General features: G+C 38.0%; 3 protein-coding genes across 3 annotated transcripts; 2 read left to right on the top strand and 1 right to left on the bottom strand.

Annotated features, from left to right (window-relative positions):
• The first annotated feature begins 6,217 nt into the window (after positions 1 to 6,217).
• On the top strand, positions 6,218 to 10,165 carry LOC104239944 (LRR receptor-like serine/threonine-protein kinase RGI2). Its single transcript, XM_009794696.2, has 2 exons — positions 6,218 to 9,404; positions 9,495 to 10,165. The coding sequence occupies exons 1-2, from the start codon at positions 6,479 to 6,481 to the stop codon at positions 9,983 to 9,985; spliced, it is 3,417 nt and encodes a 1,138-aa protein (XP_009792998.1). The 5' UTR covers positions 6,218 to 6,478; the 3' UTR covers positions 9,986 to 10,165.
• A 23,252-nt stretch (positions 10,166 to 33,417) lies between these two features.
• LOC104239943 (B3 domain-containing transcription factor ABI3-like) lies at positions 33,418 to 36,616 on the bottom strand. The gene is made up of 6 exons (XM_070157279.1): positions 34,940 to 36,616; positions 34,504 to 34,596; positions 34,301 to 34,401; positions 34,150 to 34,196; positions 33,831 to 33,907; positions 33,418 to 33,728 (listed from the first exon to the last, which is right to left on the bottom strand). The coding sequence occupies exons 1-6, from the start codon at positions 36,614 to 36,616 to the stop codon at positions 33,609 to 33,611; spliced, it is 2,115 nt and encodes a 704-aa protein (XP_070013380.1). The 3' UTR covers positions 33,418 to 33,608.
• A 2,798-nt stretch (positions 36,617 to 39,414) lies between these two features.
• Positions 39,415 to 40,107, top strand: LOC138877653 (uncharacterized). The gene is made up of 2 exons (XM_070157280.1): positions 39,415 to 39,751; positions 39,938 to 40,107. The coding sequence occupies exons 1-2, from the start codon at positions 39,415 to 39,417 to the stop codon at positions 40,105 to 40,107; spliced, it is 507 nt and encodes a 168-aa protein (XP_070013381.1).
• The last annotated feature ends 31,982 nt before the right edge of the window (positions 40,108 to 72,089 follow it).

Here is a 72,089-nt window from a genome sequence, read left to right on the forward strand (position 1 = left end):
CTCCTTAACCCTCACCTGATGATACCCTGAACGTAAATCAATCTTGGAGAAATACTTGGCACCCTGGAGTTGGTCAAACAGGTCATCAATTCTTGGAAGTGGATACTTGTTCTTTATAGTAAACTTATTCAACTGTCGATAGTCGATACACATCCGTAACGACCCGTCTTTCTTCCGCACGAATAGGACTGGCGCACCCCAAGGTGAATATTAGAGACGAACACTTACGACTCAACTCTACGCACGATCTAGATTCAGGAAGAAGGTAACAACCCTAGATGCCATGTAGCCTCCTGATTATAAATGTGGCGCGCTACACATCCATAATCAAGACTCTACTAGACATGGCTCATAGACAATCCCTAGGACAGACTTGCTCTGATACCAAGTTTGTCACGACCCAAACTGGAGGGCCATGACTAGCACCCGACCATACTTGCCGAGCACCAACGTACATTTCATCTAACCTTCATTATTATCTTTTAGGGCTGACGAGATCAATATAAATGGTAGACCTGGATCATGGACAACCAGCAATAAAATATGACGGCATGAACATACATAGCAGGGGATGACCAGACAATCAAGAAACTACATATAAGGTATGAGCTACCACGCTACCATGAAAGACTATATAACAAAAACCAGCCGACAAGGCATACCAAACTATACATGAGTCGACACTTGTCTATGAGCCTCTAAAGGAACATAAGTGCTGCAACATAACCAGAACAGGGCCCCGACATACCCATAATGTCTATAGAAAAAATGCATACCAAGACCAAGGCAAGTCCGGAGAAGAGATCTCGCCAATCACCGCTGAACTGGACAGTCTACTGTGGTGGGGGAGTTGCACCTGCCTGTCTATCAGGACCTGCAGCACGACATGCAGCGTCCACAAATAAAAGGACGTCAGTACGAATAAAGTACTGAGTATGTAAGGCAGGGAACCATAAATACGATCAATAATGTAAGCAAGGATAGAGAATATACAACCTGTAACATCTTAGTACCTCTGAGGGCTACTGACATGAAATGCATGATACATATGTATAAATACATAAACCTTTAAAACATTCACCTCTGTGGGCATCATCATCATCATATCGTACCCGGCCATAATAGGCTCAGTAAAAAATATACCCGGCCATCATAAGGCTCGGTAGAATCATACCCGGCCACGTGGAGCTCGGTAAAACCCAACTGATCAGTGGTTGCACAATAGGTGCCGTACCCGGCCAACTATAGCGCGGGTTGGTAGAGTAAAATAGATACATATATATAATGCATGCGTTGGAAACTAGACTCATAGATATTTAATTTGGTTGGTAGATCACCCCGTAATTCCTTGTAAATTATGAGAAAAGATTAGAAACATTTGACCTAATGTTTAAGTAAAATTATGAACCTAAGTTGCGACAACTTTTGTCGACTTTTGTTTCATAACTCGTTTGACTTCAAGACTTATGATACGGATATTATATGATTAAAATACCTTAATACATGACCTCTTGAGTGTATTAAGCACCGCTAGATTTACCTGAAAATACGAGTTACAACATCCTTGATTCATTTAACTTCTAATACTTGTTAATCACTCTTATACACTCTTGTATCACTTAAGACCAATAGGATTGACTTCTTATCATCTCAAAGATAATTCCTTCTTGGATTTATGTTAACTAATATATGGCATGAACTAACACATGTGGATATGGGTTGTAACAACATATAGGTAAAATATTATATTTTAGTGATATATAACATATATTAAACACCCTTTATCGGAATTTTTTTTTATTTCTTTTAAATTTGAACACCCTAGATGAAATTTCTGGCTTCGCCACTGCTTTGAAGCATGGGTGACAGTATATAATATTATACCAATTCTAAAAAATACGTACACAAAATACTTAATTTGGCGAAGAAATCATGGATTTACATGCCCATATATTTTACTATAAAGCCGCCCATGTGTGCAAAAACCTTATAGACTGAATGTGGTTTAGCTTAAAAACGAAACGGTTGCATGTCGAGTAATATATTGGGGATTGCAGGGAAACGGAAGAACACTTGGGTAGACACATAGCACTAGAGGTGATTCAAAGATGTAAATTAGTGGACTATCGATGCACTCATTTGTCACCTTATACATAACTTCTCAACTATACACATATAGTATATGTTACATAACATATAGACAGAGTTGTACTTGCATGGTGAATCCGCCTTTGCTCTTGTGTAAGCCATATACTCTGTGGAAACGCCACATTACAAACTTAAAACCCAGAATCATTATTATATTATGAGCAAGGAATGGATATCCCTTTTTTTTTTTTTTTTTTTTGTGACGCAAGAGTTTCCAATCTCCTTAATTACACCAATAAAATGACTGATGGGAGCAACTCACAAAATTGCATTGGTTGTCCCCCTAAGTTGCTAGCTTTAAATGTTATCTGTATTTTTAAAATGACTTATTTTGTTGATACTCAAACTTCTTTAATATTAATTAGAAGTTTGAAATTTTTAAAATTGTTTGAGTATTGATAATATTTTTAGTTCAAATACTAATTTAGCGATTTACTTTAAAAAAAAATTAATACTCTGTTGTTGATCTTTAGAAAGCAATGAAGAAGACAAAGTGGGACTTCTTAAAATGGTGTTATTAATTTGACCAGATTGGTTATTGGAGATCGTTTGTGTTAGTATTTGGAGACTTTACTTCAAATTTGAGATCATTTCGAACAAATTTGGGGGCAATTTTGATTGAATTTAGAATTATAAATTCGAAAAACACTTTATTGAACAACACAGATGATTAAATTACAAATTAGAAGAACACTTTGTTAAACAACACAGGTAATTGTACCAATCAGGTAATCTTAATGAACAATATTTAAAGACAGGTTCCAAATAGGATCATTCCTGTCAATTATCTAAAGGGACTGAAAAAGTATCAGTTGATTTGAACAATTTTGATTGTCCCTTCAAATCTTAAATTCTTTAATAGACTGCGGGTGAAGGGCAATTTGCACAAATAGGATCTTTCTATGTCATCATTTAAATTTTGACATCGTTAATTTTATTTTATTTTTTTGCATAAATTGATTTGCAGAAGAATTAATAGAAATTGATTGATCGTCACAAAATCTGACGGGTCGCCAGAATATGGCTATCAATTCTTGACGATTTTCAAATTTGGCCACAAAATCCGGACGGATCATCATGACTTGATATGTAGAAGTTCAACTGCATGTTTTATGCTTCAAAACTAATTCAAATTTAATGCCTAACCTTTTAATACAAATTCTGATAATTTTCAATGGTCAGATTCAATCAAAACCTTCAAAAATCATTAGATATACTTTATCTTCTTCAACAAAAAATTACAAGCTCTACAAAATTCAACAATGATGTTCTTCAACTTTTTCAATCAAACCAATCCTAATAATTAGGGATCAACACCGTAAGCTGAAGGAAATATTGCACGCTTAATTCCGATCACAAATAAGTAATGTATCTTTAATTTTCTACCGTACATTTCTCTTACTATTTTTAATTCAATTGTGTATTTTATTCATAATTTAATGAAAGAAGATAAGGGAGAGTGGAAAAAAAAAGGAAGAAGGGAAAAGAAGCATATATACTAGTAGGTATTTATATTTGCATAATTTTTCTTAACATATTCAAAAGTTGAACATTAATTCTTAAAAAGTCCACCCCGTAAAAATTCTCTGGTGAAAAGTCCCTACATCTAGATCTAACGTCAAAATTAAAGGAATTTTTCATATATATATTAAATTACAAACTATTTCGCTGATTGGATTTTTCGGTTTAACTAAAATTTGGTAATTATCAAACCTAATTGGATTTTTGTTTCAATTTGCATATATTTTCCCGACTCCTAATAGCGTGATTAGCCCTTCAATTCAGGATTTTAGTCGCACCATTTTTTCTCTCTCTCCTCTCCTCTCTTCCTCTTCCTCTGCCTCACGTAGAATTCTTTTTGCTTGCCGCCAGTCGCCACCATCGATTCTCCTTCTCTGATTTTCTTTCTCAATAATCCAAGTGATTCTCGCCAAAGATCTGATATGTGGAGTCAATATACGAAAAAGAATTTGCCGGAAATTAAAACTTCTGTTCTAGGATTTTCTCATAAATGGCAACATGTTAAGAGCACCACTAAATATCCAGTATTGTTAAAAGTAGGGTGTACAAATCGAATCGGAAAGTCGTACCAAATCAAAAAATTAAACCAAATCGATTAAAAATCCGATTAGGTTTAGTATTGATTAAAATAACTCGAACCAACCCGACATATAAATATATAATTTTTTATATATACTTTTAAAACTATTTATAAAATTTTCTTTAAAAAAAATCAAGAAATATTTACAATATCTTATGAAATATAATATTTAATTAAATATGAAGTGCATAGTACCTTATCAAGAACTACTCTTTTCCTTCTGACAATATTTTGCCAAGAAATGAAATGGCTATTCTAATTCTTCAAAGGGGCTGCTCATTAATCAATATTTCACAAGTCAAACCGTAATTTCACAACTTTGAATCATAGGTCTACTGACCACTAGTTGTCTTGTTGGTTTCTCTATTCCTTCTCATGTGCGAAATAATATGCGATTCTACAACTTTGAAATTCTTTTGGGCCAGGTGTAATGTTACGAGGATTTTCATGTTATTAGTGAAGTAATCATTAAAAGATATGGTATAGTTCAAAGAATATAAGGAGTATTTTCAGGAAGGTATTGGCTAGGAACAAACTTTCAATACATTAATTTTTATTTTTTATTTTTTTGCTATTAAAACTGATCAGTGCGTATTATCATTATAAAATAAGAAAAAGAAGAGCTATCTTTTGAAAAAATATTTAATAGAGTTTGGATACGGCGAACGTGATGTTAACAAACAAAAAAGAGCTAAAGATTCCATAGTTGGATGTTCCCAAGGTAAGTCCTAGAAGTTAGGGCTTAGGTTCAGCAATATTTGCTCTCTAATATATTTATTTTAACCTTTAGCTTTTTAAGGGCATAGTCAAGGGTAAATATTGTAACCACCTAGTATGAAATCATATGTACCATACATTGCTGTTAAATAATCCTAACTTAATTACTACAATATGTTAAAAGTCATACTCCACATGATAGCAGTTGTGTGTCGTCAGAGGTAAGGTTGAAAAAATGAACCTCTCTACACTACTGCCACATGATTTGGCCTTAAAATCTGGGTCCTCCTTCACTCCCCTTAATTTACCTCAATGTCCTCTTCTTATTCTATAGTATATTTTTAACTATCCAGTACTTCACTGTTTAATTTGAAATCTCTAATTAAAGATAAAATAATTGTAATAAATATCAACTCGATAAATCACCTAACTTTATATTGCTGAAAGCTGCCAAATTGATTATAAGAATTGAAATTAATAAGCCTTTCACTACTAATTACCTTTACCCTAAGAACTTGATTTTCCATACATGCTAATAGGTAACTGCACCACTGCAGGAGCAAATGTATCTTCATCGTTTGTGTTTAACACGCGTATTAATACAATGTTCTATCTTTCTCTCTCTATATATATACTAGATTATATACATAAACATACATTAAACAAATTTGTTTCATTAACAATCTAGAAAATAATTTTTAGCATTTGGTGTACAAAATGATGAAAGTTTATACATAAGCTATATGTATTGCACTTATTTGTTTGGTTTAAACACACTAATAATTTTTTCCTGAAAGTATTGTATCCCCTGGTGGCACTACCACTCAACCAAACATTTTACCATTTGATGTTCTTTTCTTTCTGCATAGAAAATGCCTCGTTTTTTAACATCTCACTGTTGGAAAATGCTAATGGCAGTAAGGAGAAACGACATTCAGCAAATTTAACCACATAACTGAGTTCCAAGAGAAGTGCTCATTTGTTTTTTTTTTCTTCTTTCTCTAACTTTCTTTAAAAGAAAATCGTAGAAGCATCAATAAGGCAAAGAGAGAGAGAGAAAGGGAGGGGCATTGAGCTCAGATACCAAAGCAAGACCAACTATGTCATCTATTGAGCTTTGAGGAAAACAATGCAACAACACATGGTGGCATCTGCTTGTAGCGTGGAAAAATCTTTCAATGTTCCCTTTACATATTCATTTCATTAACATTATAGTACTTACTAATAATAATGCAGAGTAAACACAGAACCCCGAGGTGAAAAGATGGTGGAGTTGTTTGTGGCCATTTCAAATCTTTAATACTCCACTAATTATTGTTGCCTCTTTCTTTTGTCTCTTCTTTTCTTGCTTCCCTGCTAAGCTAGATTCTGCTACGTGCTACTACTACTATATTCATAAACCCCACTTGATTTGCATTTATAACATTAGCACACACACAACATCCCATTTTGAGTCTTTCTCTAAGAGTGAGCCAATGCATTTCACCTAAGAAGATTGTGGTTTGGAAGTTGATGCCATTGCAAATGCCAATGTCGAGGCAATTCTTGAACCCCCCAAATCACCATTATCTTCTTGTCTTCCTCACTTTTCTTCTATTCCATCATTTTACTCTTTGCTCCAATGCTGCAAACAATGAAGTTCATGTGCTGTTTTCTTGGCTTCATTCCACTACTTCACCAATTCCTACTGACTTCTCAAACTGGAATCCATCAGACCTCAACCCTTGTAAATGGTCTCATATAGTTTGTTCTTCTCATCTTTTTGTAACAGAAATTGATATTCAATCCATTCAGTTGGCTCTTCCTTTCCCTTCCAATCTTTCCTCTCTACAATCCCTTCAAAAACTAACCATTTCTGGTGCTAATCTCACTGGAACAATCCCACTTGACATTGGAGATTGCACTTCACTTGTAACACTTGATGTCAGTTCAAATAGTCTTATTGGTAGCATTCCAGAAACTATAGGTAAGCTGAAAAACCTTCAAGATTTGATTTTGAACTCCAATCAACTGACAGGAGAAATCCCAGTAGAGGTTGGCAATTGCATTAACCTAAAAAATCTTGTTATTTTTGACAATATGCTTAGTGGGAATCTTCCTGTTGAACTGGGAAAACTTGGAGTTTTGGAAGTTATAAGAGCAGGAGGGAACAAAGATATTGATGGGAAAATACCAGTTGAGCTTGGGAATTGCAACAACTTAATAGTTTTGGGACTTGCTGACACTAAAATTTCAGGTTCTCTTCCTTCATCATTGGGTGATTTGAAAAAGCTTCAAGTTTTGTCAATTTATACTACAATGCTTTCTGGCCAAATACCACCTGAAATAGGCAACTGCTCAGAGCTGGTTGACTTGTATTTGTACCAAAATAGTCTATCAGGTTCATTGCCAGCAGATTTGGGAAAGCTTCAGAAAATGGAAAAGTTGCTGCTTTGGCAAAATAATCTTGATGGTCCAATTCCTGATGAAATTGGGAACTGCAAAAGTTTAGTCATTCTTGATCTTTCTTTGAATTTTTTAAGTGGAAGCATACCTTGGACTTTTGGGAATCTTACTAATCTTCAAGAGTTGATGATTAGTAACAATAACATTTCTGGTTCAATCCCATCTGTTCTTTCTAATGCCACAAATCTGGTACAGTTGCAAATGGACACTAATCAAATATCAGGGTCAATTCCACCGGAAATCGGACAGTTGAAGGAGTTAAATGTCTTCTTTGCTTGGCAGAACAAGCTTAAGGGAAGCATTCCTCCTGCATTGGCTGGTTGCAGAAGCCTACAGGCTTTGGATTTATCGCACAACTCTCTCACTGGTAGTTTACCCCCTGACCTTTTTCAGTTAAATAATTTAACCAAGCTTCTCTTGATTTCCAATGATATTTCTGGTTTTATCCCTCCTGAGATAGGTAATTGTAGTTCTCTTATCCGTGTACGACTTGTTAGCAATAAAATTAGTGGACAAATTCCAAGAGAGATAGGATATCTAGACAACCTTAGTTTTCTTGATCTTTCTGAGAACCATCTTAAAGGATCAGTTCCTGAGGAGATAGGCAATTGCAATGCGTTGCAAATGCTGAATCTATCTAATAACACTCTAAGTGGCACTTTACCGAGCTCTCTTTCTTCTCTTAGTAGGCTTGAGGTTTTGGATGTTTCCTTGAATCAGTTTAACGGTCAGATTCCAGCTAGCTATGGTCAATTTACTTCCCTTAACCGACTTGTTCTTAGTAAGAATGCCTTCTCTGGATCGATTCCCCCAACTCTAGGCAATTGCTCAAGCCTTCAACTGCTTGATCTAAGCAGCAATGAGCTCTCAGGAAACATGCCAGTGGAATTGTTTGACATTCAGGCACTTGACATTGCCTTGAATTTGAGCTGGAATGTCTTGACTGGGGTTATCCCACCACAGATATCCGCCTTGAACAAACTTTCAGTACTAGACTTTTCCCACAATCAGCTTGGAGGAGACTTATTGGCTCTTTCGGGGCTTGAGAATCTGGTTTCCTTGAACGTTTCCTACAACAATTTCACTGGCTACCTCCCTGATAACAAGTTGTTCAGGCAATTATCGGCAGCAGAGTTGGCTGGCAACAAAGGCTTGTGCTCCTTGGGACATGATTCTTGTTTCTTGAGTAGTGCTGGAGGCGGGGAAATGATGAGATACAGTAATGTAAGACGATCATGGAGGCTCAAATTGGCGATTGCACTTCTTACGGTGATGACTGTAGCCTTGGCAATCCTTGGACTGCTGGCAGTTTATAGACTCAGAAAAATGAGCAGAGAAGATACTGATTCTGAATTGGGAGGAGGGGATTCATCACCTTGGAAGTTTACCCCATTCCAGAAACTGAATTTTTCCGTGGAACAAATTTTGAGATGCTTAGTGGAATCCAATGTGATTGGAAAAGGATGCTCGGGAATTGTTTATCGTGCAGAACTTGAAAATGGTGAAGCAATTGCAGTCAAGAAGCTATGGCCAACCACATTGGCAACTGGATATAACTGTCAAAATTCAAAGTGTGGAGTTAGTGGAGAAGTTCGCGATTCTTTCTCAACTGAGGTAAAAACCCTTGGCTCAATCCGTCACAAAAACATTGTGAGGTTCTTAGGCTGCTGCTGGAATCAAAACACTAGGTTGCTCATGTATGACTACATGCCTAATGGAAGCCTAGGTAGTGTTTTACACGAACGAAGTGGTGGATGCTTGGAGTGGGAGTTGAGATACAAGATTGTACTTGGTGCAGCTCAAGGGCTTGCCTATTTACACCATGATTGTACACCTCCAATTGTTCATAGGGACATCAAGGCCAACAACATTCTCATTGGCCTCGACTTTGAGCCCTACATTGCTGATTTTGGTCTAGCCAAACTTGTCGATGATGGAGATTTTGCACGATCCTCCAATACAGTAGCTGGCTCCTATGGATACATAGCACCAGGTTAGTCACAAGCCATACTGCCATTTTTCAACATAACACTGCAACTAGATATTATATAATTAATGCATATGTATTAAACATGTTGTGCAGAGTATGGATACATGATGAAGATAACCGAGAAAACTGATGTTTATAGCTTTGGAGTTGTTGTCTTGGAGGTTTTAACAGGAAAGCAACCAATTGATCCAACCATACCAGATGGACAACACATTGTGGATTGGGTAAGGCAAAAAAGAGGCAATGCTGAAGTCTTGGATATGAGTTTACATGCTCGGCCCAAATCAGAAATTGAGGAGATGATGCAGACTATAGGAGTGGCTATGCTATGTGTTAATCCATCGCCAGATGATAGACCGACAATGAAGGATGTCGCGGCAATGCTAAAAGAGATAAGACACGAGAGAGAAGAGTACCAGAAAGTTGATATGCTCCTCAAAGATGGAGACAATAAGAGTTCTAGTGATGGAGGACCATCTTCAAAGATGCATAGTTTGTATTTACAAAGTAATAAGACAAGCTTTTCTGCATCTTCATTGTTACATTCTTCTTCTTCCTCCAACACCAAGATTGGTTTCAAATAGATACCTGGCTCAATAGTTTTCGAGTCAAAAGATGTAGAAGCAAACTTCTATTTAGTTTTATAGTCAGATTTTTGTTTTTTGGGCTCACTCTCTAGTCTCTAGTTATGTTTCTGCTTGAATTTGTTTAGTGTGTTTTGTGGTGTTTGCTAAATGACCAGAAATTTGTAAAAAAAATGTCTAGAGCCATATTCTTTCTGATACTTAATAAGACATCTTCAATTTTTCTAATATATCACAATTCATTCTTTAAGGGTAGTTGTAAATGTCAATGATTTCTCCATATCAGCAGAATCCACAAGATCAATTGCTTGCTCAGGATATTTACCAAAGGAATTAATTGCCTTGCTTTCTGAACAACTCATATCTTTTTGAGAGTATCCATATCTTCCAGTGCATGATCTGTAGATATACAGACATGTTAAATGGGTCGACCCGGACCCGAACCCATTGACTCTTTGACCCGTGGGTACTTAACCGGGCCGGTCCACTTCACTTTCTTACAAGGGCCGGTCTGGATTTAACCTATTAATCAAAACATGTTGACCCGACTCGGACCCGTAACCCATAATCTCTTAACCCAGGCCCTAATGGGCCGAATCCAAGTTAATTAAAAAAAGTTAAAAACTAATAAATGAAACCCTCTCCGTTCCAGTTTATGTGAACCTATTTCCTTTTTGGTCCGTTCCAAAAAGAATGAACCCTTTCTAAATTTGGTAACAATTTAGTTTAAAGTTACAACTCTACCCTTAATGAGAAGCTTTTATAACCATACAAATACTCTTAGCCCCATTTGGACTTGTTTAGGACCACAAATTCCAAAAGTCTTCATTTTTTTCTTAAACTCTGTGCCCAGTCAAACGGGTTCACATAAATTAAAACGGGGGGAGTAAAAATTTCAAACTTTATACACACACACACACACACACACACATATATATATATATATATATATATATATATAAACTTGAAATTATTACGTGTCCTTGAAACCAGTTAGAATAAAAATGAAAGAAAAAACATACTTTATTAACATTAACACTTGAGAAACATATGGAATTCGACTATTTCTATAACGAATAGTCTAAACATATGGAATTCCACTATTTCGACAAGACGCCTTATAGTGTTTGGTACTAAATTCTTTCTTCAATGTTGGATTCAATTTTTTATCATTTGTCTATATATATGTGTGTGTATGTGTGTGTGATCTGGTCCGGGCCCGTTGACCTGTTAGTCAGCTACCGGTTTGGGTCCGATTCAGTGGGTCAAAATATTATAGCCCGGCCCAGGCCCCTTAAATTAATGGGTTGGTCCGATTAGGTTTCGTGGGTCATGGGATGGTTAAAGAGTCAATTTTAATGGTTATATGGGCCGGTTCGTGGGTCGACCCGGCCCATTTGACAGGTCTAGATATACCATATCTTCTTATTTAAATAAAGACATACGAGTATATTTATCAGAACTGTACTATGATGTTTACTTCAATATGCTCAAAAGTAGCTTAACGTTAAACAAAAGGACCAGGGGAAGAGATGTCTGCCAACTGTGATAGAGTCAGGGTAAACACTTACCCAGCACCTAATATTGATGCGGAGAAGTGGGAAAAGAGAGCTCTTTAGATTTTATGCCGTCTCAAGTTTTGGTCTTGGAATGTTATATCCAATGTTGTTTCAAAATCTAACAGAGACCAGTAAACCGAGACTTCTTCAAATTACAGGTGAAACAACACAGAAGTGGCAGGTGAACAATAATATGGGCTTGGCCCGTTGGACCAGCCCAATCCAACATGTGACTTAGCAGAGCCGGGCAAGAATTTTGGAGACCATTTAAAAACGAGGCTTTTAAGCCGGCCGAGTAAGCCCGTGGCCTGTGAGGCTTAAACTAAGGCTGGACTGGGTCGGCCCGTAGGCCTAATATAAATATGTATTTAAAATTTATAAAATATAAAAATTATATGACACAAAAATATCAAGAAGAGTATCCCAAGGTTTAAATTTATTAAACTCATCGTATTAAAAGATCAAAGTCTTAAAATGTTAATTAGTTTTAAAATTTTAATTATTCTTAATATTTAACTAATTAATATTGCATACGAATGGTAGATGCAGATGAAAGTGAAGATGTTAAGACAATCTTCTCACAAAGTGGATTCAAATGTGTTTGATGAAGATGATGTGTTGAATATCCCATAAGTGTCATGGACGTTCTCTGGAATAGTCTGTTTTGAGTTTTGACATTTAGTGAATGAAGTATATTGTCGTTTACTTTTTAGCGTTTATTGTGATATAATGGAACAGTATAAAAAGTTATTAAATTTTGTGAAATTTTTTCAATAAGATTTTTTTAACTTTTAAATATTTATCTTTTTCAGGTTAGAACTTAAAGAAAAAATATAAATTATATTTTAAAAAATGATGGGACGGCTTGTGGGGGCCCGCAACCCACGGGATGGGGTGGACTGACCATTATAAGGCCCATCAAAATGGTGGGCTAGCCCAACCAGCCCATCAATTGCTAAAGCTCATGTGAGCTGGGCTGGGCTGGGCTAGCCCGACCCCGCCCATACTGACATCTCTTGTGAACAAAGACGGGACATGCCAAGGAATTGAGGATGCCGTTAAAAAAGTATATTTATGATTTCTCTACCGGATTGGTAGAGTTGAGGCTATTATTACTCTACATATTTGTTAAGTTGTTCATCGATGTCTACCTGATAGTCATACTTCTACTCTTCAGAGATTTCGTTGTTCATCGAATTGTAACCAATTGACATACTTTTTCTAGGTCGTTTTAACAAAATATTCTTTGAATTTGCAACTTCAATTTCAATCAAAATACCCTAAATTTGCTCCAAATGATCTCAAATTTGAAGCAAAATTTCCAAATATCAATACTAATTAATAATCCCCAAATACTAATTTAGTCAAATAATACCAAATCAAAAAGACCCACTTTGTCTTCTTCAAAACTTTCTAAGGTCCAACAATACACTTTTCTAATGTCCAACAATGAAGTTTTGAGATTTTAACGGTTAATCACCAAATATGTCTTTGAACTAAAATTTTAAGCACAAATTATCAATATTCAAATAATTTTAACGGTAATCGATCATTAACTTCAAGTTTTCACCACCAAACAAGAATTTCAAGCTTAAAATTTTGGAAAACTATGATGTTCAAGTAAAAAAAGAGGAACATTTCACTAAGATCATAAAAAACGGGAACATTGTGCAAATTTTTAAAAGCTAGTAGCTTTTTTCATTTTGGGCCTGTTAGACTAAATTAATACCGGGCCTAGCCAAAATATATACACTTATCGTGTATATAACATATATATTAGGAATTTGTACCTCCTATAGCAAAGGTTGATACCTTAATTAATTTAAATAAATACCCTTTTAAAAAATTATATTCCATAGCTACTTTTTGATTTTTATAGCCAAATATCTATTTATGGTCACCTCCTACCCTTAAGCCATAAAATACGCTTTGTATTATATTTCTCTCTCATTCTTTCAGATTTTTCTCCACCCCCTCTCTCTCTCAACGCCAGTCTTTCTCCATGAATACAACTACGATTCTCTACTGATTCATCTCCATTGTCTCGTGAAATTTTTATTGTCAGTGGGTTGGGGCTCTAAATCAATGTTGAAATCAAGCCCTAGAAAGAAAGATGGAGGTTCAAAATCTTCCATTGAAAGGTGAATTGAGGGAAAATTTTGAGGGGTTGTATATTTGAAATATGAATCGGAGGGATTTGCAAATGAAATTATAGTGAAATTTTGGGGCAATTTCTTTTGTTTTTGCGCCAAATTTTGAGAGTATCGAGTCAGAATCCGACCCTCTAGACGAAACGACATTAGGATTGTTCTTAAACAAAGACAACGGAGTTTGGGGCTGAGCAACCTGAAGAGTCTGTTACCTTTTTTTCGTTGTATTTCAATTTATCTCGCTGTATTCTATGTATTTCATTGTATTCAATGTCTTTTTTTCATTGTATTTCAACGTATCTCACTGTATTCCATGTATTTCATTGTATTCACTATCTCGCTATATTCCATGAATGTATTCATATATATTTTTTTGAATTAATATAATTTATGTATTCAGATATATATATATATATATATATATATATATATATATGTATTCAAATGTATCTGCAGTATGTATTCATATGTTTTTGCACTATAGATGACCTGTTATACTTCATGTATTCAATGTATTTTTATGTATTTTACTGTATTTAATGTAATTATATAATTTCAGTATATAAATATATTTGTAAAGATACCACTAAAAAAGAAAGGATGGATTGAATCTCTGGAGATTGCTCTGTTTTTGGGGTATTTTTCGGTTGAGAATATTTTTTATAACTGGAAATATAAATTTTGTGTGCTATAATTGAGTTTGTTGAGTTATATTAGGAGTCTATTGTGTCAATTGATTCACTTTCCATTTAAAAACAACTGAATAGACCACGATTTACGCTATTTACGTTACTGTATTCACAAATACATATCGTGAATACAATCGAATACAATAATTGCCTAGTTGTACTCCCCCGTTTCACGCCGAGTTTTGCTACTGTATTCATGAATACAGTAGCTTAAATACATCGAATACACTATAAAAAAACTGAAAACATAGCTATAGGAAGTAATATAGTAAATGATAGCTACAGCTAGCTAATAACCACTAAACAATAGTGGTTTGTGAAAATTTCTCTATATATTATATGTATATTTATACTTAAAACATATACATTTTTCGATTATTACTTTTAGGGCAGCCAAAGATGTTATTATCCCTAAAATTATCCTATAATAATATAGAAACATAAAGAATAGATTAAGAAGTTGCCATACAATCAAGTTACACGGATAGTGCAAAATTATTTACATATTAGTGTATAGTACAACTTAAATCTTTACTTATATTAGTCTTAAGGTACGCGCTTTGCGCGTGTTTCTAATGTCAATAAATAAATAATTTCTTAAAAATCACATAAATAGTATTAAACAATGTCTTTGAGCTATAATAAAAATATAAATAAAATGTACTCCCTTCGTTTTAATTTATGTGAACCTATTTTCTTTTGAGTCCGTGCCAAAACGAATTACCCCTTTTCTATATTTGAAACCGGTTTACCTTTATGCAATGATTTATAGCCACACAAACTATATATACCTCATTTTTTACCATAAGTTTAAAAGTTTTTTTTCTTAAACATCGTGCCCGTCAAATAGGTTCACATAAATTGAAATGGAAGGAGTATAACTCTCTAAAAATATATTTGTTGATCCCAAATACAGCCTAATGAAAGTACTCATAGTTTTGTTTCATAATGTTAATAATTAATATTTGTAAGGAGCTGTCATTTGTTAGAATATTTACAAAAACATAAGATAGTTAACAATAACTCATTTAAAATATATTTTATTTTATACTGTTTCATTCTTATTGCTTCAAGTTTGCATATACTAATAGAAAAATAATTATTGATTGTATGCTATTTTATAATTATTGACTGAATTCTACACATTTAGAATATATGGTACTTGCAAGTCGAAATTGTCATAACCTGGAATTACCACCGTTAGGACCATAATGGCGCCTAATATCTCACTTGCTAGGCAAGCCAACGTTAGAACAATTTATCCTTTTTAATAGTCTAAAATTAATTAATGAAGAAGAACTGATTCAACTGCAACAATCCAAAATATAAACGCGGAAGCTAAAACTGCAAAACATCTGCTACAAAATCCCTGAACCTGGTGTCACAAGTGCACAAGCTTCTAGAGTAATACATACAAGGGTCTAAAATAAATACGAAACTATTTGAATGAAAACACACAGCTAAATAGAAAGAGGAAGGGGACTCCAGGAGCTGCGGGCGCTGAACAATCGTACCTCAAGTCTCCGCAACTGTCCAATCCGAGCACACTAATAACCGCCGTTGAAACCGACTCCAAAATCTGCACAGTGTGCTCACCCCATGTATTGGTAAGTGCCGGGCCTAACATCGACGAAGTAGTGACGAGGCTAAGGCGGTCCATCTACACTACAACCTGTACTGAGTATATAATAATGACAGAAAATAGGAATACTGAACAAAATTTAACAGTCAACTGAAAGTAATAACCACAACCTCAAGAATAAACCATTGTCGTCCAGAATTACCAATCTTTAGCAGTTCAAATACAAATTCCGGAAAACCAACATAGCTTAAGAAATGGAGACATATAGGTTGTTGCGGCACGCAACCCGATCCCACCATTTGTCAATATCAATATCATATTCACCTTTATTTCACCATGTCGATCCACCCTTATTCTATCTGTTGCAGCGTGCAACCCGATCCCACCGTATAAAACATATTCACCCTTATTCCATCATATTAATCCACCCTTATTACACCTGTTGCGGCGTGTAGCCCGATCCCACCATATCAATACCAAAAACTCAAAGCATAATCAAATCAATAGTTCAACCACAAAGCTTTTACGGTCAATAAATACCAAACTGAACCAAAAGGGAACTTGTACAGTAAAGAAATCTACACAAGTAATATTACATAGCGAGACCAATCCAGCAATTGACAATTAGAAAGTGAAAGTAAGTCACTTTAAACAAATTGCAGGGAGTCATGAAACAATGGAAGAACTAATATCGTGAACATGAGAAGATACTGAATAACAAGCAGTAATTAAGCAGGGAAAGCATATAGAACATATAACAGTTAAGACATGAAAGGAAATGATTAAGGAAAAGCAGTAAATCATGGAAAATAGATAATTCGGCGGTATATAAGCACTTGTCACCTTGTATATACGCCGCTCACATGAGAATCACATAGCACATAGTCTGAAGGTTCCTAATTCCCTTAAGTCAAGGTTCGACATAGCACTTACCTCGCTCCAAAAACCACTCAAAGCTCAACCACAGCTTTGCCTTTCAAACACGCCTCCGAACCAATAATATCTAGCAAATTACCAACCAAACGATTCAAATTAAGACTTAGGAACTACCCACGATTGTAAAGAATTCAATTTAGGTCATTATTGAAAAAATCAACAAAAGTCAACTCTCGGGCCCGCTTGATCCAAACCCAAAATTCGGACCAAACTCGATTACCCATTCACTTCCGAGCCCAATTATGTAATTTATTTTGGAATCTGACCCCAATTCGAGGTCTAAATCCCAATATCTCAAAAACCCTTAATTCTATCCAAACAGCCAAATTTCCACCATGAAAACACTAGATTTTTGGTTAAAAACTTGTGAAATGTAATGAAAGATTGAAAGAATATGGGTTAGAATCACTTACCAATAATTTGGGGAAGAAAGAGTCTTGGAAAAATCGCCTCTAGGGTTTTTTTGTTTTGAAAATTTAAAGAATGAGTGAAAATTCCGTTTTTCTAACTATTTGGTGTGTTTCAGGTATCGCATTTGCGCCCGAACTCCGCAAATGCGAACTTTTCTTCGCAAATGCGAAGAGTGCCTGAGCCTGCTGCCTTCGCAAATGCGAATGAGTGTTCGCAAATGCAGCCTTCCAGGATCGCAAATGCAAAGGTCTCTCTCCCAGCCCACTGCTCGCAAATACGATGGCCTTTTTGCAAATGCGAGGCTCATATTTGCGAGCCAGACCTCGCAAATGCGATGTCTGCAGATCTGATACACCGGCTGAGTTATAAGTCCAAATTTTCACTCTGTAACCTATCTGAAACTCACCCGAGCTCCCAGGGCTTCAAATCAAATATGCACGCAAGTCCTAAAACATCATACGAACGTGCTCGCGCAATCAAATGGCCAAAATAACACCTAGAACTATGAATTGAACACCAAATCAAATGAAATTTTTATGAAAGCTTTAAAACTTCTATTTTCACAACTGAACGTTCGAATCACTCTCACCAACTCTGTTTCTCACCAAATTTTACAAAGAAGTTATAAATATAATAATGGACAGGTATCGGACTCCGAAAACCAAAATACATGCCCGGTATCAACAAAGCCAAACATCAGTCAATTCTTAAGAATCATTAAACTTTCAAACTTTTAATTTTCAACAAAATTCATATCTCGAGCTATGGACCTCGGAATTCGATTCCGGGCATATGCCCAGGTCCTATATTTCGATACGGAACCACTGAGACCGTCTAACATGGATCCGGATCCGTTTAATTAAAATGTTGACCGAAGTTAACTTAAATTAATTTTTAATGCAAAAATTGTCATTTTATTAGTTTTTAACATATAAGCCTTTCGAAAAAATACCCAGACTGCGCACGCAAATCGAGAAAGGTTAAAATGAGATATTTAAGGCTTTGGAATATAGAATTTAGTTCTATAACATGATATGACCTATTGGGTCATCACATTCTTCACCTCTAAAAAAATCGTTCGTCCTTGAACGGATATAGAAAAGTACCTGGGCTGGTGAAAAGGTGGGGATATCTACTCCACATGTCCGACTCGGAATCCCAAGTTGCTGCCTCGATGGGTTGACCTCTCCACTGCACTCGAACTGAAGGTTAACTATTCGATTTCAACTGACGAACCTATCGGGCTAGAATAGCCACCAGCTCCTCCTCATAAGTCAAATCCTTGTCCAACTGGACAGAGCTGAAATCTAGCACATGGGACAGATCATCGTGGTACTTCCGAAGCATGGACACATGGAATACCGGATGAATTGTTGACAAACTAGGTGGCAATGCGAGCTTGTAAGCCACCTCACTCATTCTCTGAAGAATCACAAAAGGTCCGATGTGCTTAGGGCTCAACTTGCCCTTCTTTTCAAACCTCATTACATTCTTCATAGGTGATACCCGGAGCAACACTCTCTCTCCAACCATGAATGCAACATCACGAATCTTACGGTTAGCATAACTCTTCTACCTAGACTGAGCTGTGCGAAGTCTATCTTGAATAATCCTGTACCAAATCTGTACACAATATCGAGCCTCCCCCAGCTCGAACCATCCAACTGGCGATCGGCACTGCCTATCGTATAATGCCTTTTAGGGAGCCATCAGAATGCTCGACTGATAGCTATTATTGTAGGAAAATCCCAAGAGCCTCTGAAGTCAATAACACAAGCACGGAGCATATCCTCTAATATTTGAATGGTACGCTCGGACTGTCCGTCTGTCTGAGGATGAAATGTTGTGCTCAACTCAAGCTCCGTGCCCAACTCACACTGTGCTGCCTTTTAGAAATGCAAGGTGAACTGCGTACGTCGATAAGAAATGATAGACACAGTAATACCATGAAGACGAACGATCTCGCGGATGTAACCCTCTACCAACCGCTTTGAAGAATAGGTAACTGCCACAGGAATAAAATGCACTGACATGGTCAGCCTATCCACAATGACCCAAACCGCATCAAACTTCCTCTGAGTCCGTGGGAGTCCAACAACGAAATCTATAGTGATACGCTCCCACTTCCACTCAGGAATCTCTATATTCTGAAGCAAACCACCAGGTCTCTAATGCTCATACTTTACTTGCTGACAATTTAGACACCGAGCTACAAAAGCAACTATGTCCTTCTTCATCCTCCTCCAACAATAATGTTGCCGCAAGTCCTGATACATCTTGGTGGTGCCCGGATGAATAGAATAACAGGAACTGTGTGCCTCTTCTAGAATCAACTCACGAAGTCCATCCATATTAGGTACACAAACACGACCCTGCATCCTCAAAACACTATCATCTCCAACTGTAACCTGCTTGGCATCTCCATGTCGCACTATGTCCCTAAGGACAAGCAAATAAGGGTCATCATACTGTTGCTCCCTTATGTGCTCCAACAATGAAGACCGAGCAACCGTACAAGCTAAAACACGACTGGGCTCAGAAACATCCAACCTTGCGAACTGGTTGGCCAAGAACTGAACATCTAATGCAAGCGGTCTCTCACCAACTAGAACAAACGCAAGGCTGCCTATACTCACTGACTTTCTACTCAAAGCATCGGCCACCACATTGGCTTTCCCAGGATGATACAAGATGGTGATATCATAGTCTTTCAATAGCCCCAACCACCTTCTCTGCCTAAAATTGATCTCCTTTTGCTTGAACAAATACTGCAAACTATGATCTGTGAATACCTCACACGATACGCCATAAAGATAGTGCCTCCAAATCTTCAGCGCATGAACAATGGCTGCCAACTCTAAGTCATGAATAGGGTAATTCTTCTCGTGAACCTTCAGCTGCCGCGACGTATATGTAATTACCTTGCCACCCTGCATCAACATCACACCGAGTCTAATACGAGATGCATCACAATATACCGTATAAGATCCTGAACCTGTGGGCAACACCAACATTGGTGCCATAGTCAAAGCAGTCTTGAGCTTTTGGAAGCTCGCCTCACACTCGTTCGACCATCAGAACAGGGCACCCTTCTGGGTCAACCTGGTCAACGAGGCTGCTATAGATGAAAACCCCTCTACAAACTGACGATAATAACCCGCCAATCGTAAGAAACTCCGGATCTCTATAGCTGATGTGGGTCTAGGCAAGTTATGAACTGCCTCAATATTCTTAGGATCTACCTGAATACCCTATGCTGATACAACGTGCCCTAAGAAAGGGACTAAATATAATCAGAACACGCACTTTGAAAACTTAGCATATAATTAGCTGTCTTTCAGAGTTTGAAGTACGATCCAGAGATATTGCTCATGCTCCTCTCAACTGTGAGAGTAGATCAAGATATCATTAATAAACACAATCACAAAGAAATCCATATAAGGCTTGAACACCCGGTTCATCAAATCCATGAATGCGACTGGGGCATTTTTCAGCCCAAATAATATCACTAGAAACTCATAATGCCTATACCGAGTCAGAAAAACTGTATTAGGGACATCTGATGCTCAAATGCTCAATTGATGGTAGCCAGACCTCAAATAAATCTTTGAAAACACCTTGGCACCCTAAAGCCGATCAAATAAGTCATCAAACCTTGGTAATGAATACTTGTTCTTGATGGTGACTTTGTTCAACTGCCGATAATCTATGCACATCCTCATCGATCCATCCTTCTTCTTCATAAACAACATCGGCGCACCCCAGTGTGAGACAGTAGGTCTAATGAAGCCTTTATCAAGAAAATCTTGCAATTGCTCCTTCAATTCTTTCAACTATGATGGGGCCATACGGTATGACGAAATAGAAATGGGCTGAATTCCTGAGCCCAAATCAATGCAGAAGTCAATATCTCGGTCGGGTGGCATCCCCGGCAGATCTGCAGGAAACGCCTCTGGAAACGCACGAACAATTGGCACAGAATTTATAGAAGGGATCTCCGCACTAGAATAACGGACATAAGCCAAATAAGCTAGACACCTCTTCTCGACCATATGTCGAGCCTTCATATAGGAGATAACCCCACTGGTACAATGGCCAGGAGTCCCTCTCCACTCTAATCGAGGCAACCCCGACAAGGCTAAGGTCACCGTCTTGGCGTGATAATCCAATATAGTATGATAAAGGTGACAACCAATCCATATCTAAAATGACATCAAAATCAACCATATCGAGAAGTAGAAGATCTATTCTAGTCTCGAGACTTCCATTAGTAACCACACACAAACGATAAACATGATCTACTATAATAGCATCTCCCACATGTGTGGACACATACACAGAAACACTCAAAGAATCATGAGGCATAACCAAATATAAAGAAAAATCGGACGACACATATGAATAAGTAGAACCCGGATCAAATAGAACTGAGGCATCTTTACTGCAAACTGAGACCGTACATGTGATAACCGCATCAGATGACTCAGCCTTAGGCCTGGCTGGAAAGGCATAGCATCGGGGCTAGGCCCCACCACTTTAAACTACATCTCTAGGACGACCTCCTGCTGGATGGCCTCCAGCCTCAAGCCTGGCTAGAAAGGTATAGCATCGGGGCTGGGCCCCATCATTCTGAACTACATCTTTAGGACGACCTCCTGCTGGATGGCCTCCACCTCTAGCGGCCTGACCTCCAGCTCTAATAGTCTGAGCTCTACCTTTAGAGGCATGAACTCTACCTATGGCTCCCCGACCCTACCTCTAGCTGGTTGAGCGGGCGGTGATGCAACCGGTGCTGGAATCATGGCACAAAAACTCTGCTGTGACATGCCGCCTAATAATCTCGGACAAGTCCTCCTGATATGCCCAAAACCACCACACTCATAACATTCATCCTGGTGTTATGGCTACTGAAACTGAGACTGGTCTGAATGGGCCGGATGAACATGGTAGTAACTCTAAATAGGATGTGCACTGATAGGAGCTCGGTGCACTATAGGCGGGCTGCCCAGAATGAGGCAATAAGGACCACGACTCGCTGAAACACTGTGTGATGCCTAAAGCCTGACTGATATAGCATGGGAGGATAGCCCCTACCAAAAGTACCCCTGCCTTCAAATGAGGCACTACTAAGACCACCGAAATGATGAGGCCTCTTATCTGACCCATGCCCTCTCTCCTGTGAAAGAACATCCTCAATCCGCCTGCGACATTGGCAGCCGTTTGAAAAGAAATCTCGCTCCCGATCTCCTTAGCCATCTGCAACTTGATAAGATGAGCGAGTCCTTCAATAAACTTCCTCACCCTTTCTCTCTCGGTAGGAAGCAGAAGAATAGCATGACGGGCTAAGTCCACAAAACGGGTCTCATACTGAGTGACAGTCGTACTGCCTTGATGGAAGCGCTCGAACTGCCTGCGGTAGCTCTCTCTCTAAGTGATAGGAAGGAACTTCTCAAGAAATAGTTGAGAGAATTGGTCCCAAGTAAGAGCAAGGGACCCAGATGGTCTGGTTAACACATAATCCCTCTAGCATTTCTTGGCGGAACCCGACAACTGAAATATAGCAAAATCGACCCCATTAGTCTCTACTATACCCATGTTCAGTAGCACCTCGTGACAGCTGTCAAGATAGTCCTGGGGGTCCTCTGAATATGCACCACCGAAGTGAACTAGAAAGAGCTTAGTAAACCTGTCCAATCTCCATAAAGCCTCAGAAGACATAACTGATCCATCACCGGCCTGCGCCGCAACACCCAACTGAACTTCCCCAATTGGCTGGGCTGCTAGAGTCTGAAACTGGGGAGCCATCTACTCCGGAGTGTGAGTAGCGTGAGTTTGTGCTCCTCCCCCAGCCTGAGAGACGGCTGGTGCCAGAGGAAATGTACCGGCCTGAGCCACACTCTCCATAAGGCCTATCAAACAGATTAAAGCATCCTGAAGCACTGGGGTGGAAATGAACCCCTCCAGGACCTGAGTTGGCCCGACAGGCACAACCTGGACGAGAACCTTCTCGTTAGACTCCACCTGAGGCTCCGCTGCTTATGTCGCTGCTCGAGCTCTAGGCAAAGCCCTGCCCCTGCCTCTGCCTTTGGCACGGCCTCGGCCTCGACCTATGACCCTCGTAGGAGCTGCAACTAGGGGCTCTAGCTGCTACTCAGCTGATATGCGGTACACATTCTTGCCATCTGCGAGAGAACATAATAGAAGGGTCAAATCAATGATAGAATAAAATCGCACGATAGAGAAGAATAGAAGTGAAATTGTTCCTAACTCCATAGACTCTAGAAGATAAGTACAGACGTCTCCGTACCGATCCTCTAGACTCTACTAAGTTTGCTCATAATTGTAATACCTATGTAACCTAGTGCTCTGATACCAACTTATCATGACCCGAAATTTCTACCGTCGGGACCGTGATGGTGCCTAACATTTCACTTGCTAGGCAAGCCAACGTTAGAACAATTTATCCTTTTTAATATTCTAAAATTAATTAATGAAGAAGAATTGATTCAACTACAACAATCCAAAATATAAATGCGGAAGCTAAAACTATAAACATCTGCTATAAAATTCCTGAACCCGGTGTCACAAGTGCACAAGCTTCTAGAGTAATACATACAAGGGTCTAAAATAAATACAAAGCTGTTTGAATGAAAATGCACTGCTAAATAGAAAGAGGAAAGGGACTCCTGGAGTTGCGGACGCTGAACAGCCGTACCTCAAGTCTCCACAACTGTCCAATCCAAGCACGCTAATAACCGCCATTAGGATCGACTCAAAAATCTGCACAGTATGTAGAGTGTTGTGTTAGTACAATCGACCCCATATACTGGTAAGTGCCGAGCCTAACCTCGAAGAAGTAGTGACGAGGTTAAGGCGGGTCACCATCACTACAACCTGTATGCAGTATATAATAATGATAGAAAATAAGAATACTTAATAGAATTTAACAGTAAAGTGAAAATAATAACCATAGCCTCAAGAATAAACCAGTGTCGTCCAAAATTACCAATCTTTAACAGTTCAAATACAAATGCCGGAAAACCAACATAGCTCAAGAAATGGAGACATATAGGTTGTTGCGGCGCGCAACCCGATCCCACTTGACAACACAAAATCCTCACTTACTTCACTGTAACAATATCAACAACAATAAGTAATATATATGTTGCAGCGCGCAACCCGATCTCACCATTTGTTAATATCAATATCATATTCACCTTTATTTCACCATGTCGATCCACCCTTATTTCACATGTTGCGGCGTGCAACCCGATCTCACCGTATAAAACATATTTACCCTTATTCCACCATATCAATCCACCCTTATTACACATGTTGCGGCGTGCAGCCCGATCCCACCATATCAGTACCAAATACTCAAAGCATAATCAAATTAATAGTTCAACCACAAAGCCTTTACGGTCAATAAATACCAAACTGAACCAAAAAGAAACTTGTACAGTAAAGAAATTCACACGAGTAATACTTTACAACGAGACAAATCCAGTAATTGACAATTAGAAGGTGTAATTAAGTTACTTTAAACAAATAGCAGGGTGTCATGAAACTATAGAAGAACTAACATCGTGAACAACAACAACAACAACAACAACAAACAACAACAACCTAGTATAATCCCACTTAGTGGGGTCTGGGGAGGGTAGTGTGTACGCAGATCTTACCCCTACCCTAGGGTAGAGAGACTGTTTCCAAATAGACCCCCGACATCCTTCCCTCCAAGAACTTCCCACCTTACTCTTGGGGAGACTCGAACTCACAACCTCTCGGTTGGAAGTGGGGGTTGCTTACCATCAGAGCAACCCCTCTTGTCTTAACTAACATCGTGAACATGAGAAGATATTTAATAACAAGTAGCAATTAAGCAGGGAAAGCATATAGAGCATATAACAATTAAGACATGAAAGGAAATAATTAAAATAAAGCAGTAAATCAGGGGAAACAGATAATTCGGCGGCGTATAAGCACTCGTCACCTTGCATATACGCCGCTCACACGAGAGTCACATAGCACATAGTCCGATGGTTCCTAATTTCCTCAAGTCAAGGTTAGACACAACACTTACCTCGCTCCAAAAACCACTCAAAGCTCAACCACAACTTTGCCTTTCAAACACGTTTCCGAACCAATAATATCTAGCAAATTACCAACCAAACGATTCAAATTAAGCCTTAAGAATTACCCACGATTATAAAGAATTCAATTTAGGTCATTATTAAAAAAGTCAACAAAAGTCAACTCCCAGGTTCGCTTGGTCCAAACCCAAAATTCGGACCAAAACTCGATTACCCATTCACTCCCGAGCTCGGTTATGTAATTTAATTTGGATTCCGACCCCAATTTAAGGTCTAAATCCCAATTTCTCAAAAATCCCTAATTCTACCCAAACAAAAAAAATTTCTACCATGAAAACGCTAGATTTTATGTTAAAAACTTGTGAAATGTAATGAAAGATTGAAAGAAAATGGGTTAGAATCACTTACCAATGATTTGGGGAAGAAAGAGTCTTGGAAAAATCGCCCCTAGGGTTTTCTTGTTTTGAAAATTTGAAGAATGAGTGAAAATCCCGTTTTTCTAACTATTTGATCTGTTGCAAGTATCACATTTGTGACATTTGCGAACCCCGCAAATGCAAACTTTTTTCGCAAATGCGAAGAGTGCCTGAGCCTACTGCTTTCGCAAATGCGAACAAGTGTTCGCAAATGCGGCCTGCTAGGATCACAAATGTGAAGGTCTCCCTCCTAGCCCACTGCTCGCAAATGCGATGACCTCTTCGTAAATTTGATGTTTGCATATTTGATACACCAGCTGAGTTATAAGTTCAATTTTTCACTCCGTAGCCTATCCGAAGCTCATCTGAGCCCCCGAGGCTCCAAACCAAACATGCACACAACTCCTAAAACATCATACAAACTTGCTCGCATGATCAAATTGCCAAAATAACACCAAGAACTACGAGTTGAACACCAAATCGAATGAAATTTTCAAGAAAGCTTTAAAACTTCTATTTTCACAATCGAACATCTGAATCACGTCAAACCAACTCCGTTTATCACCAAATTTTACAGACAAGTCATAAATATAATAATGGATATGTACCGGACTCCGGAACCAAAATACGGATTCGGTATCAACAAGGCCAAACATCAGTCAATTCTTAAGAATCATTAAACTTTCAAACTTTCAATTTTCAACAAAAATTCATATCTCGAGTTAGGGACCTCGGAATTCAATTCCGGGCATACTCCATGTCCCATATTTTGATACGGACCCACTGGGACCATCAAAATACGGATCCGGATCCGTTCACTCAAAACGTTGACTGAAGTCAACTCAAATTAAATTTTAAGGCAAAAATTCTGATTTTTATCAGTTTTTAACGTATATGCCTTTCGAAAAAATATCCGAACCGCACACGTAAATCGAAAAAAGTTAAAATGAGATATTTAAAGCTTCAGAACATAGAAATTAGTTCTAAAACATGAGATGACCTATCGGGTCATCGGAGAATTAATTATTGAGTGTAGTTTCAAATATTATACAAAAGTTTGATAAATAAATTTTTATATTTATTTCAAAGCTCTAAATATTAAAAAAATAATTAACATGGGAGGTTTTATAGTTATAATACACACTTCAAATAAGTAAATAATTTATTTAAGGTAAAGTCTTAATTGATTTAAAATTCTAAATATTGGGATTTCCTACATAATTTAAATAAGGAGTTATGTAATAACTAAATTTTAAGCTGATTTAAAAGTTTTAAATATTAAATAAATAATTAAATTATAGTTTTTTCCAATGATTAAGTTAAGAGTATTTTACCTTATTTTTCAACTACAATAGGTTGTATATTTATATTCTTTATTATTATTTTCAAAGAGTTGTCCCGCATTATTTCAAAACATGGGTTTAAGTTTTTTACAGTACTTATAATTTTTAAATAGTTAGAATGGATTAAAGTTATAAGTAGTCAAAAACATGAATTACTCTTAATGATATAAATATATTTTCAAGTAAATAATTATATTAATTGATGTGTATACGATAGTTTAGATATTTTATTGGAGAAAAAGTGACCTTTGAAATGCTTTCTCAAACGCGTTCCTTATTTTTATGTAAGCAGAATAAATCGAATTGTTTGAATATAAGGTAAAATAAATTGATTTTGATGTCCTAAATATTAGGATTTTTTATATGGTCCCTCAAATAAGGAAAACTTTAATAAGTAAAGTTTTAGTTTGATTTCAAAGTACTCAATATTAGAAAAATAATTAAATAATTATTTTATCTAGTGTAAACTTTATTTTAAAAAGGTAATATAAAACTAATGACATTTAGATTTTCCATAAAATTATCTTTTTCGATTTTCGAGGAAGATTGGAATTCCATGTCGTTTGAAGTTGCTGAAAGTTTACCTTTATTAGGATACAATTAGGCCAACAACAAATATAAAAACTAAAAAAGAAAGGAAAAAAGAGAGGTTATGTCCATGACCATGTTATTTGCTGAAAACTGATACTTAAAGCATGTTGAGCAACATCTGGGCTGTTGAGTATGGAAAGGTTACAGAAATGGTTACTTCGTGAAATGACTGAACTAGCTTAAAAATAGCTCCACGAGTTTCAGGGCAATGCATGGTGCGAAAAAGATTTAAAATCGATAAATATTTTAAATATTAGAATTTTTTTAGGTAGTCTTTCAAATAAGGAAAACTTTAATGAGTAAAATTTTAGTTAACTTCAAAGTACTGAATATTAGGGAAATAATTAAATGACTATTTTGTCTAGTGTGAACTCTATTTTAAAGGGGTAAAAAAGACGAACAATATTTCGCTAAGGAAGTTCGTGCTTTTAATATATTGTATAGATAGATATAGACATAGACGTACGACAAAGTAAACTAGTAGTGATAAGGTTTATATCTTTATTGGAGGTTTAGTTTAATTTTCTTATATTTAATTCATTTAGTTTTAGTTTTAAAACTAAAAACTAGAATAGTTTCATTATAAGATATAAGTTTTGTTTTGTTTTTTCGAAAGAAATGAAAAAAAAAACTTTTTAAGATAATTACCCTTTTATTTCATGCAATTCAAATCTTTTTTTTTTCTTGTTTTATTTTAATTAATTTAGTAGATTTCGTTTTGCGTTTGTGCGCTATAGGAAATAATGGGGGTATTTGCATTTATCTTCAATTTTTGGGAGAAATTCAAAAATAGCCAGATTTACAAGTGGTCATTCAAAAATAGTCACGCTTTCAAAAGTAATCGAAATTTAACCACTTTTCATGTAAAGATAAATTTGAACGAAAATACTGTTCAAAACCCGGAAAATACGCCAGTATATTATGCTGGAGTTCCAACATAAGTATACTTGAACTCCAACATATTATACTGGAGTTCCAAGATAAGTATACTGGAACTCCAGCATAATATGATGGAGTTCCAGCATAAGTACACTAGAACTCCAACATAATATACTGGAATTCCAGCAAAGTATACCAGTCCAATATAATATGCTGGAAGTTCATACACAAGTTCTCGAATCTCCAGTATATTATGTTGGACCGGTCTCTGTTGCAGCAAAATAATGATTATTTTTCAATGACTTGGCAAACGCTGTCTATTTTTGAAGGGATTAATTTTTTCATTCCTATACACTATTGGAAATTTTATTACCCTAAATGTTCATGCTTAGTAAATTACCCTACCTAAACAAGTTTTGTTTACAAAATATATACATCCCACCTTAAAAGGCTCCCAATCCATTATTAGTGCCTTCAATTAAGGGATTTAATTATACCTTTTCCTTTTTTTTTTCTCCTCTTCTCTTTCCAAATTTTTCCTCCGCCTTAAAATACAGTAATCTTCCTATACGACCCAGTTATATACATTACTTATTAGTTCACGATTTACTCATTTCTTTAAAAATGGATGAGGCTCATGTTTTTTACTCATCAGAAATCTGATTATTCAATAATTTGGCATTTATTTAAGATGAAATATACTAGTATTATTTTCAATAAAAAGGGGATTACAAGGCTTGTATCACGTCCCCAATTTCCGAGTAATAATATTTTGAGGATTACTAAACAAGTATCAATAATTTTAGTTGCCCAGTTAAGTCTATTCCTTTCGTCTCAAACAATCAAAAATGTCTCAAGGTCCTCAATTGGATCAATTCACTGATGTCACACAATTCCTATGATCTACCATTTTTCTCTTTACTTTCTACTGATATACCAATATGTCGTAACTGAGAATTGGAGGTAAGAGTACTCATAGCATAACAATTTTCTGTAGACATGATTCACATCCATTATTACAGATTGGAAAACATAATCCTCAACCTCAAGACCTACCTAGGCCAAATACACAGAACAAGTAGGAATAAGAAATGAACTTACTTCATGAGAATATCATAGTACTCAGGATCCAAAGCAGAGAACAATTTTGGTGAGCCCACCTCAAAAGTTGTAGCCAATTTGTTGGGCTGAGTATTCAATCTGTTATGTAGCCCTGGGTTGGACTGGACAAAGTATATTTTATATCTAATTTATACATAGTAAAGGCGAATTTCATATAACCAATTATATATTATACAATTTATCTACAACTTATCTACAACTTTGACACATTATTTCTACCCAGTTAAATATAATTACAATAACATACAACTTAAATACACATTTTATATAATATGTCTTTTGTATATTTTGTATCTGATTTATATACAGTAAAAATAAATTTCATACAACTAATTATATATTATGCAACTTATCTATAATTTTCATACATTATTTCTACTCAGTTATATACAACTACAATATCATATAACTTAAATATAATTTTTATACAATGTTGTTCAACTTTTATACAATAGTTAAATAAATAAATAAAAAATATATAAACAACAGAATACAATTTTTCTACAATTTTACTACAATTTCTGCAGTATAATGTATGTCATGTCTTCTTCGAGTTTCAATCTGAAATTCAGCCAAAATTAAGTCTAATCTTCACCAAAACTCCTCAAAATTGAGATATAAACTCCAAACCATATTCCCAATTATTTGAAGCAACACCCAATCCAAACAAATAATGATTTGAAAACCCAAATTCGAATTCAAAGCTTCAAAGCTTTTTAATGGCTGTCAATGGTGAAATTGCTGCTCTCTTTTCCTTTGCTTTACATAACTGAAATTTGGGATTGAGAGATAGAGAGAGACGTAGAGAGAAGTCTCAATTCTTTGCAACAACATCTAATCCAAACAAACAATGTTTTTTGAAAACCCAAATTCGAATTCAAAGCTTCAAAGCTTTTTAATGGTTGTCAATGATGGAATTGTTGCTCTCTTGTACAAGATACGTGGGGAGGGGGTGAGATGTGGAGAGAGAAACGTGGGGGAGTGAGAGATATGTTAGAGTAATTTTAGGACACTAATTATTATCACTAATTCCCTTAAAATGTACATAAATGGTAGTAATTGGGTATATAAAATGTAGTTATAGTAAAACTTGAGAAGGGAGGGTAATATAGTTTCATATAGTGTATAGGAATGTAAAAATTCCATTTTTGAATGACCAGTCCGAAAACTGGCCAGCCCGTGCTATTTTTACTCAATTTTTGGGTCACCATTGAAGTTATACCCACTATGTACAAAATATTATAAGTCTATCCACTTTAGGATTAACTTCAGACTTATCAATTAAGTTTGAAGTGCAAATATTGTAATTAAGAAACATATAAGGTCAAATAAGTCTGAAGCACAACAAATATTTTCATGCACTTAAAGCCAAATAGGTCTGATGTAAAAAAAAAAATGCATTTAAGATGCACTTAAGTCCAAATAGGTATGAAGTGCAAACAATATTTTCATGCACTTAAGACCAGATATGTTTGAAGTGCAAATTCCCAGAGACAGAAACTTGTTCTTTGAATTTCAACAATTCAACAATTAAATTTACTCCAAATGAGCTCAAATTTGAAACATAACCTCCAAATATCATAAAGAACAAACCCAAACATCAATTTATAAAAAAACAACAAATCTAACAAATTCACTTTGCAATTAAGAAGAAGAAGAAGAAGAAAAACCTACACAGTAGCAATGAAAGGAGCTCACTATAACCCACTACTATAAAACACCATAAACCACCTTATTTTTCACCGTCAACTTTATTTTTACAGCGAAGAAGGAGGAAGAGGAGGAGGAGGAGGAGGAAGAAGAGGAGTAATATGAAATTTATTTTTAGTATGTATGTTGTTGTAGATATATCAATTTTTTATTAAATTTATATGAAATTTATTTTTAATTTATATGCTATTATACTATACATTATTCTTTTCTTAAAAGTATAGCTTATATCAATCACATACCATGCCGATAGATGAAAGAATAATAGCTAATGGTTTCCAGTTTTAGATATAAAGATGGGCCACAACAAAGTCCTCACCCATAAAAGCTGGAAGTAGAACCCGTCGATCATTTTTCAATATATAGCACAAATTCCACATTTCCAAGTTCAAATGTCTCAAAGCATGTTGTCCGTCAATGAACAATAGAATACATGCAACAGATTATAAACAAATATTGGCTAAGGCAACACACAGCTAGAATGAGTCTTATATAGATGGAACAACAGATTATAATAATGAATTGTACATAAAAAAATGTCTTAAATTGCTTCTAAGGTTTTTAGGATTGAGAATTTGAAAGAATAAGCTAAAATTCCATTTTTCTCTTCTTAAGTCTTCTTACGTCCAAGCACAGATGTCGCAATTGCGACTATTGCAAACCTAACCTCGCAATTGTGAAGTATTCACACTTCTGTTGCCATCGCAATTGCGATGATTTGTTCGCAAATGCGAACTTGGACTTCTCGCAATTATGGCCATTTTGATCGCAAATGCAAACTCTGTTGACCCAGCCCTACTTCACAAATGCGAAGATTTTCTTCGCAATACGATTATGACAGGAATTTGTTTTTTTCGCAAATGCGAACAGCGACCTCGCAATTGCGAGGTTAGAGACCCGCACCAAAACAGATGTTACACCAGCTATTTTCTAAGTCCAAAACCAGCATATCCGAAACTCACCCGAGCCCTCGGGATACCAAACCAAACATGCACACAAGTCCAAAAAGAATTTACGGACGATCAAAACACCAAAATAACACCTAGAACTACGAATCGAATAAAATTTTCATTGAAACTTAAAACCTTTCTTTCTAACAACAGGACGTTCGAATCACGTCAAATCATTTTCGTTTCGCACCAAATTTTGCAGACAAATTACAAATACAGTAATAGACCTATACCAAATTATATTCCGAAACCAAAATTCGAACCCAATAGCAACAAAGTCAAACTTCGATCAAATTTATAAATTCTTTAAACCTTTAAACTTCAAAATTTTGACAAATTGCGATAACTCGAGCTAGGAATCTCCGAATTCGATTCCGGGCAAACGTCCAAATCCCAAATCACGATACAAACCTACTAAGACCGTTAAAATACGAATTCGGATCCGTTTGCTCAAAATATTGACCAAAGTCAACTCAAATAAATTTTTAAGGCACGAATTCAGATTTTAATTAATTTTTCACATAAAAGCCTTCCGAATACAAATACAGATACGCGCACACAAATTAAAGAAGGATAAAATGAGCTATTTGAAGTTTCGAAACACATGGAATAAAACTCTAAATGGCCTATCGGGTCATCACATTTCTCATATAAAAAATTCTAGCGATCACCATATTTTTGCAAATCTTAACGATTGGCTTATTTGCAAATCTTAACGATTGCCTTATTTTGTATCAAATCCTGATGATCGTCCTATAAAAGATTATCGCAATTCTCAAGGGCGCTTCTCGGAAATATGGCAGATGCTATTTTTCCAAGAATTTTCGAGATTCAGCATTGCAACCTATCCACATGAATTATATTGTAGGCCACATCGAAAATGAAAAGAAAATTTGAGATAAAAAAGGTTTTATTAGCGGGCAGAAGCAGCAAACATACAACAGTGTTTATGATTACAAATATGGTAATTAGAGACACTTAAAAAAACAGTGCGAAACACGCAGATTACAACACTTACATACCTCTACACAATTACACCCCCCTAAAACATGTCCACCAAATTGAAGCCTTTGCATGTGAGAGTACCATCTGCACAAAATTATGGATTACACATTTATACCAACATATGTAGGATACAAGAGCAGTAGTCTCCAACACGCTCATTTGCTTCATATAGGGGTGTAACATTTTACTACTTCACCAGTTGCTTCATCAGTGCAACTGCAGAAGACGAATTACGAACGTTTTTCTTTGCTGGTTTCTTTCCTTCTGCTTTTGGTCCAGTTTGTCTCACCTTTACTCCCCGTATCAACTGATGCATCATTCAACAATGTTAATTCAATTAACGAGAAGATTAAATTACATCAAATGTGATTAATAAAACTGATGGATTTGAAGATAAATGTGGACATACATATTTGCCACACTTGGTGTCTGCGTATAGTACGATGAAATCTCCTTCTTGAAGTCCATTAGTTCGAACAAAATCTCCTGAAGAATGGTAAGTCATACATTTTTAACGAGTTTAAATTCTATGCATAGACGTGTTACTTAAGTATAAAGTAATTAAGATAAATTTCTATAAGCATTATCATTGATAGCACGATAAAAATTGGACTTCACTAATAATGCAAAAATCTTCATATTGTCGACCTATATAAGTTTTAAATTCATTTATAATAAATCTCTCTTTGTAAGATGTTGGCAGGATCAGTAAAGAATGTGTTTCTTACCTGTGTTCTCCAGAAGGTACATCCTGCTTTTGTTATTTGGCCAAAATCTGAAACGCAAACAGAAAAGGGGAAAATTTAGAAACTGAGTGGAGCAATGTCCCCAAATATTTACTTGACTAAAGACAACTCTTATAAAATTGAGTCTACACACCTATACTTCATGTTCCAAACACGAGAAGTTCCAATATCTTCCATAGCAATTGAAATTCCATCTCTTGATTCAAGTTCTGGGAGGTGCGATTCTGCTTCTTTCTGTTTATTAACATTAAAACAATTTAGAATTCCCTTAATCACATTACATAAGAACCTGAAACGAATATAGATCAAAGTTCATGACGACAAATTTTTCTTTACCTTTGGCAGCACAATTCTTCCAAGATTGCCAACATCGCTCTGCTTCAGCACTTTCTGTAATAGGAACTTCAGGTTCTTCTCCGATTTCCAATTCTATTTAGAGAACCACCACATACAATTTAGCGTTGAGCACATACATAGGTCATCTTTATGTCAAACAATAACTTATAAAAACCAATAGCAAATAGTTTACTTTATATAATCCATAGTATAAATTGTCACATAGGTCATCAAGAAACAATCAATAAAAAGGAAAGACTAATAATCAGGAAAATAACAGAAAATACCCCGCCAAACGATCATATACAAAAGCCATTGGGAAAATGATCTAGTCTATATACATGAACCGTGTAAAGAATTTTTACACTATATTTCTAGATACTAGTTCAACTCATTAGTGTATAGAAATTAAATGTGGTGAAACAAACAAACGAACCTGTGATCGCTTGTCTGCAGAAGCATGCTTTTGATGGTTTTGAGGTTGCATCCCGGGCCTCTCGGTCATAGGATGTGGCTGTGGTGCCTCAGGTGGTGGAACCATCATCATTGGTGACGAAGCAGCAGAAGGCCAATAAACCCAATTCCCAGGATTATTAGCTGGAGACATTGTACAATTCTCTCCAACTATCCTTAAACTTTGGTCACTACTTTGGCTCTGATGCTGAGTTTGATGGCTGTGGTGGCGATAATGGTGTGACGGTAATCGCCTCTGCCGAGCCATTCTCTTTTTCCTAGCCTCTTTAGTAGCAGATGAGCCCAACCTCGCCAATCTCTCGCCATTCCCATCGTAAAGTTGGTAAGGATATTGACTGAACAAACCCTGAGGATTAGCCTGAGTGGCGAGGTTACTTTCATTTTCAGGAAATGGAGTGTATTGCGAAGCTGCCATCGCGGAGAATTGCGATGGAGGCCACGATTGAGCAGATTCCATGGTCTGATATTCCATATTTGTAAATGAAGGTACATTAGAGTAAGGATCCCCTGCGTACCCCGGCGCCATAGGAGTCGGGTAAAAAGGATCGGGGCCGGGGATATAAGGAGAGGGGGTTGGCATCCATGGCGAAGGATAGAAGCAAGCATTTGGATCAGATGCAACAGCGTTATTATACTGGAAATTGGAGTTCGGGTTAGGGCTCGAATCATGAAGCTGAGACTCTTGATATTGACAAGGAGAATCAGAGGCGGCAGTAGCTGCTGCTTTCTTTTGCAGTTGGTATTGTTCAACCCATTCAAGTATGAGTCTCAACAGCTGCTTCTTCCCTTCTTTTGAACCGCCCAAGCGTTTCGAAGCACTTTCTATAGTGGAACGCTTGAGCTTAATACTCCTCATGTCTTCTGCAGAGATGTAGTCTTTGTTTTGCTTCAGCCACTCGAAGAAGATAACGGCTAGCTCACTGTTACCTGTGAAAAAACTCAGCCCATCATTTTGATCATCATCACCTTCTTCTTCGAGCTGCGGTTTGCTTTCTTGATTCTGCTGATGATCTTGTGAGAGTTGGAATGACTGATCTGACATGTTGTAATCTTGTGGATTTTGATTATCACTTTGGAAAAGTGTACAAGGATCCCAAAATTCATTTCCGTCGATAAGATCCATGTATCCAAGATCTTCCATAACGTTTAAGCAATCAACATCATCTTCTGGCGGAGGGAGACTTAATTCCATTGAAGTGGTTGACGACAAAGCTGGTGGTTGGATATTCTTGTGGACATCTTCTTCTGCGTCAGATTTAAGAACTGCCCATGAAGCAGAATTAGAAGAAGAAGCCGAAGAGGATGAAGAGGAAGTAGGAAAAGGTTTAGAAAGAGCAGTAGGGGCTGAAGAAGTTGATGAAGAAGAAGACATGCATGGGAAATCAGGGAGAGGGAGGAAGTCGGTGGAAAAAATGGAAGTATCATTCACATCAAGATGATGATGATGATGTGAATGACTACCATCTCCATCAAGAAAAATCTCAGTGTCACCCACAATAGACCCAAGTACGTGTTCTTCCTCCATAGGTACAAATTCAGTAGTCTGCTGGTGGCTTTGAATATCATCTATAGCAACCATAACATTCTCTAATCCATCCTCCAAATCTTGCTTACCATGATACTCTAATCCTCTTTTCATCTTTGTTTCTTGATTTTTACAACTAAATGGTAGCGAGAAAAAGGAAAAACCCTCCTTTCGTTATATACGAAGTAAGGTGAAAAAACGAAGAAGAGGGTTTGAGAAAAAAGAGAAGTTTAGAGAGAGAGAGAATGGGCAGAGATACTCTGCGTACGGATAAGGAAGTGAGTAGCTTTGTAACTGATTAAGGAAGCAAGCTAGGTTTAGAGGAAGCAAAAGGGACCCTTTCTTTCTCTCTTTCCCCCACACCACCGTATATCAAATATATATGCAACATAAACCATCTGCTGCTAGGGCATCTCTCTTAAATAAAAATACTCACTAATAGCAAATATATAGTCTAGTGAAAGCGACTCTTTCTGGTTCTTGATTATTCAATACAGTACTCTCTAACTAAATACTGTATTAAAGCACAACTTGTACAATTTAAGTACTAAAATACCTATAAAAGGATGCGATTAATTGGTAAGACTACTCTAAATACGAACAGGAAAGTGGAGAGTGGAAGTAGAATTCCGGCAAAACCAAATAAGTCATGAACTTGTGAACATAGAACAATTCCTTTTTTCTTTTCTACAAGACAAACATTTGTAGTCTGTATTAGTGCGAAAAGCACTCACCAAACAACAAACTAAGATCGTCAGAATTCACAAATAAAAACAACCCACCACGGCTTATTATCGCTACTAACTCTTGTGGACGGTTCTGGGAAGTTCTCATAAGAGTTTGCTACTTTTGTTGCAGATAAGTTCAAATGGTTTTTGTTTGTTTTTGGGTGGTTTAATTTTGTTGTTAAGTAAGAGAGAGAAACTTAGAAATAAAGAGAGAGAAACTGATAAGGGTGGTTTTGAAAAGTTTTTAAAAAAAGAGAGAAGAAACCACCAAAACAAAACCTGGTGCTGCGTATTCCCGTATTCTCCGCCATATGACATACGTTGTCACCTGAATGGTGCTACCCAGCGGTGCTCTTCAGTTCACACTTTTATGAGGGGAAAAAACAAAACACTAACGTTACTCCACCCATTGATGACACAGGCAGCTCAATTCTATTTTAAAAGGCAAGTAAAAAGACATAACAATATACGTAAATTTGGCCTAACAATTAATAAGTTGGGAAAAAACATAACAATATACGTATAATTTTGCCTAATAATTAATAAAGTGGGTAAAAATTATAAAAAAACTAAATTTTTTAATTTTAGCACAGGAAAAAAACGATACGTAATTTATTTGTTTTAAATGATGATATATAAAATTACATATGATAACAGTTATAACAATAGAAGATAACAGGTACACGATAAAGTGAAATAAGCAAAGGACGATAGGTCATCACTATTGATAAAAAAAAAAAACGTAACAAAATGCGCTGAAAAACATTAAAGCATGAAGGATTGGACCGACTGGTGAGAGGGTTAATGGTAGTGGGAAAAGAGTTTTCTTTTGTTTGGTCACAGGGCTTGTCTCCATTCGTAGGTGAAACGGCGGAGTTCTTCATTTGCTGCAACGTGTCTCTACCCTTTTCTCACACACATACTAAAATTAACAAAATGTACAAAAACACGCATAATACAACAACCCCTTTTTTCACTCTACCAATAGAAAATCAGGGCAGTGTCATATAGCAAAACTCAAAGCCTGAAAATAACCAAAATTCCTCAAAGGGATAGAGCTAAAGTCTGATAATTGCATCAAAGGAGGAAGACGAGTAGTAGGGTGACACGAGAGAAGGTTTTTGTGTCAATTTTTTTAAATGAAAGAAAATGTTTGGTTCCATGCAGAAAGGAAGAAAAGACTATTGGCTGTTGGTTTTTGTTCATGCGTGCACAATGTGGTCATTTCGCCTGTTGCGGTGCCTCGTTCACGTGAATTTGGGGCCACGAGGGGCTTCTCACCCTATTAGATTCTGCCATCTCATCATCATAACGTCTTCCTTTTACTTCCCTCTTTTCATTTCCGATGTCAAAATAAAACCGCTGACCGGAAATTGGGAAGGCATATTTAAAAGGTAGTACAATTTGCGTAAAATTTTAATCTCTACAATTTGTGTTATAAATACATTATATTATAATATATTATGGATTTTCATTTAGTACTCCGTTGTAAATAAGTTTCCTAAGCTTATTCATGTGAGACTCCGCCATAAATATGTTTATCTATTTTGTACTCTATTGGAAATAAGTTTTCTGAAGAAACTTATCACTTCGGTACCTGGTTATGGATAAACATTACCCCCAGTAGAAGATTATCCATATCGAGTATAATAAGCTTATCCTTTTGATACTCCATTATGGATAAACATTATCCCCGACAGAAGATTTTCCATACTGGGTACAATGAGCTTATCCTTTCAATACTCCATTATGGATAATTATTACCCCTAGTAGAAGATTATCTATACTGGGTACAATGAGTTTATCCATTCAGTACTCCGTTATGGATAAATATTACGCTCAGTAGAAGATTATCCATATCTGGTATAATAGCAGATTACACAACAGCTTGTAGTAGTAGCTTACACAGCAGCTTGCAGTAGCAGCTTACACAGCAGCTTGCAGTAGCAGCTTACACAGCAGCTTGCAGTAGCAGCTTACACAACAGCTTCCTTTCTTCTATAAATATATGAGATTTCAGTTCATTATGTACATCAGTTTGAATTCGAATACCATATTAGTTTTTCTCTATACTAGTCTTTACTTTACAGTCTTTATTTTATAACACGTTATCAGCACGAGACTCTGCCATCTCAAGCAAATACTTTGAAAGTATTAGAGGTACGAACTTTCTTTTCCTAAATAATGTCAAATCTTACTAAACTTGAATTTGTAGTCATAGATATATCGGGCAAAAACTACATGTCTAGGGTGCTTGATGTTGAAATTCATCTTGATGCGATGGGTCTGACAGACACCATCAAAGACAAAAATCAGGCATCATACCATGACCGTGCCAAAGCAATGATATTCTTACGCCATCACCTTGATGAGGGCCTGGAAATGGAGTATCTTACTGTTAAAGATCCAGTCATACTGTGGAATAATTTGAAAGATAGATATGACCACCTGAAGATGGTCATTCTTCCACAGGCACGATATGATTGGACTCATCTAAAACTACAAGATTTCAAATCTATCAGTGAGTATAATTCTGCTATGTTCAGAATTATTTCCCAATTGAAATTATGTGGTAATAATATTACTGATCATGATATGTTGGAGAAAACTTTCACCACTTTTCATGCCTCGAATATGCTCCTGCAGCAGCAATATCGAGAGATGAGATTTAAAAAGTATTCTGAACTTATTTCACATCTTCTTATAGCCGAGCAACATAATCGGCTATTAATAAAAAACCATGAAAGCCGACCTACTGGTTCTTGTCCATTCTCTGAAGTGAATGAGACGAACTTCCACCAAGCTAAACGTGGAAGAGGTCGTGACCCTAGTCGTGGTCAGGCCGTGGTTGTCACGACCCCGGTTCTCCCTCTGTGAACCATTGTGACGGCACCTAGTTTCTACGACTAGGTAAGCCTAAATTGTGGAAGATAACCAAAACTTGTGGAAGTAAAACAATTTAAAAGTATAAATAAGGCAATAACAATGTTTAAATGTGCCGCTCGGCATGCACCATATATAAATCTCAAAACCAATATCCAAATCCAAGACCCGGAAACCCACGAATCACAAGCTAAGAAAAAGAAAAACTACATAGCTCTAACTCCGGAATTTGTCTAATAAGAATAGAAAGTACAGAAGGGCTAAATACTAAAAGGCAGGAATAGAAAGGGACTCCTCTGTCTGCGGACGCGACAGATGTACCTCGAAGTCTCTAAGTAGTCGCCTCCCTCAAGGATGGTAGGCATGCGTAGAAGTACCTGGATCTGCACATGAAAAACATGCGCATAAGGGGCATGAGTAGACCACAACGGTACTCAGTAAGTGCCAAGCCTAACGTCGGTCGGGTAGTGGCGAGGAAGGTCAGGACACTGCTGAGGTTAAATACAATATAAGGGTTAACAGTGTGGAATAAAATAGTATAAATAAGTGCAACAGTAAGAAATAACATAGAATTGACATAACAACAACAACTAGAATAGAGACAAAACAAGCCATAGAAAGAAATACAGCTCAACACAGAGATAACAACCGGGGCACCTTCCAGGATACCGTCCTGTAGTCCCAATTACAACTGTCCAGTGGATCTCCTGGGATACCGTCCCATAGTCCATCATATATATGTCCGAAGGATCTCCCGGGATCCCGTCCCGTAATCCAACTATCAATGCGCGGGGATCTACCGGAATCTCGATCCGTAGTCCCAAATGTAAATACCTAATACTAGGGAATCTACCAGGTGCATTCCCGTAGTTCCATATAACTGTGTAGGGGGATCTATCGGGAATCTAACCCGCAGTCCCAAAGAAAATGTGCAGGGGGATTTATCGAGAATCTAAGCCGCAGCCCCAAAGTAAATAGACAAGGGGGAGCTACCGGAATCCTACATCCGTAGTCCAAATGTAAATACACAGCAACAACAAGAAAATATTCAGAGAAGGGAAATTTCATATTAAGGCATCAAATAATTCTAGCCTAGCATGCTGCACAGAGTTCAGGTAAACAGATTGAACAATTAAAGCAACTAAATCACTTAGACATGCTTTCCTAAGCTAATAACGGGTTTAATAGTACAAGTAATAAAAGCAGGAGAATGAACATATTGATAAGTACTTAAAGAAAATCGGATTTCCAACAATTTGCACAAGTACGCACTCATCACCTCATGTACAAGGCATTTCAATTACCAAATATATCAATCCTAAGGGGAAGATCCCCTACACAAGGTTAGACAGGCCACTTACCTCGAACCGGCTCAAAATCAACCCGACACCACGTCTTTGCCATGAGTACTCGACTCCAAATGGCCCAAATCTATTCAATTTATTTGCATAATGTAAATAACACTTCAAGTAACTGATTCTACAATTAAATTCTAAGCTAATACGCGAAATTGTATAAAATACCAAAATGCCCCTCGGGCCCACGTCTCGGAATCGGGTGAAATTTATATTTTCAGGAACCTCGTACTCTCACGAGTCTATACATAATAAGAACACTAAAATAGGAGTCCAAATGACCCCTCAAATCCTCATTTAAAGTCCTCTTAAACTCAAGCTCTAATTACCCATTTTTTCCCAAATTTCACACCATTAATTAGGTCTTTAATCACATAAAAATGAGTTATGAAGTCAAAAATGTTACCTCCAAGTGATTCCCCTTGAATCCCTCTTCAACTCTCTTCAAAAAGCTTCAAAATCGCCTAACAATGGAGGAACCTAGGCTAAAATTCGCGAAATAAACCTTTTAAAATATTCTGCCCAGGCATTTAATTCCTTCTTCGCGAACGCGATCAAAGCCTCGCATTCGCGAAGCAGAAAAATGACGTTGACCAAAAGTTCTCTTATGCGAACGCGACAAGGCCTTCGCGAACGCAATGCTTTGCCCGTCTAACCTTTGCGAACACGTTCCTCTCATCGCAAACGCGATGAGTAAATTCTACTGGGCCAAATTTCCTCCTTTGCGAACGCGAAGCCCAGTTGCGAACGCGGTTCACAAGTATCCAGCCCTTCGCGAAAGTGGACCTCCCATCGCGAATGCGAAGGCTTAATATTTGCCTTTATCAAATGACTCTTCGCGAACGCGAGGTTCCACTCGTGAATGTGAAGGGTAAAATTCCTCTGCAACAGCTGAACAAAATCTGCAACTTTTTAACAACTTAAAATGATCCGTTGAGCATCTGAAAATACACCCAAGGCCCCTGGGACCTCAACCAAAGGCACCAACATATCCTAAAACCTTATTCAAACTTGTACAAATCTTCAAAACACCTCAAACAACATCAATTCAACCAAAACACATCAGATTCAAGTCTAAGTCTTCCAAAACCTTCGGAATCACGCTTTTGATAAAAAACCCAACCAAACCACCTCCGAATGACCTGAAATTTTGCACACACATCCCAAATGACATAACAGAACTACTGAAACTCTCAAAATTCTATTCCGACCCTCGGATCAAACTTTCACTATCGAACAGGAAACTTCAAAAATTCAACTTTTGGCATTTCAAGCCTAAATTAGCTACGGACCTCCAAAACACAATCCGAACATGCCCTTAAGGCAGAAATCACCTAATAGAGCTAACGGATCTATCAGATTTCCATTCCGAGGCCGTCTTCACACTGTTCCGACTACAGTCAACTTTCCAACACTTAAGCTCTCATTTAGGGACTAAGTGTCCTAAAACTCTCCTAAACTTAAAACCGAACATCCTGGCAAATCAAAATAGCAGAAATAAACTTGGGGAAAGCAGTTAATAGGGGATCAGGGCATTAATTCTTAAGACGACCGGCCGGGTCGTCACATCCTCCTACACTTAAAAATTCGTTCGTCCTCGAACGAGCATAGAGACATACCTGAAGTAGTGAAAAGATGAGGGTAACGACTGCGCATATCTTGCTCGGTTTCCTAGGTCGCCTCCTCAACCGGCTGACCCCGCCACTGAACCTTCACTGAGGCAATGTTCTTTGACCTCAACTTTCTGACCTACCTGTCCAATATTGCCACTGGCTCCTCAACATAGGATAGATCCTTATCCAACTGAACTGAACTGAAATCCAACACGTGTAATGGATCACCGTGGTACCTCCAGAGCATCGAAACATGATAAAAAACTAGATGAACTCCTGCCAAGCTAGGAGGTAAGGCAAGATCATAAGCAACCTCCCCAACACTCCTCAATATCTCAAAAGGACCAATAAACCTCGGACACAACTTCCCTTTCTTCCCACATCTCATAACGCCCTTCATAGGCGAAACCCGAAGCAGAGCCCGCTCTCCAACCATATAGGAAACATCACGAACCTTCCGGTCCGCATAACTCTTCTGTCTGGACTGGGCTGTACGGAGTCTATCCTGAATCACCTTAACCTTATCCAAAGCATCCTGAACTAAGTCTGTGCCCAATAGCCTAGCCTCACCCGGCTCAAACCAACCCATTGGAGATCTACACCGCCTCCCATATGAAGCGTCATACGGTGCCGTCTGAATGCTGGACTAATAACTGTTGTTGTAAGTATACTCCGCCAATGGCAAGAACTGATCCCGTGACCCTCCAAACTCGATCACACACGCACAAAGCATATCCTAAGAATCTGAATAGTGCGCTCAGATTGTCCGTCCGTATGAGAGTGAAATGATGTACTCAACTCCACCCAAGTACCCAACTCATGCTGAACGGCTCTCCAGAATCGTGATGTGAACTGAGTACCTCTATCTGAAATGATGGACACTGGAATACCATACAGACGAACAATCACCTGGATATAAATCTCCGCCAACCACTCTGAAGAATAAGTAGTACACACAGGAATGAAACGAGCGGACTTGGTCAGCCGATCCATAATCACCCAAATAGCATCAAACTTCCTTAAAGTCCGTGGGAGCCCAACTACAAAGTCCATGGTGATCCGCTCCCACTTCCACTCCGGGATTTCTATCTGCTGAAGCAACCCACCTGGTCTCTGGTGCTCATACTTCACCTGTTGATAGTTGAGGCACCGAGCTACGAATCCAACTATATCTTTCTCCATCCGCCTCCACCAATAGTGCTGCCTCAAATCCTGGTACATCTTCGCGGCACTCGGATGGATGGAATACCGCGAACTATGGCCTCCTCTTGAATTAACTCTCGCAGCCCATCAACATTGGATACACAAATCCGACCCTGTATCCTCAATACTCCACCATCACCAATAGTCACATCTCTGGCATCACTGTGCTGAACCTTGTCCTTGAGGACAAGCAAATGAGGGTCATCATACTGCCACTCCCTGATACGATCAAATAAGGAAGACCGAGAAACCACGCAAGCTAGAACCCGACTGGGCTCCGAAGATCCAATCTCACAAACTGGCTGGATAAGGCCTGGACATCCATCGCCATAGGCCTCTCCGATGCTAGTAAATAAGCCAAACTCCCCAAACTCTCCGCCCGGCGACTCAAGGCATCAGCCACTATATTGGTCTTGCCCGGGTGATACAAAATAGTGATGTCATAATCCTTCAGCAACTCCAACCACCTCCTCTGGTAAAAATTTAGATCCTTTTGCTTGAACAAATGCTGCAAGCTCCGATGGTCAGTGTAAATCTCACAAGGAACCCCATATAAATAATGGCGCAAAAACTTCAGGGCGTGAACAATGGCAGCTAACTCAAGGTCGTGAATAGGGTAATTCTTCTCATGTATCTTCAACTGTCTAGATGCGTAGGCAATCGCCATACCGTCCTACATCAACACCGCCCGAGGCCAATCCTCGAGGCATCACAATAGACCGTATAAGACCCCGAACCTGTAGGAAATATCAAAACTGGGGCTGTAGTCAAATCTGTCTTGAGCTTCTGAAAGCTCGCCTCACACTCCTCCGTCCACTAAAATGGAGCACCCTTCTAGGTCAACCTGGTCATAGGGGCTGCAATCAATGAAAACCCCTCAACAAAACGACGTAGTAGCCTGCCAAGCCAAGAAAACTGCGGATCTCTATAGCTGAGGATGGTCTGGGCCAACTCTGCATGACCTCTATCCTCTTTGGATCCTCTTAAATACTCTCACTCGATACCACGTGGTCTAAGAATGCCATTGAACCCAACCAAAATTCACATTTCGAGAACTTAACATATAACTTCTTCTCTTAGAGCCTGGAGCACTGTCCTCAGGTGCTGCTCATGATCTTCCCGACTCCAGGAATACACCAGAATGTCATCAATAAAGACAATGACGAATGAATCAAGATACGGCTAGAACATACTGTGCATCAAATGCATAAAGGCTACTGGGACATTGGTCAGCCTAAATGACATGACGAGGAACTCGTAATGACCATACCGAGTCTAGAAAGCAGTCTTCGGGATATCTGGCTCCCGAATCTTTAACTGATGGTAACCTGAGCGCAAATCAATCTTAGAAAACACCCGTGCGCCCTGAAGCTGGTCAAACAGATCATCAATACGAGGCAAAGAATAACGATTCTTTATTCTAACCTTGTTCAACCGGCGGTAATCAATACACATACGCATAGAGCCATCCTTTTTCTTCACAAACAAGACAAGAGCACCCCAAGGCCTGGGTCGAATAAAACCCTTATCAAGCAATTCCTGTAACTGATCCTTCAACTCCTTCAACTCCTTCAACTCAGGAGGAGCCATACGATATGGAAGGATAGAAATAGGCTGAGTGCCCGGCAACAGATCAATGCCAAAATCAATATCTCTATCGGGCGGCATGCCCGGAAGATCAGTTGGAAACACATCGGGAAAATCCCGTACTACTGGGACTGAATCAACTGAAGGGGTATCGATACTAACATCTCTCACATAAGCTAAATACGCGTCACACCCCTTCTCAGCCATAAGCTGAGCTTTAAGAAAAGAAATAACTATACTGGGAGTGTGATCTAAAGTACCCCTCCACTCAACACGTGGTACACCTGGCATAGCCAGCGTCACAGTATTGTCATGACAATCAAGGATAACATAATGGAGCGACAACAAGTCCATGCCCAAGATAATGTCAAAATCTACCATACTGAGTAAATAAATCGGCTCTGGTCTCAAAACCACTAAGAGCAACCAAACACGACTGATAAATGCGGTCCACAACAAGAGAATCTCCCACAAGAGTAGAAACATAAACATGAGAACTCAAGGAATCCCGTGATATACCCAAATGCGGGGCAAAATAAGAAGACACATAAGAGTAAGTGGAGCCTGAATCGAATAGAACCGATGCATCTCTATGACAACCCATGGAAATACCTATGATGATAGAATCATAGGCAACAACCTCGGTACGGGTAAGAAGGGCATAATATCTAGCTTGGACTCCCCCTCTAGGGCGACCTCTACCTTTCCGACCTCCACCTCTAGTTGGATGATCAGGTGGGGTAGCAACTGGTGCTGTAATCATAGCCTGAGAACTCTGCGGGGCACACTGTGGCTGAGAAGATTGTGGAGGTGCACTCCTCCCAAGTCTAGGGTAATCCCTCACCACATGGCGTGTGTCATCACACTCAAAACAAGCTCTGGGAGGACGTGGCAGTGGGAACTGTGCGGTACGGGTACTCCAAGACCCCTGAACACCTGAAACACTGTGTAAAATCTGAGATGCAAACTGAGCTGGCTGACCCACAAAACCTCTACCATGCCATACTCTTCGTCCAAAATAAGGACCAGTGGGTCTCTCCAGTCTATGAGGTCTCCTCACTTCCCTATACTCTCTCTCCTGACCTCGTCTGTCCTCTACTCGGTGAGAGGTCCTCACCACCCGCTGATTTGGGACCACACGCTATGTCGCCATGACACCGAGAACTTGAACAATGGGAACTTGCTGCTCTAGAGTGGGGGTGGCGGAAGTCTGGATCCTTTCCCCGATCTGTGAAGTGTTGGTACAACCTGAATCAACCCCGCCTGAACTAATGTACCAAACATGCTTAGGAACTATGCTAATGTCTCCTGAAGTGCTGGAGTAGTAGTAGCAGTAGGCGTATATGGTGCCTAAGCTCTAGATGGAACTACTGGTGGCTCCTCGGTGGTAGCTCGCGCGGGTGCTCTGGCTGCACCGCGTGCGCGTCCTCGGCTTTTACCCCGGCCCTGACCTTTGACGGCTCTCGCAAGGGGCGCGAGTGTCTGATCATCTCTAGTAGCATGTGTTCTCACCATCTGTGAGAGAATGGAAGACAAAGGTTTAGGATTGTGACGTCAAAATCTCGCACGATAGGGAAATAAAAATGAAGTGGAATTTTCCTAATGGTTACATAGCCTCTCGTAGATAAGTACATACGTCTCCATATCGATCAGCGAGACTCTAATAAACCGGCTTGTGATTTATGACTCCTATAAACCTAGATCTCTGATACCAATTTGTCACGACCCCAGTTCGCCCTCCGTAAACCATCATGACGGCACCTAGTCTCTACGACTAGGTAAGCCTAAATTGCGAAAGATAACCAAAACTTGTAGAAGTAAAATAATTTAAAAGTAGAAATAAGGCAATAACAGTGTTTAAATGTGCTGCTCGACATGCACTATATATAAATCTCAAAACCAATATCCAAATCCAAGACCCAAAAACCCACGAATCACAAGCTAAGAAAAAGAAATACTACATAGCTCTAACTCCGGAATTTGTATAATAAGAACAGAATGTACAGAAGGGCTAAATACTAAAAGGCAGGAATAGAAAGGGACTCCTCGGTCTGCAGACGCGGTAGATGTACCTCGAAGTCTCTAAGTAGTCGCCTCCCTCAAGGATGGTAGGCCTGAGTAGAATTACCTGGATCTGCACATGAAAAACATGAGCAGAAGGGGCATCAATACACCACAGTGGTACTCAGTAAGTGCCAAGCCTAACCTCGGTCGAGTAGTGACGAGGAAGGTCAAGGCCCTACTGAGGTTAAATACAATATAAAGGTTAATAGTGTGAAATAAAACAGTATAAATAAGTGCAAAAGTAAGAAATAACATATAATTGACAGAACAACAACAACTAGAATAGAGACAAAACAAGCCACGGAAAGAAATACAGCTCAACACAAAGATAACAACTGGGGCACCTTCTAGGATACCATCATGTAGTCCCAATTACAACTGTCCAGTGGATCTCCCGGGATACCGTCCCGCAGTCCATCATATATATGTCTAAAGGATCTCTTGGGATCCCGTCCCGTAGTCCAACTATCAATGTGCGGGGATCTACCAGAATCCCGATCCGTAGTCCCAAATGTAAATACCCAGTACTGGGGGAATCTACTGGGTGCATTCCCGTAGTTCCATATAACTATGCAGAGGGATATATCGGGAATCTAACCCACAGTCCCAAAATAAATGTGCATGGGGATCTATGAGGAATCTAACCCGTAGACCCAAAGTAAACAGACAAGGGGGAGCTACCGGAATCCCACATCCGTAGTCCCAATGTAAATTCACAGCAGCAGCAAGAAAATATTCAGAGAAGGGAAATTTCATATTAAGGCAATAAATAATTCTAGCCTAGCATGTTGCACAGAGTTCAGGTAAACAGATTGAACAATTAAAGCAATAAAATCACTTAGACATGCTTTCCTAAGCTAATAACAGGCTTAATAGTACAAGTAATAAAAGCAGGAGAAGGAACATACTGATAAGTACTTAAAGAAAATTGGATTTTCAACAATTTGCACAAGCACGCACTCGTCACCTCACATACAAGGCTTTTCAATTACCAAATATATCAATCCTAAGGGGAAGATCCCCCCCACAAGGTTAGACAAGCCACTTGCCTCGAACCGGCTCAAAATCAACCCTACACCACGTCTTTGCAATGAGTACTCGACTCCAAATGACCCAAATCTATTCAATTCATTTGCATAATGTAAATAACACTTCAAGTAACTGATTCTACAATTAAATTCTAAGCTAATACACAAAATTGTGTAAAATGACCAAAATGCCCCTCGAGCCCACGTCTCGGAATCGGATGAAATTTATATTTTCAGGAACCTCGTACTCTCACGAGTCTATACATAATAAGAACACTAAAATAGGAGTCCAAATGACCCCTCAAATCCTCATTTAAAGGCCTCTTAAACTCAAGCCCTAATTACCCATTTTTCCCAAATTTCACACCACTAATTAGGTCTTTAATCACATAAAAACGAGTTATGAAGTCAAAAATGTTACCTCCAAGTGATTACCCTTGAATCCCTCTTCAACCCTCTTCAAAATGCTTCAAAATCGCCTAACAATGGAGGAACCTAGGCTAAAATTCGCGAAATAAACCTTTTAAAACATTCTGCCCAGGCATTTAATTCCTTCTTCGCGAACGCAGTCAAAGCCTCGCGTTCGCGAAGTACAAAAATGATGTTGACCAGACAAGGCCCTCGTGAACGCAATGCTTTACCCGTCTAACCTTTGCGAATGCGTTCCTCTCATTGCGAACACGATGAGTAAATTCTACTGGGCCAAATTTCCTCCTTCGCAAATGCGAAGCCTAGTCGCGAACGCGGTTCATAAATATCCAACCCTTCGCGAAAGTGGATCTCCCATCACGAACATGAAGGCTTAATATTTTCCTTCCTCAAATGACTCTTCACGAACGCGAAGGGTAAAATTCCTCTACAACAGCTGAACAAAATCTGCAACTTTTTAACATCTTAAAATGATCCGTTGAGCATCCGAAAACACACCCGAGGCCCCCGGGACCTCAACCAAAGGCACGGGCATTCTAAAGCATTATTCAAACTTGTACGAATCTTCAAAACACCTCAAACAATATCAATTCAACCAAAACACATCAGATTCAAGCCTAAGTCTTCCAAAACCTTCCGAATCACGCGTTTGATCAAAACACAACCAAACCACCTCCGAATGACCTGAAATTTTGCACACACATCTCAAATGACATAACAGAACTACTAAAACTCTCAGAATTCCATTACGACCCTCGGATCAAAATCTCAAATCGAACCGGAAACTTCAAAAATTCAATTTTCGGCATTTCAAGCCTAAATTAGCTACGGACCTCCAAAACACAATCCAAACACGCCCCTAAGGCCGAAATCACCTAACGGAGCTAACGAAACCATCAGATTTCCATTCCGAGTCCGTCTTCACACTTTTCTGACTACAGTCAACTTTCCAACACTTAAGCTCTCATTTAGGGACTAAGTGTCCCAAAACTCTCCGAAACTTAAATCCGAACATCCCGGCAAATCAAAATAGCAGAAATAAACTTGGGAAAAGTAGTTAATAGGGGATTGTAGCATTGATTCTTAAGACGATCGGCCGGGTCGTCACAGTGGTCGGGGAAGAAACCCCAATCATGGTAATAATAATGCACCAAAGAAGCCTCCTCATGACTAGCAGTGGAAAAGGAAGGAACAAAAGCATGAAGCGGTGCAAACACCAAATGCAGAAAATTCATGCTATTGATATGGAGGAAAAGGGCACAAGTCACGTACCTGTCGTATGCCACAACAACTGGTTGAGCTTTATTAAGCCTCTCTAAAGAAAACAGAGAAAAATGCTGAAGCAAATTTTGTTTCTGAAGATAATTTAGACCTCATGCATTTGGATGTAGCTGATTACTTTGCACTCCCAGAAGGAGAAACAAGTCATGTAATCGGTAGTGAATCTGTAGAAATGTAAATATTTTAATTTTTGTTGTTTGTAATAGATAGTATGGTTATGTAATTGTTGTACATAAATAAAAGTTATGCTTTGATAATGATGTTTACTATAATATATTTTATTTATGTTATTTTGAAGAATATGGATAACCCTCAAATTATGTTTGGATCAAAGACAAATCATGAAGATATTTGTGTTATTGATAGTGGAACAACTCATGCCATATTCAACGATCAGAAATACTTTTCTTATTTGCATAAGGAAAAAGCAAATGTTTCAACAATTTCTGGTAATATAAGTTTGATTGAAGGCTCCGGAAGAGCCATAATATTTCTGTCTAAGGGAACAAAACTTATTATAGACAATGCATTGTTCTCCTCCAAGTCCCGAAGAAACTTGTTGAGTTTTATAGATATCCGCCGAAATGGGTATCATGTAGAGACAATAGATGAAATGAACAGGGAATATCTTTGTATTACAAAGAATATTTCTGGCCAGAAATGCATTGTAGAAAAGTTACCAACTTTATCTTCTGGCTTATACTATTCAAAAATTAGTACAATTGAAGCACACTCTATCGTAAACCAGAAGTTTACGGATTCAAATACTTTTGTGCTTTGGCATGGCCGTTTGGGCCATCCCGGATCAATAATGATGAGACGAATTACTGAAAATTCGAGTGGGCATCCATTAAAGAACCTGAAGATTCTTACAAATGACGAATTTTCTTGTGATGCTTGTTATCAAAGCAAAATGTTCACTAGATCATCACCAATGAAGGTTGGAATTGAATATCCTACCTTTTTAAAGCATATACATGGGGATATATGTGGACCTATTCACCCACCAAGTGGGTTGTTTAGATATATTATGGTCCTAATAGATGCATCTTCAAGATGGTCTCATGTGTGCCTACTGTCATCTCGCAACCTGGCGTTTACAAAGCTATTAGCCCAAATAATTCGATTAAGGGCACAATTCCCAGATTATCCTATAAAGGCTATTCGCCTTGATAATGCTAGAGAATTCTCATCTCAAGTTTTTGATGATTATTGTCTATCAGTTGGGATTAAAGTTGAACATCATGTAGCTTATGTTCATACTCAAAATGGTCTTGCAGAGTCATTTATTAAATGTCTGCAATTGATAGCAAGACCACTACTTATGAAAACAACATTGCCCACTACATTTTGGGGCCATGCTATCTTGCATACAACATCACTTATCTGTCTCAAACCGACACATTATACTAAATATTTTCCGTCTCAATTAGTTTTTGGTCATGAACCAAATATTGCCCATCTACGAATTTTCAGATGTGCTGTATATGTGCCAGTAGCACCACCACAGCGCAGTAAGATGGGACCACAGAGAAGGATAGAAATATATGTTGGGTTTGAATCACCCTCTATTATTCACTATCTTGAACCATTGACAGGAGATTTATTTACTGCTCGATTTGCAGATTGTTGATTTGATGAAACAAATTTCCCACAATTAAGGGGAGAGAAAAAGGAAATCAAAAGAGAAATTGTGTAGAAAGTTTAATCATTATCTCACTTTGATCCCCGTACCCCTATATGTAATCAGGAGGTCCAGAAGATCATCTATTTACAGAATATAGCAAATCAAATGCCAGACGCATTTACTGATTTGAAAAAGGATAACTAAGTCACATATCCCAGCAGAGAATGTGCCTATCCCAATTGATGTCCCAGTAGGACCATCTACTAACATGAGAGCTAGTGAACCTAAAGCATGCCTGAAGCGTGGTAGGCCTTTGGGTTCTAAGGATCGAAATCCTCGAAAAAGAAAATCGACAAATGATCAAAACGATACTATGAAGGGATCTCTTGAAGAGACCCAAGATCTGATTAGTTCTGAGATTCCTGAAGAAATCAATGAACCCGAAGCTCATGTGAGTGAAGAACTTTTAATAAGTTCGACCGGTGATGGGAATAATTTAAATATTTTTGCATATAATATTGCACTTAATATTATGCAAGATAGTGAGGATCTTGAACCTCGATCTGTCGAAGAATGTCGACAAAAATCTGATTGGCCAAAATGGCAAGAGGCAATTCAATCGGAATTAAAGTCACTTGCTAAAAGAGAGGTCTATGGACAAGTGTCCAAACACCTGCTGGTATAAAACCAGTTGGTCATAAATGGATTTTTGTGCGAAAAAAGAATGATAAAAATGAAGTTGAAAGATACAAAGCTCGCCTTGTTGCACAAGGATTCTCACAACGACCTGGAGTCGATTTTGATGAAACATATTCACTTGTTATGGATGCCATAACATTTTAATATCTCATCAATTTAGCACTGCATGAAAATCTTGAAATACATGTAATGGATGCAGTTACAGCTTATCTGTACGGTTCACTTGATAATGAAATTTATATGAAAATCCCTGAAGGATTTAAAATGCCTGAAGCGAATTCAAAATCTTAGGAAATTTATTCAATTAGATTACAAAGATCTTTGTACGGTTTAAAGCAATCTGGGCGCATGTGGTATAATCGCCTCAGTGAATATTTGCTAAAAGAAGGTTACATAAATGATGTTATTTGTCCATGTATTTTTATAAAGAAAATGACATCATAATTTGTTATACTTGCTGTTTATGTTGATGACATAAATCTTGTTGGAACTCCAGAGGAGCTCCAAAAGGCAATTGAATATCTTAAGAAAGAATTTGAGATGAAAGATCTTGGAAAGACAAAACTTTGTCTTGGTCTGCAAATTGAACATTTAGCAGATGAAATCTTTATCCATCAATCTGCCTATACAGAAAGGGTCTTAAAACGCTTTTACATGGACAAAGCACACCCATTGAGTACACCAATGGTTGTTCAATCACTTGAAGTGAATAAGAATTTATTCCGACCTCCAGAAGAGGACGGGGAACTCCTTGGTCCCGAAGTACTCTATCTCAGTACAATTGGTGCACTAATGTATCTTGCTAATGCTACAAGGCCTGACATAGCATTTTCTGTTAATTTACTAGCAAGATATAGTTCTTCTTTTATGCTAACAAAGTTAGTGCAAATCTTGTTGGTTATGCAAATGTAGGTTATTTATCTGATCCCCATAAAGCTTGATCTCAAACCGGGTACATATTTACATATGGAGGTACTGTCATATCATGGCGCTCCACAAAGCAATCTATTGTTGCTACTTCTTCAAATCATGCTGAGATAATAGCTATTCATGAAGCAAGTAGAGAATGCGTATGGTTGAGATCAATAATTCATTTTATTCGAGAAAAATGTGGTTTGAAATGTGAGAAAAGACCCAGAATTTTATACGAAGACAATGCTGCATACATAGCCCAATTGAAGGGAGGATTTATAAAAGGAGATAGAACGAAGCACATTTCACCAAAAATTTATTCTACACACATGATTTTCAGAAAAGTGATGACATTGATGTGCAACAAATTCGTTCAAGTGATAATCCAGCAGATTTATTCACTAAATCTTTGCCAACTTCAACTTTTGAGAAGATGGTATACAAGATTGGAATGCGGAGACTCAAATATTTAAAACAAGGTTTTCATCAGGGGGAGTAAAATAAGCGATGCACTCTTTTTTCCTTACTAAGAATTTTTTCCCATGAGGTTTTCCTTATAAGATTTTTAATGAGGCACATAGCAATGCGTATTACTAAATATGTGTACTCTTTTTCCTTCACTAGGATTTTTTCCCACGTGGTTTTTCCTAGTAAGGTTTTAATGAGGCACATTGTCTTTTAATGAACATCCAAGGGGGAGTGTTATAAATATATTATATTATGGATGTTCATTTAGTACTCCATTGTAAATGAGCTTCCTGAAGAAGCTTATCCATATGAGACTCCGCCGTAAATATGTTTATCTATTTAGTACTCTATTGGAAATAAGCTTCCTGAAGAAGCTTATCACTTCGGTACCCGGTTATGGATAAACATTACCCGCGGTAGAAGATTATCCATACCGGGTACAATGAGCTTATCCTTTCAGTACTCCGTTATGGATAATCATTTTCCCTAGTAGAAGATTATTTATACTGGGTACAATGAGCTTATCCATTCAATACTCCATTATTGATAAACATTACTCTCAGTAGAAGATTATCCATATCTGGTATAATAGCAGCTTACACAACAGCTTGTAGTAGCAGCTTACACAGCAGCTTACAGTAGTAGCTTATACAGCAGCTTGCAGTGGCAACTTACACAGCAACTTCCTTTCTTCTATAAATAGAAGAGATTTCAGTTCATTATGTACATCAGTTTGAATTCGAATAATATATCTGTTTCTCTCTATACTAGTCTTTACTTAGTCTTTACTTTACGGTCTTTATTTTATAACAGTTCAGACAATTTTCTTTCGTCTAAAAGACTCATATGCTTTCTTTTCATGAGTCTATTTTTAGAATATAATTATTTATAATGAAAACAAAAATACTTGATTTTTTAAATATATAAAATTTAAACTTGCTCAAAAATATATTTAGAGAATTAGTTTCGACTAACAATCAAACTTAAAGATCATACTTTTGTTATTTTCGTATAGCTCAAAATAGTTTTAGTACCTTTCTATTAAGTGTACTGAAAGATTTTAAATTTAGCTTGGCGTCAGCTAATACATAAAAATCTTCGTATAATAGACATCCAGATCCATATAATTTACTTATTCTTATTCCTATAATTCTGCAATATTCTTTTTTTTTTAAATTAATTTTGTGAGACTTGTTTAGTGAAGATATAAATACGATGATTTACTCATTCATATCACACAAAAATTATTTCAATGTAGGTATTATTTGTTTGTAACATTATCACATACATATATGTACAAGGAAAACACAAAGTTACTCACATATCATGAATTAGCAAATCATCTTATAATAAGATTAAACAGATACAATATTTTTTTTTTTTGGAGGCGGGTAACAACTGAAATTGATATGCAATACTCTTAGAAATAATAATATAAATACAATTTTGATCATATTAGTTACCCACATATCATGAATTAGCAAACTGATCTTGACAAGTAGAACTAATATGATCAAAATTGTATTTATTGTTATTTTTAAGAGTATTGCATATCAAGGTCAGTTGTTATTCCGCCCCCCCCCCCCCCAAAAATATTGTATCTAATTAATCTTATTATAAGATGATTTCAGCCTAAAGTTTTTGCTTTATCATATAAATATATGTAAACCGATTTGTTTTGCCTAGTTCAAGGAAAGAAGCGAAGTTAGCATTCACAATGGCTAACACTGCATCTTTTGGAGCTGGTATGAGGAAGTTGGTGGCAAAGGCAGGGACAAAAAGCTATACAAGCTAGCTAAGGTGAGAGAGGAAGGCCCGTAACCTAGACCAAGTAAACTGCATCAAAGTCGAGGAAGACGAGGTATTAGTGAAAGAGGCACGTATTAGACAAAGATAGAAGACATACTTCTATAAACTTTTGAACAGGAAGGGGACATGAACATTGTAAAGAATTGGAGAACTCTGAGAGGTGGCGAGATTTCGGATATTATAGGCGAATCAAGATTGTAGGGGGTTGAGGGGACGATGCAAGATGAGTAGGGGTAGACCGACTGGGTTAGACGAAATTGCGATAGAATTATAAAAGAAAGCAAGCTGGGCAGGCTTGATGTAACGATCCGGCTGGTCGTTTCATGAGTTACCGCTCTGTTTCCCCCATTTATGCTTCTTATTGTCTTGTTCAGCTGTATTATATGTTATCGGGTTGGTTGGCTTGGGTTCGGAGAGGTTTTGGTAAGATTTGAGACACTTAGTCTCTTTTGAGTAAGCTTAAGTTGGAAAAGTCAACCGGATATTGACTTATGTGAAAAAGGGCTCTGATGTGAATTTCGATGGTTCAGATAGCTTTAGGAGGTGATTTGGGACTTAGGAGCATGATCAGAATGTATTTTGGAGGCCCGGGGTAGATTTAGGCTTGAATTGGCGAAATTAAAATTTTGGCGTTTTTCGGTTGATAGGTGAGATTTTGATATAGGGGTCGGAATAAAATTTTGGAAGTTGGAGTAGGTCCGTTGTGTCATTTTTGACGTGTGTGCAAAATTTCAGGTTATTCAGACGAGGTTTGATAGACTTTTTGATCGAAAGCGGAATTTGGAAGTTTTTGGAATTCTTAGGCTTGAATCCAATGTAAATTTGGTATTTTGATGTTGTTTCGAGCATTCAGAAGGTTGGAACAAGTTTGAATGGTGTTATGGGATATGTTGGCATTGGTTGATATCCTGAGGGCCTCGGGTGAGTTTCGGGTGGTTAAACGGATCAAATTGCATATTGAGAAGTTGCAGATTTTTGCTTCAGTTCTGTTTCAGGTTTTCCTTCTTCGCGATCGCGTGAGGAGGCTCACGATCGCATAGAGAATTTGTAGGGGGCAGTCCAGGTTGTTCTTCATGTTCGCGTAGTTGGAGCTGCGATCGCGTGAGGCTGTAAGATTGTTGTTCGCAAACGCGTGTGGTACGTTGCGTTCGCGTAAGGTTAAGTGAACCAGAGGTTGACCACGAGTTTGTGCATCGTGAGCGCGATCCCTTGTTCGTGATCGCATAAGTGTAGGATGTCTGACCATCGCGTTCACGTGGGAGATGATGCGTTTGCATAGAGTAAATTGGGAGTCTGTGAAGCTTGTGCTTCGCGATCGCGATGAATGTCCCGCGATCGCAATTAAGAAATTTTAAAAGCTGGGAAGAATGTTTAAAAGACCCCTTTTCGTGATTTTTGGCCATATTTCACCATTGTTGAGCGACTTTGGAGCTTTTTGAGGAGGATTGAAGAGGGAATCAAGGGAAAACACATGGAGGTAAGATTTTTGGACTTAATACTCGATCCAAATATGATTTCTACCTAATTAATCATGAAATTTGTGGAATCTAAAGCCTAAAATTGGAAGTTAGGGCTTGAAAATTGGAGACCTAAATCTAGGGATTTGAGGGGTCATTTATGGTTGGATTTTGATGTATTTGATATGTATGAACTCGTGAGAGTGTAAGGATTCTAGTTTTGTAATTTTTATCGGAAGGTAGTGAAGGAAACCCCGCTCGATCCGGATATACCCATGGTACGAAAGATACAGCAGCACTCATCTAGAAATCCCAGAGCATCATCTGATGCTAGACCACTGAATACATGAGTCTTGTACTTCTTGAACCTTTCAAGCCTCCACTTCTCATCCTCGGAAGTCGCTGCCCTACCCTCGGGCTGATCTAGGGCTACAGGCTATACAGGAATAATCTCTGGGACCTGATCAACATGCACTCGCTGCTCAGGAGTGCGGGTAGCGAGAGTCTGTGCTCCTCCCCCGGCCTGAGATGTGGCTGCAGCAAGGGGAAGCAACCCTGCCTGAGCCAGAGTGGTGTACATGCTCATGAACTGTGCAAGAGTCTCCTGGAGAGCTGGAGTAGTAGTAGCAGTAGGTGTATCAGGTGTCTGGACTCCTATTGAAACTGCTGGTGGCCCCTCGGTGGCAGATCGCACGGGTGCTATGGCTGCACCACGTGCGTGTCCTCGGCCTCTACCCTGGCCGCCACCTCTGACGGCTCCAGTAGGGGGTGCAGGTGCCTGATCATCTCTGGTAGCACGTGTCCTCACCATCTGTGAGAGAATAGAATACAAAAGTTTAGAATTGCAATATCAAAAATCTCGCACGACAATGAAATCAAATGAAGTGGAATTTTCCTAACAGTTACATAGCCTCTCGTAGATACGTCTCCATACCGATCCACGAGACTCTAATAAATCGGCTAGTGATTCATGACTCCTATGAACCTAGAGCTCTGATACCAAAATGTCACGACCCAAGTTCGTCCTCCGTGAACTGTCGTGATGGTACCTAGTCTCTACGACTAGGTAAGCCTAATAATTGCGAAAAAAGAAACAAAATGCGAAAAACTAATAAAAACTGAAGATAAACAAATATAGAAGCATTTAAGATGTAGCTCGGCATGTAATAATATAAGATCTCAAAAACTGAACAACTTCCCAAAACCCAGAATCTCATTAAATCACAAGCTATGGATACTACATACTGCGCTAACTCCAGAATGTCTAAAACAAAGTAAATAGAGAAGGGCTGTAACTACAAAAGAGAATGGAGAAGGACTCCTCGGTTTATGGACGCGGCAGATATACCTCGAAGTCTTTGAAGGATCACCTCGCCTCAAGGATGGTAGGGCTGAGCAGAAGAACCTGGATCTGCATATGAAAAACATGCACAGAAAGAGCACCACAACGGTACTCAGTAAGTGCCAAGCCTAACCTCGGTCAAGTAGTGATGAGGAAGGTTAGGGCCCTACTGATTTTAGCTAAAAAATGAGGTAAAACAGTATAGAATACGACAATATAATTAAATGCTAACAGTATGAAGTAACACAGGATAATAAGAATAACACCAAATACAACAGAGAGGAAATTACAGATAAGAACGTAACTCCACTCAGAGATAGCAACTAGGGATCTCCCAGGATACCGTCCTGTAGTCCTCAAATATAAATATCCAGTGGATCTTCCGGGTGTCATCCCGTAGTCCAACTCATAGTACGCGGGGATCTACCAGAATCCTGATCCGTAGTCGCAAATGTAAATACCCAGAACTGGAGGAATCTACCGGGTGCAGTCCCGTAGTTTCAATATAAATGTGCAGGGGGATCTACCGGAATACAAATCCGTAGTCCCAAAGTAAACATGCAGGGGGATCTCCCGGGATACCGTCCTGTAGTCCCAAAGTAAACACACAGCAGCAACACAAAGAATATTTAGTTCAATCCGAATTTCATACCAAGGTAAAACAAGTATTTCTAACCTAGCATGCTGCACATAATTCAAATAAAGTAGTTTGAGCAAGTAAAGCAATTAAGTCAATTAGACATGTTTCCCTAAGCTAACAGTAGGCTTAAATTGCAAGTAGTATAAACAGGAAAGAAAACACAGTTATAGTTACTTAATGAAAATCGGATTTTCAACAATTAGCACATGTACGCACTCGTCACCTCACGTACAAAACATTTCATATATCAACAACATCAAATCCTAAGGGGAGTTCCCTCACACAAGGTTAGGCAAGCCACTTACCTCGAACCGGCTCAAAAATCAACCCGAAACCACGCTCTTGCCATGAGTACTCGACTCCAAATGGCCCAAATCTATTCAAATCAATTGCATAATGTAAATATAACTTCAAGTAACTAATTCCACTAATTAATTCGAAGCTAACACGCAAAATTAAGAAAATTGCCCAAAATGTCCCCCGGGCCCACATCTCGAAATCGGATAAAAGTTACGGATTATGAACCCCCATTCACTCACAAGTCTAACCATACCAAAATTATCCAAATCCGATGTCAAATCCTCAATCAAAACTCGAAAATTAGGCCTAAGAACTTTTCCAAATTTCCCCCCAATTTCTCACCCCAAATCCGAAATTAAATGATGAATTCATGTTTAGATTAATGGGTTATAAGCAAAAATGAGTTAAGAATCATTAACCGCAAACTCCCTCCGAAAATCTTTCCAAAACCCTCGATTTTGAACTTTATGTTCTGCCCAGACGCGACCTTAATCACGATCGCGGAAACTCCCATGCGATCGCAAAGAGAAACTTCGTTGGCTCTCAAATTTACCCTACACGAACGCGATACTCCCTAAACGAATGCGTTGCTTGCGCTGCTCATCTCTACGTGATCGCGGTTGACCTCACGTGATCGCGAAGAGAAACTCTCACTCTTCAATTGGCTCACTTCTTCCTCTTCGCAAATGCGGCGTAGCCCACGCGTTCACGATTCAACTTCTACCAATACTACACGTTCGCACTCCCTTTGCCGCGATCACGTAGAACAAAATTCCCTTTGCTAAGCCTTCGTGATCGCGAGCCTCCTCACCCGACCACGATGAAGAAAAGTCTGCAACAGAAAACCAGAAAAATCTGATCCTTTTCCAAGTCCAAAAATGGTCCGTTGAGTATCCGAAACACACCCGAGGCCCTCGAGACCTCAACCAAACATGCCAACCAATCCTAAAATATCATTCAAACTTGTTCCAACCTTCAGAATGCTCAAAACAACATCAAAACACCAATTTAACATCGGATTCAAGCCTAAGAACTCCAAAAACTCTCAAATTACGCTTTCAATCAAAAAGCCTATCAAATCTCGTCCGAATGACCTGAAATTTTGCAAGCACATCACATTAAATACTACGGAGCTATTCCAACTTCCGGAATTTCATTCCGATTCTGATATCAAAATCTCACTATCAAACCGGAAATTTCAAAAATTCAACTTTCGGATTTCAAGCCTACATAAGCTACAGACCTCCAAAACACCATCCGAACACGCCCCTAAGTCCGAAATCACCCAACGGAGCTAACAAACTGATGGAATTCCATTCCGAGGCCATCTTCATACTGCTCCGAATACTGTCCAATTTTTAAAGCTTTAGCTCTCTTTTAGGGACTAAGTGTCCCAAAACACTCCGAAACTCAAAACAAATCATCCCGACAAATCAAAATAGCAGAAACAAATATGGGAAAAGCAGTTAATAGAGAATCGGGGCATTAATTCTTAAAACAACCAGCCGGGTCGTTACAATAATAAGCACGTAATAACTACACCGGTAACCACAACAATTGAAAATGTAACATATTTGCACGAAGTCATAGAGGAACTCACAATCAATAAGTATCAAAAAAATAAGGAAGGCAATCACTTCAATTAAGTCAATTAAGGGTCAAGTAACACGTAAGAATTAGAGGAAAGCTAACAACATCATATGGAGCATATAGAGGTAATTTAAGCAATTAGAAGACTCAATCATAACAGAATACTTTATACATAATGAACATAAAAACCTAAGAATCCTAGAGGCAAATTCCCACAAATAAGTCCGTGCACACACTCGTCACCTCGCGTGCACGGACTACAATTAGCATAGAAGACTCAAATCCTAAAGGGAAGCCCCCCACAAGGTTAGGCAAGATACTTACCTCAAGGACGACAAACCGATACTCTAAAATGCACTTCTCGGGTGAAAAGACCTCCGGACGGCTCAAATCTAACCAAATTAACTTCAAAGCACAAATAAAACACATAAGAAACTATTCTGGACCATAAAGTCTCAATCTTTAACAAAATCCAAAAATCGGTCCAAAAGTCGACCCCCGGGCCCGCGCCTTAGAACCCGACAAATTTTACAAAAATCGAATACCCATTCCAATAGGAGTTCAACCATACAAAATTTATTAAATTTCGATACCATTTGGCCCCTCAAATCGTAATTTTTAATTTTAAGAATTTCCTTCAAAACCAACATTTTCCTTAACCCAAATCACAAATTAAATGATAAAAATGAATATAAAATTATGGAATATAATCAATTCTAGGTGAAGAACACTTACCCAATCATTTTGCTTGAAAAACCCACAAAGAATCGCCCAAAATCGATCTCTAGAATTCCAAAAATGCTAAAAATGGCAAACCCTCAGAATAAAGTACTATTTATTCTGCCCAGGTCATAAAGAATTGCGAACGCAGAGGAAGTATCGCATTTGCAAAGAACAAAAATGAAGGTGCCCAGGTTGCTCATCGCGAACACGACAGTGCGTCCGCGAACGCGAAGAAGGAAAGTCTGATGGCCCAAAGACTGCTCTTCGCGAACGCGATGGACAGATGCGAACGCGATGAAGGAAGAGACACAGCTTCGTGAACGCGAGGCGTGTTACGCGAATGCGAAGAAGGAAAATGAGGCGACCAGCAAAGACACTTTGCGAACGCGAAAGGGGCTTCGCGAACACGGAAGGGGCTTCGCGAATGCGAAAGAGGATATCAGATACCAGAAACAACAATTCAAAAACAAGAGTAAATGACCCGTAGCCCATCCGGAACACACCCGAGGCCCCCGGGACCCCGTACACACATACAAACAAGTCATATAACCTAACACAGACTCGCTCGAGGTCTCAAATCACATAAAAAAAATGCTGAAACAACGAATCACACCATGAATCGAACTTAGGAACTTTCAAACTTTCCAACTTCCAAAACTCGTGCCAAAACCTATCAAATCGACCCGGAATAACGCCAAATTTTGCAGAGAAGTACAAAATGACATAACGGAGCTGTTCCAAATCTCAGAATCACATTTCGACCCCGATATCACAAAAGTCAACTATGGGTCAAACTTCTCCATTTTCCAAACTTCAACTTTTCCAACTTCTGCCTAAACACCTCAAATTACCCTACGGACCTTTAAATCTGAATCCGGACGCGCGCTTAAGTCCAAAATCACCATATGGAGCTGTTGAGATCACCCACAACCCATTTCAGGGTCGTTTACTCAAATGTCCAATTCCGGTCAAATTTTCACCGTTTAAACTTTCAAAACTAGTTTCCTTCTTCCAATTTGACTCTAAATCATCCATTAACTGAATTCAACCATACACGCAAGTCGATACAGATAATATGAAGCTGCTCGTGACCTCAAACTGCCGAACCAGACGCAATTGCTTAAAACGACCAGTCAGGTCGTTACAGTATATGGGATCGGGCACGACTAAACAACGGATCTGGGCCAAATACAGTTTCGAGACCACGGGAAAGATTAAACGGTTGAGCATGACAATTAGGAAGCCGTAATATTCGCCCTCAACCGGATATTATGATGCAAATCTTGTCCGATATTAACCGATTGACATTTACAGAAAAAGAAGATTTTTACCTTATTTAGACTTTTACTAGGATTGAAATTCCCCTACTATATAAAAGTGATTTTTTTTTCATTTTAACACACTGTTAACACGCATATAAAAGCAATAAAAGTTTATTTTTGTCTTCTAGCTATTATTCAAAGTGTTCTTCAGTTACTCTCTTCTTTAATCGCAATCGATCTCATATCGAGGGCTCGATCGAGGCCGAATTTCAGTGTTCAACTTAAGACCAGACTTGATTGTTGTTACGGAAGCCAAATGTATATAGTATAAATGAGTCACAACTACTATATCAAAAATTTATGGCAGCCACTAAATAATAAATAAGACAATAATACAACAATAAAAGGAACACCAGAATTTACGAGTTCGGTCAATTTTGCCTACTCTCGGACACAACCAATATTTTATTCCACTCCAAAATACAAGTGAAATAATACTAAAGAGAGAAGATACAAATGCCTTAAGAAGATGAGAAGTAAAATGAGAGGTGTGTATTAATCTTAAATATTAGTCCTCCTTTTATAGGGAAAAATTCCCATCCAAAATTGTCACCCACCGATATGGGACTTTTGACAATTTCAACAAATTTCCACCTTGGCAAAATTCCACATCTTCAAATTTTCTCTCAATAACAAATTTTTATTGTATCTTCATCTTCAATCTTTAGTGTTCAACAATGTTGATCAAATCCAAACAATGTTGAAACTTGACCGCAATCACCACTTTTGTCAGCATATTAGCAGGATTCTCCGTAGTATGAATTTTCTTCACCATGGCTCCACCTTCTTCTATGATTCTCGTACGAAATAATACCAAACATCAACGTGCTTCGTCCTTGCATGATAAACTTGGTTCTTCGCTAATTTAATAGCACTTTGACTATCACAAAAAATTGTGATACTTTTTGTCCAATACCAAGCTCTTTTAGCAACCCCTGAAGTCAAATTGCCTCCTTCACAGCCTCTATAATAGCCATGTACTCCGCCTCTGTTGTAGACAAAGCAACTGTTGACTGTAAAGTAGACTTCCAACTAACTGGTGCCTTTGTAAAAGTAAACACATAACCATTAGTTGATCTTCGTTTGTCCAGGTCACCCGCAAAATCTGAGTCACAATATCTAACTACAGACTGATTGCATTCCTGCTCAAAAACTAACCAACATCTACAGTATTATGAATATACCTTAGAATTACTTCACAGCTTGCCAATGCTCCTTTCCTAGATTATGCATATATCTGCTAATAACTCCAATAGCTTGTGAAATGTCAGGTCTCATACAGACCATTACATACATAAAGCTACCAACAATATTTGCGTATGGTACCTTTAACATATACTCTTGTTCAACTTCATCTTTTGGTGACATAGTAGTACTTAGCTTAAAGTGGGGAGCAAGTGGAGTACTAACTGGCTTAGTCTTTTCATCTATGCCAAAACGTTGTAGTACTCTTTTCAAATATTCTTTCTGAGATAAACAGAGTTTCTTTGAACGTCTATCTCTTATTATCTCCATGCCAAGAATTTTCTTTGCCTCACCCAAATCCTTCATCTCGAACTCCTTCTTCAGTTGAATCTTCAACTTATCAATTTCTTCCGAATTCTTGGAAGCTATCAACATATCATCAACATATAGGAGAAGATATACAAAGGAACTATCTTTAATCTTGCGCAAATACACACAATGATCGTACTTGCTTCTCTTGTACCCTTGCCGCAACATAAACTTGTCAAATCATTTGTACCATTGTCTAGAAGATTGTTTCAATCCATACAACGATTTTTCAAGTTTGCACACCATATTTTCCTTTCCAGCAACTTTGAATCCTTCTGGCTGAGTCATGTAGATTTCCTCCTCCAAGTTTCCATGTAAAAACGCAGTTTTTACATCCATCTGAACATTGTTTCAATCCATACAGCGATTTTTCAAGTTTGCATACCATATTTTCCTTTCTAGCAACTTTGAATCCTTCTGGCTGAGTCATGTAGATTTCCTCCTCCAAGTTTCCATGTAAAAATGTAGTTTTTACATCCATCTGAACTAGTCAAAATTCAACTGTGCTACCAAAGCCAACATAATTCTAATGGAGCAATGTTTTACAACTAGAGAAAACACTTTATTGTAATCAATTACCTCCTTTTGAGCATAGCCTTTGGCCACCAATCTTGCTTTGTAGCGAACAACTTCTTGGTTAGGAAATCCTTCTTTCTTTGCAAATACCCATTTGCACCCAATTGCTTTCTTTCCCTTTGGGAGATTGGCCAATCTCTATGTATGATTCTGATGAAGGGACTGTATTTCATCATTCATGGAAATCCTCCACTTATCTTCTTATGAACTTTGGACTGTGTCTTTATAAGTGGTAATAACATCATCAGCTACAATTGAGGTGGCACAAGCAACCATCTCTATGAGACGAACAGGTTTTGTTATTGTCCTTTTTGGCCTGCTGGTTGCTATTGATTCAAGTTGTTGTTGAGGTTTCTAAGTTGGAATCTCCCTCTGTACCGGATCTTCTTCCAGAGGATAATCTTCATTTGTTTCCTCCTCTGCTTCTTGTACAGGAAAAATAAATTTTCCCTCAAACTCCACCTGCTTAGAAGCACCATCATTTTGTTTGGTATCTTCTGTTACCAAATTTACCATAGCAGATTCATCAAAGGTAACATCCCTGCTGAATATTACTTTCTTTGTCATAGGCCACCATAAGCTGTATCCTTTGACTCCAGAAGTAATCCCCATAAAAATATCCTTCTTTTCCCTTGGATCCAATTTTGATTCTATCACATGATAATATGCAATTGAGCCAAACACGTGCAAAGAGTCATAATATACAACAGGCTTTCCATACCATTTTTCGAATGGTGCCTTGCCATCAATAGCATCAGATGGTAGACGATTAATGAGGTGGCATGCATATGTAATTGCCTCAGCCCAAAATTCTTTGCCCAAGCCAGCATTGGACAACATGCACCGTACCTTCTCCAGTAAGGTTCGGTTCATACGTTCTGCCACTCCATTCTGTTGTGGTGTATGCATGACAGTGAAGTGTCGGACGATGCCATCATTTTTACAGACCTTATTGAAATGATCATTTTTGTATTCACCTCCATTGTCTGTGCGAATACACTTGATCCTCCTGCCTGTTTGATTCTCTACCATTGTTTTCCATTTGAGAAAAATTCCCAACACTTCATCTTTCCTCTTCATTATATACACCCACACTCTTTGGGAAAAATCATCAACAAAGGTTACAAAATAGTGCTTCCCACCTAATGAAGGTGTTTTGGAAGGACCCCAAACATCAGAGTGTACATAATCCAAAATGACTTTAGCATTATGGATCGCTGTACCAAATTTAACTCTTGTCTGTTTCCCTTTGACACAATGCTCACAAAAAATCCAAGTTGCAAGTCTTTACTCCTTTTAATAATCCTTGATTTGATAGAGTTTTCAAGGATTTTCCTCCAGCATGCCCCAAGCGCATTTTCCATAACCTGGCTACTTCTACCTCTTTGTTGTCACTGGATGTCACTGTCGATGTCCCAAAAATTGTACTACCACGATAACGGTACATATTATTGTTCTTCCGATTGGCCTTCATTACCACAAGTGCACTGGAGCATATTCTCATCACTCCATTTTCTGCAATGATTTTGAACCCTTTTGATTCTAGGGCTCCCACAGAGATGAGATTCTTTTTCAAACTCGGTACATATCGAACATCTGTTAATGTTCTGATCATTCCAACATGGTTCCTTAATCGTATTGAACCAATGCCATATGAGGTAAGAGGGCTGTATTCTGCTGTGTGGATGACTCCATATTCTCCTTCTTGAAAATCCACGAACCAGTCCCTATTGGGACACATATGATAGCTACAAGCCAAATCCATCAATCATATGTCTGATGATGTTGATGACTCTGTTGTAACTAATGAGAAGCCTGGATCATCACAATCAGCTACATTTGAATCCATAATGGCCTTTCCATTGTTATGTTTGGCCTTATTCTTCAACTTCGGACAGTCTTTCTTCCAGTGCCCCTTTTCTCGATAAAAAGCACATTCATCTTTACTGGGTCTAGATCTTGACTTGGATCTTCCCTTCTTTGTCCTTGTTTGATTTTGAGGACGACCCCTCACAACCAGTGCTTCTCCTTCTCCGCCCTTTTGTTTTTCTCTCTTTCTTTGTTCATAGCTGTACAAAGCCGAACAAACTCTTCTGAGAGAAACTTTGTCATTTTCATAGAGTAGAGTAGTTTCAAGATACTCGTACTCATCAGGAAGTGACCCCAACAACATCAAGGCCAAGTCACCATCATCAAAAGTTGCATCCATATTTTGCAAATCTGTGACCAACTTATTGAAACTGGTGATATGTTCATTCATTGTGGTACCAGGAACATAGGTGAAGCGAAACAGTCTCTTCTTCATGTACAATTTATTTTGACTATTTTTCTTCAAAAATTTATCCTCCAATGCTTTCCATAATTTACTTGTAGAAGTTTCCTTTGTGTATGAATATTTCTGCTCTCTAGAAAGGTAGGATCAAATGGTACCGCAAGCAAAACGGTTGATAATTTTCCAATCTTCTTCTCCAATAACATCTGGTTTGTTTTCTTCAATGGAAAGATCTAGCCCTTGTTTAAAAAGGGCATCTAGAACCTCGCCTTTCCATATCCCAAAATGTCCTAACCCGTCAAAAAATTTCTATCACAAATTTCACATTTGATATAATTCTTGTCATAAGCGAAGATGCCAACGATGACATATTATTGACACTTGATATAGATTCTTCTTGTTTATTATCTCCCATTTTTGACACAAATATTATTTAATATCTGACGACACAAATCAAGATTATTTCCTTTATGGTGTGGAAGATCAGACTAAGCTGCAACCAAAAAGCATACTCACACAGAACCTTAACTCAGTTACCAAGATAAATCTTTTCTGATGTGGAAGATTTGACGATGCTGCAACCATAGAGCATACTTAGACAGTACCTTGGCTCTGATACCGATTGTTACGGAAGCCAAATATATATAGTGTTAATGAGTCACAACTACTCTACCAAAAATTTATGGCAGCCACTAAATAATAAATAAGACAATAATACAATAATAAAAGGTATACCAAAATTTACGAGGTTCGGCCAATTTTGCCTACTTCCTCGGACATAACCAATATTTTATTCCACTTCACAATACAAGTGAAATAATACTAAAGAGAGAGATACAAATTCCTTAAGAAGATGAGAAGGCAAATGAGAGGTGTGTATTAATACTAAACATTAGGCCTCCTTTTATAGGAAGAAATTCCCATCCAAAATTGTCACCCACCGATGTGGGACTTTTGACAATTTCAACAATTGTTTCGTTACGATTTGTTTGATCGTTCATTCTCTTTAATCTAATTATTTGTTGTTCCGATCATTTTTATTGAATTAAATCACGTATTCTTTAAACCGCGTACAAAATTAATTGTTACTCATTTTTAATGGTAAACAATATGAATTCAAATTTATAGCATTATCCATAAAGAATTTCTTCCAAGTTTAGTAACTGTAATGCCTCGTGAAACATTTTTGCTTTTGGGAATTTTGTAGCCCAATAGTACGCCTAAATAACTCAAAATGGTAAGAGCTTTCGAACATATATATATATATATATATATATATATATATATATATATATATATATATATATATATATATATATATATATATATATATATAACCTAAGGTAATATACCAGTTAGGAACGTTTGAAAAGAGAGGATTTAAACAAGTAGTTAAAACTATTGAAAAAATTATCACTGTAGATAGTGACCATGCCACTTTCAGATTATTATCAGAAAGTGATTTAGCCCCTTATAGAGAATCACATAGATTTATACATATAGGTCTAATACAAGTCGCCTTTAAGCCATTTACTCTAAGAGGCTTACCTGAAAGCTTTATAGCAGCTCTCAGAGATGGTAGAAACCAGAACTGGAAAAAGTCTCTCATAGGGACTGTGCAAACCAGTTTGGCCTATGGCCTGATTTATTTTAATGCTTATCCTAATTTGCAGATTTCTTTGAATGATGAAAATTCTTTAAATACTTTAATAGTTAGCATCAAATTACATGGTTATGATTACTTACCGGGTACAGAAGTAATATGCATCTGTTATAGGATTTATTATAAGCCTTTATATACTTTGAATCCTATGTGCAAAATTATAGATTTCAAAAATGAGACTATTCTTGTAGAAACTAATTTTGGTAGATCCAAAGTTACTACCAGGAGACCTATAAAATGGGATGAAATAGATTTTCCCAAAGAATGGGTCATAGAGAAAGCAGTGGCTCCTCAAAACATTAGTAATATTGAGGTAACAGAAATAGAACAAACCTCAGATGGGACTGTTAAGATCCGGTTCAATGAACCCATTCAAAATGATAATATCAGTTTATCATCTAGATTAACTAGATCAAACTCTTCTTATATTTCTCCAATCCCTGTGTTGAGTTTCCAAAGTCAAAATGCACATGATGCAAACAAACGTTCCTACTAGGGATCCGGCATGAAGTTTTGTTTTGCTAGGTTTAAATCATGGGGTTTATTGTTCTAGACCTGACTTATCCGAGCGGACAGCTCGAGCCGAGGGAGGGGGGCAGCGTACCGGGAATACAGAAGCTTCATCGGCTTTGCAACTTGTCCGAACCTCGTTCTAAATTTGGAATATGACTCTAACAGAAAAGAAGTCACACGAAGTGCACACTTCTTCATGATTTAGAAGACTTAGAGAGAAGAAGGATTTCACAACAATTTATATACAGTTCACGGAATATCAAAGCGGTAAAAGCAATCAATTAGCACATCAGGCCCAAGTCATGTAACAAAATCAGACAATGGATAAAACCAATTATAACAATTATTCTAAGCTCGAATTCTTGAACCCTGAACAAGAGATTCTGGGTTCGATCCCCAGCAGAGTCGCCAGAGCTGTCACACCTTCTTTTTTATTACACCCCGGAAGGGTATGGATAAAGGGAGTTTTTCCAATTAAAGGACAATCGAAACGGGATTTAATGTTAAAAGATTCAGAGTCGCCACTTGGGAGTTTTATGGTGTCCCAAGTCACCGGTTTTAATCCCGAATCGAGGAAAAGTTTGACTCTACTTAACAGTCCACGAACCAGAAATCCGAGTAAGGAATTCTGTTAACCCGGGAGAAGGTGTTAGGCATTCCCGAGTTCCGTGGTTCTAGCACGATCGCTCAACTATTATAATCGGCTTAATTATTTGATTTTAGAACATTTTGAACCAATGTGCAAATTTAACTTTTTAACCGTTTTTAACTTATTTAAAGAATTAATTCAAGGTCATTTAAAACATATCGCAAGCCACACCATATGAAATGCACCCGTGGTTCACGACACGCTCTATTTAACCTAGTTGGAAATTAGAACGGGTCACATGAAATGCACCCCCGGATTTTAACATGTTCATTTTGTTATTATTCAAAGTCATGGCGGGGTCACATGAAATGCACACCTGAGTCCCTTTAATCTAATTTGATGTAGTTCAGTTGATGAACAGTAACCCAATTTTCATACTGTGACAAAATCATGTTTAGCTATAACCAATTCGAGTAAACACGAGCCTCAATTTCTTTAAAACAGAGATTTGTATTCAACTATAACAATCGAACACAATCGGATTCCACAAATACTAATGTGCTATCTCTTTAACATATCTTTAAGATCATCACCAACCACTCAACACTACCATATACGATTTAGCAATGGAATAAAACTTATCCCTCAACAGATCAACAAAATGCAGTAAGACCTCTTAAACTTCGTACCCGTGGGTCTAATTTTGATGAAACTGATCGATTTCCAAATATAAGGCCACAAAAAGGCTATTTGAAATCAGTCGATTTCCTTTGAGCACCAACCAAAACCAAACATACGTCTACTGTACTATTCAACTTCAAATACAAGTAACAACTTGACAACATAATTTAAATAAGGAAAACTCAAGGAAAGAAAAGTAGGCAATTGTACTTCTCAAAGTTTTTATATATATATATATATAAATGGTCATGCACAGAAACGACATAATAGAATTTATAAGAAGTGCAGATTCAAATGAATTAAAAGCAACATAACAGAAACTGTAAGAAAATGCAAACTCAATGCTCTAAGAATTCAAATAAGTAGCGACCAACCTGGTTAAACAGATCATATAGCTGTGAATCGTTCACGTTGAAATCAACGTCAACCACGAACGAACCTCGAACCAACAACCTCGTCCGTCAACTCCGAACGGATTTCACACGAAATCTATTTTTGAAACCAGATTTGTACTCAAACAGAAAAGTATGAACTGATCTTCCATGATATTAAAACAGAGATTTCGTGGGTATATCGATCCAAAGATCTACTGACTTGTTGGGGCTTTTCGTCGCTCGTTTTCAGAGCTGAAGGGAGAGGTCGTTTGAGGGTTGCTGACCGGAGACGGGGTCGCTGACGG

This window comes from Nicotiana sylvestris, chromosome 9 (assembly GCF_000393655.2).
Source record: "Nicotiana sylvestris chromosome 9, ASM39365v2, whole genome shotgun sequence".
Taxonomy (NCBI): Eukaryota; Viridiplantae; Streptophyta; class Magnoliopsida; order Solanales; family Solanaceae; genus Nicotiana; species Nicotiana sylvestris.

Coding starts and splice junctions, on each gene's coding strand:
- LOC104239944 (XM_009794696.2), top strand. CDS start 6,479: ATGCCATTGCAAATGCCAATGTCGAGGCAATTCTTGAACCCCCCAAAT. Junction 9,405..9,494: donor CTATGGATACATAGCACCAG/GTTAGTCACAAG, acceptor CATGTTGTGCAG/AGTATGGATACATGATGAAG.
- LOC138877653 (XM_070157280.1), top strand. CDS start 39,415: ATGTCAAATCTTACTAAACTTGAATTTGTAGTCATAGATATATCGGGC. Junction 39,752..39,937: donor ACAAGATTTCAAATCTATCA/GTGAGTATAATT, acceptor ATCTTCTTATAG/CCGAGCAACATAATCGGCTA.
- LOC104239943 (XM_070157279.1), bottom strand. CDS start 36,616: ATGAAAAGAGGATTAGAGTATCATGGTAAGCAAGATTTGGAGGATGGA. Junction 34,597..34,939: donor CTGCAGACAAGCGATCACAG/GTTCGTTTGTTT, acceptor TTCTCTAAATAG/AATTGGAAATCGGAGAAGAA. Junction 33,908..34,149: donor GTACCTTCTGGAGAACACAG/GTAAGAAACACA, acceptor ACCATTCTTCAG/GAGATTTTGTTCGAACTAAT.